This window comes from Pinus tabuliformis, chromosome X (genome assembly GCF_031772625.1).
Source record: "Pinus tabuliformis cultivar Carrire ecotype Pingquan chromosome X, CPIR1, whole genome shotgun sequence".
Taxonomy (NCBI): Eukaryota; Viridiplantae; Streptophyta; class Pinopsida; order Pinales; family Pinaceae; genus Pinus; species Pinus tabuliformis.
In genome coordinates this window covers 131,046,169-131,118,257 of record NC_142308.1, presented here as the reverse complement: position 1 = coordinate 131,118,257, position 72,089 = coordinate 131,046,169, and the positions used below count along the sequence as shown (strand labels likewise).

The 72,089-nt window shown below is 35.9% G+C and overlaps 2 protein-coding genes across 2 annotated transcripts; both read right to left on the bottom strand.

Annotated features, from left to right (window-relative positions):
* Window positions 1–26,337: 26,337 nt before the first annotated feature.
* On the bottom strand, window positions 26,338–27,831 carry LOC149138792 (cyclin-dependent kinase F-4-like). The gene has a single exon (XM_089450496.1). The coding sequence runs from the start codon at window positions 27,829–27,831 to the stop codon at window positions 26,338–26,340; it is 1,494 nt and encodes a 497-aa protein (XP_089306622.1).
* A 17,353-nt stretch (window positions 27,832–45,184) lies between these two features.
* On the bottom strand, window positions 45,185–46,621 carry LOC149138791 (cyclin-dependent kinase F-4-like). The gene has a single exon (XM_089450495.1). The coding sequence runs from the start codon at window positions 46,619–46,621 to the stop codon at window positions 45,185–45,187; it is 1,437 nt and encodes a 478-aa protein (XP_089306621.1).
* Window positions 46,622–72,089: the final 25,468 nt, after the last annotated feature.

Here is a 72,089-nt window from a genome sequence, read left to right as displayed (position 1 = left end):
CAGTGGGAGATATGCGGGATCGATACTTGTGGTCAAGAAGATGACGAACTATGAAAACATACAAAATCGAGAAATTCAATGGTGAGAGTTTTGAGTTGTGGAAACTCAATATGGAGCATGTCCTGGTGGATAAATATTAGTGGATCGCAAAAGATCAAGGTACCAAACCAACATTAATGTTAGCTGAAGACTGGGTGAAGTTAGATCGAAATTCAAAGAGAACAATAGAATTGTGTGTCTCAAATTCAGTATTGTTGAATGTATTAGGGGAAGATTTGGCGAAGGCTTTGTGGGACAAGTTAAGGACATTGTACCAATTTAAATCTCTTGTGAACAAATTTTTCTTACGGAAAACGTTATATGACCTGAGGATGAAAGATGGAGACTTGGTGACAGAGCATCTGAATGTGTTTAATACAGTTGTAAGCGAGTTATTATCTTTTGATATTAAAATTTCAAATGAAGATAAGTGCATCAACTTGTTGTGTTCTCTACCAGATTCGTGGGATAGTCTGGTTGTAGCAATAGGTAGTAATGCATCTGCCTTGCAATTTGATGAAATAGTCTCATCCTTGCTATCAGAGGAGATGAAACAGAATAATATTGAGGGCTAGAATGGTGATGCCTTGTTTGTACAAGGACGATCTGAGAATAAAAAGAAAAATAAGTCATCGAGCATGAGATCTAAATCTAGAGGGAGATCTAAATATTTAGGAAAACCTATAAAGGCATGCTAGAAATGCAGAAAGGAAGGGCACTTCAAATGAGACTGTAAATCTAAAGCTCTTGAGAAAGGAAATGGATCCGATGATGTTCTTTCTCCAGAGGCGAAAACCACCTCATATGAAGGTGGGGATGTGTACATGGCTTTTTCTTCAAGTACACGTGTAGATCATGAGGCATGATTGATTGATTCAGGTGCATCCTTTCACTTCACTCCCCATAGGGAGTGGTTATGCGAGTATGAGAAATATGATGGTGGTGATGTGTTCTTAGGGGATGACAAGAATGCTATAATCATCAGTCATGGAAACTTCAAGTTGAAGTTGCAAGGTGGACAAATTTGAACACTTTCGGGTGCTTTGCATATTTTTTCATTGGCCAAAAATCTGATTTCTATAAGCAAGCTGGATGATGCAAGTGTAAAAATAGTGTTCAAGAAAGATATCCGTAATATGGTTCACAGAGAACTCTATTGATGCGAGGAGTTCGGATTGGAACTCTGTACAAGTCTTAGGGTAGCATTGTTATTCATGGGTGCAACAATTCTGTGGTTCCTGAAAGTGGAGCAAAAAATCTAATGGTTTGCATAGAGAAGACCATGCTATTGCATCAAAGGCTTAGACATATTGAAGAGAAGGGCCTTCAAATACTTCATGGTAATGGTATGGTAAAAGTTATGTCTAATTTCTCTTTGGATTTTGATTTCTCTAAAAATTGTGTATATGGGAAGCAGAATAGAGTGAGTTTCCCCTTTGGTGCTAAGAGGGTGCATAGTGATGTGTTTGGACCTGTGTCAATTCCATCATTAGGTAAGTCTGTGTATTATGTATCATTTATAGTTGACTTCTCAAGGAATACATGGATATATTTCCTTAGGAAGAAATCTGAATTCTTTGACAGGTTTAAAAAATTTAAGGTTCTCATGGAAAACCAGATAGAGAAGAAGATAAAGGTGTTGAGCACAGATAACGGTGGAGAGCTTTGCAACAAGGAATTTGAAGAGTTTTGTAAGAAGTGTGGTATAGAATGACAGAAGACTACTCCATACACAGCTCAACAAAATGGAGTTGTAGAAAGAATGAATAGGACATTGATGGAAAAGGAAAGAAGCATGATTAGTGGTGTCGGGTTAGGACAGGAATTCTCTGCAGAGGCAGTGGAGACTGCATGTTACCTAGTCAACAAATCACCTTCATCGGCGTTGGAGGATATGAATCCACAAGAGGTATATAATGGTAAGAAACCTTCTCTTTCACATCTGAGGGTATTTGGATGTGATGCATATGTACATTTTCCAAAGGAGAAAATTAAAAAGTTGGATGGTAAATGTGAAAGATGCATCTTTATTGGCTATAAAGATGGTTTAAAAGGTTATAAGCTTTGGAGCCCAAAAACAAGGAAAGTTGTGTGCATCAGAGATGATGTGTTTAGAAAGGTGAAAGATGTTATTAAAGATGTTATGCTAAATATTAGTCTATGTTACTATAAATATTTTAATGTCAATATATCCTAGGCTTAGGTTAATATTACTTAAATATATGTTATATTAATAATATAATTTGTAACTATGTTATTAGTTATACATTATCTAATCTAGTTAAATCAAGTTTTTATATTAATAATAAAATTAATCCTAATTGTTATAAGTTAGCTTTATAATGTTATTTATCAAAATAAAGAAATAATTAAATCTAACTAAAATGTTAAAGTTAATTCTATAGTTAAATGTTACAAATAAAAGATATTATAAAATTTTACAAAAAAAATCTTAAATTAAAAAAATAATAAAAGTATATACAAAATATGAAATACCTTTTATATTGATCTTTTATTTATATTGATAAAATATCTTGATCAACATAAAGGGTGATTGACTTCAGGGATCAATCAAACCAACCCTATGTGTCTTCTAAAATCACAATTTGCAGATAAATAGTTATCAACAAATTGTTGACAAGTTTCAATGGATTTATTAGTGAATTTCATTTCAACACTGTCAATTTCTTGCACAAATAGCTGCACAAAAATGAATGAGTATAAACTATTGAAAATTACAATATTGCTAAGATCCATTGTCATACTAGTTGCCAATAGAGTAAAATAAAACTCACGATTACAGAATCGAGATTAAGAGCAATTTGGAGTTAATACATTAGTGAAAACTAAATACATAGTGACCTAAAATCTCTGCCTTAACATGCAATCATTTTATACAAAGTTATTACCCCTTACAATAGTGAAAAAATAAAATTGCAAAGTCACTTCTCTTCTGGATTCAAATCCTCCTCCATTGGACTGATGCACTCTCACCTCCTTTTAAAGCATTCGATACTTTATAGTCCTCCAAAATTTCTTAAAAAAATCAATTACATATGCCAAGTGATGGATCAACATTCTTTCAGGAACTGTTTTGAAAAATTAGGAAGCTTTTATCTTGATCGCTAGAAATTTCTATTTTCTCCTGCACCTGCCTTGATTTCATAACTAATTAGCTCAAAACAAAGATTTGTTTCTCGAAACTTCTGTGAGAATATAAATTTTGAGCTATAATCTTTGAGATGAAAGCGTGCTATTGGCCGTTTGCACAAATTCTCACCCAAGAGAAATGAAAAATGGATTTTCATAACTATCAAAGAGAGCCAGCAAGGATTATGAGCTATCCTATTGTTTCACTATTAAATGTTTGGAAAACTGGATGTAATGGAGTAGGTCATTAGTCTTCAAGTTCACACCTGCAAGCTAGATCCTCTGTCATGTTGACATGCAATTGGCAGCTCTCATTTTAATCCTTCTTTGATCTCATTTCCCTCAAAAAATGGTTGAATGTGAAATATCATATCATTGTTGCAATTCTGATAGAAATCTTCACAATTAAGTTTGGGTTAGATCCCTTGCACATCATTGCCATAAGCTTTGCACATTGATGGAGAGGTTGACTACGTATGGTAATGAGAGGCTTGTTTTTCTTCTTACGTGTTGTGCATACTCTGTTCTTCTTCAAAATTAGGGAGATGTTGAACTTATTGCATCAAATATTATCCCAACATTCCCACAAAGTACCTGAAAAATTCCAGAAAAATCATAATTAGTTAGATAATATTAATGACTTGGATACAAATCTCATGTTGGTATGACTCTGCATGGATCTGTTATTTCCAACAAATTTTCCAGGGGTAATATGGGATTCTAACACTCCACAAAATTTTCCCCCATTAATCTATTTGAGTCTTCCTATGATTTTTTTTTGCACTGATTTAGCGTTCAAAGTTTCGTATTAAATATTAGGAATTCAAGTCTTTCACCTAGTATGATAAATTAGGGTTTCCTTCATTGTTGGAGAATGCCATCGATTCTTTTTCTCACACCTGCACAATTAAAAAATTCAAAGGTGTTAGTATTGTTAACAAGAAAACCAACACGTGTTAATATAGCTTAAAAAATAGTTGTAATAATATATTCCTCGCTAACGATAAAATGAATTGTAGAAGACTATGTTCAATGGTGAATTGGTTGTGTGTGGAAGGTACGTGGAAAGGAAAACGATGTGAGAAATCTTCCATGCAATCATAATTATTATAAAAATTCATGTTGACTAACAAATTTCGCGCCTTTCTCACCTCTCGATGAGATTATCGTGATTTGGGAGAGAAAATACAAATCTCATAATAATAATTTTGATTTAAAGATTGATATGCTTTTCAATAGTTTTTTATATCAAGAAACAATAAGGACCAATGTAGTGTACCTAGGGGGGATAATATGGGGTACCAAGGGAGATACCCAAGGGAATAATGTAATAATTGGATGGGTCATAGTAATAAATAAAGTGATTAACCCGTATTATGTAAGGGACCACACGTAGTTAGTAATAATGTAATGGGCCCATGGTATTAGATAGATGGTATTGAAGGAACCATGGTAATGACCCATGGTATTGTATGTATGAGGCCTATATAGAGGCTAGAGACTCTACATTGAGGGATGTCAAAGAATTATTGTATGAATAGGCATATGGCTTGTGGAGTGTTCTCCTTCCTTAAGGAGTGAATGTATGGTGTTGCCCTACCTTAAGGGTTTGATATCAATAAAGAAGCATTTCTATATATTTCTATCTTATTGTTTCAGGGTTTATTTGCATTGTCTTATTTTTTTATATCAGATCTATAACAAGTGGTATCAGAGCACTTTCTTGGGCAAAGTGGCGATTTTTTTTTTGCAGGAATTTTCGAGGCGACGAATTTGTAGATCAGATCTGTATGATTTGGGGCAAAATCTATAAAATATAATTACATATCTGGGTTGTTGATGAAAAAATACTCCATTTGAAAAAAAAAAATCAGCCGAGTTGGAGTCCGAATGAAGGAGATCTCGCTGATTTAAAAATCAGTGTTGTTGCAGACATTTTTTGGGGCAGCGAGTTTGCGGTGCAGATCTATACATTTTGGTGCAAAATCTGTAGAATCTAATTGTCAATCTAGATTATTTGTGAAAAATACCGGATTTCAAAAAACAAATCAGTCGAATCGGAGTCCGAATGAGGGAGATATCGCTAATTTAAAATCAACTCTTTTTCAGAATTTTTGGTGACGACGTGAGAGTTGCAGCGTGGATCTGAAATTCCAGTGCTTAGATCGAGATTTATACCACATGGGAAGATGCAAAATGGTTGTTCCATTTCTGAAAACAGGTCATAATAGGGATTTTGAGCAATATTGATGGAATTGTGGCCATTTCAAAATTTATCCAAGTACATGAATTTTTTTCCAAACCTTCATGGCTTCTAGCAAGGAATTTTTTACAGGGGACGATAAGGGTCCTACTATTGAAGAATTTATAGAATATCACAAATCTCGACGCAAATTTTTTTGGGTAAGTTGCCTACTATTTAATCTAAAAGATGAAGCTGCTACTTGGTGGGACTCACTCGACGATTCAGTGGTGCAACTTCCTCATGAAATCCTAGAAGAATTATTTTTAGAAAAATGGTCTCATGCTAGAAAATAAGATAAGGAAAAGCATATGGGGTTACTGTCTACTGGTTTCTCCTTATTGCAGGCTCATGGATTGATTTATAAGGAGAAAATCATTGTGTCTATAAATCCGAGTTGCAAGAAAAATCTCATAAATGTCAACTTGGAAAAAAAATTACAAGTGCCAGCAAAACACATTGAAAACACACAGGATGTGCAAGTTTATAAAGATTTGAAGCTTTCAATGGATAAGTATGTGTTGCATGGTGATTTTCATACTTCAGATATGGATAACATGGATGTTGTTTTGGGATATCCTTGGATGGAATCTGTGGGTACTATCAATATTAATGTGCAAAAGAAATTCTTGAAGCACTGGTATAAAAAGAAGAAAATTACATTACAGGATATTTCTATCAATAAATAGGTAGAATCCACGGAGGCTGAAGCAGAAGCTGTTCCAGGGACTGACATATCAGATGATGAGCCAATGATGATCGACAATCAAACACAAACAGAGGCTGAATCAGAAAAGATTACAGGTGCCGATACATCAGATGAGGGCTCAATGGTTGAAGTAATATTGGAAGATAAGACACCACAGCAGGCACCACAACATGCACCAGATAACAATCAGGTTCTAGTAGGGGGTAAATTAAAGAAAAAGACACTATGGGTTAAAACTTCAACATTTCATCACCCACATTACCCCGCTAGAAAACAACCAGCAAGATGGTAATGAATTAGCCACAAGGACAACAACCCCCGCATGACAGATAAAGAGGAGCAAAGATCCACCTACTACACATCAATATAGAAGAGCTGCCACGGTCAACTTCCATCTCAAGTAAGTGAGGCACCAGCGAGATCGAGAGTTCACCTTTCTCTTGGATGGCTAGATGCACATGCATGGTAGCAGTGGACTACTCTTTTGAGTAGATCTTATTATTTGTGTTCTTCCCATGTTTCGGGGACGAAACATGTTAAGGGGGGTGGAATGCAGTGTACCTAGGGGGGATAATATGGGGTACAAAGGGAGATACCCAAGGGAATAATGTAATAATGGGATGGGCCATAGTAATAAATAAAGTGGTTAACCCGTATTATGTAAGGGACCACAAGTAGTTAGTAATAATGTAATGGGCCCATGGTATTAGATAGATGGTATTGAAGGAACCATGGTAATGACCCATCGTATTGTAGGTATGAGGTCTATATAGAGGCTAGAGACTCCACATTGAGGGATGTCAAATAATTATTGTATGAATAGGTATATGGCTTGTGAAGCATTCTCCTTCCTTAAGGAGTGAATGTATGGTGTTGCCCTACCTTAAGGGTTTGATATCAATAAAGAAGCATTTCTATATATTTCTATCTTATTGTTTCTCGGTTTATTTGCATTGTCTTATATTTTTATATCAGATCTATAACAACCAGAGCCATATTACAGATGAATGTATGTTGGTCATGCGTTGGCGTGATTGTGCTAGAACTTGATGTATGTGCTTCAATTGTTAGGGGTTCATGTAACTGTTGGGTGTGTGTTATATTCTTTCCATGAATATGCCATGCGCAGAGCGCTGGCAAGGGTGTAGTATCCCTCTTGCATGGGGTCCGAGGCAATGCACTGGGAAATGTTTTTTTGAACCTATATTAGGTGGACAAGCCTACCTATGATTTTTTGCATGGATTTCACACATGGTTTTGGGCATGATGGTTTTCTGGCCATGGTATTTTGTAGAGCCAGACAAGGGAACTATCATTATCTTCTAATCCAGGGTTAATGGATGCTTTGACATGTGTATATATGTATTGTGACATTGAAAGGAATATAATGAAAAATCAATCTGGTAGTCCCAGTTTTGGGATCTAGGGGAATATCTCTGTGTATATAGTATTTATGTTTTATTCTCTCGCCATTGTTTATTTTCTATTTTTTAGAATTCGTATGTAGGTAATTTATGTATGAGGTTAAAACATACATTTGTTATCAAAGTTGTTTTGGCTTCAAGGGGACGCCTTTGCTGTTGAGGGGTTTTTCTCGGGCTGTGGTAGACCCTGTTCAATGGGAGATATGTGGGATCGATACTTGTGGTGAAAGAAGATGATGAGTAGTGGAAAGGTAGAAATCAAGAAATTTAATGGTCAGAGTTTTTAGTTGTGGAAAATCAAGATGGATGATGTGCTCGTGGATAAATATCAGTGGATCATGAAAGATCCAGGTACCAAACCAACATGAATGTTAGCTAAACACTGGGAAAAGTTGGATCGAATGGCAAAGAGCATAATGCAATTGTGTGTCTCAGATTCAATATTGTATTGTTGAATGTATTGGGGGAATGCTTGGTGAAGGATTTGTGGGACAAGTTAGGGACATTGTACCAATCTAAGTCTCTCGTGAACAAACATTTCTTAAGGAAAAAGTTGTATAACCTGAGGATGTAAGATGAAGACTTGGTGACAGAGCATCTGAATGCCTTTAATACAGTTGTAAGCGAGTTATTATCTTTTGATATTAAAATTTCATATGAAGATAAGTGCATAAACTTGTTGTGTTCTCTACCAGATTCGTGGGATAGTCTGGTTGTAGCAATAGGTAGCATTGCAACTGCCTTGCAGTTTGATGAAATAGTCTCATCCTTGCTATCAGAGGAGATGAGACAGAATAATATTGAGGGCCAGAATGGTGATTCCTTTTTTGTACGAGGACGGTCCAAGAATGGAAACAAAAATAAGTCCTCAAGTGGGAGATCTAAATTTAGAGGGAGATCTAAATCTTCAGGAAAACTTATAAAGGTCTGCTGGAAATGCGAAAAGAAATGGCACTTCAAAAGGGACTATAAATCAAAATCTCTTGAGAAAGGAAAGGGATCTGATGATGTTCCTTCTCGAGAGGCGAAAACCATCTCAGATGAAGGTAGAGATGAGTAATTGACTTCTTCTTCAAGTACAAATGTAGATCATGAGGCATGGTTGATTGATTCAAGTGCATCCTTTCACTTCACTCCCCATAGGGAGTGGTTATGCGAGTATGAGAAATATGATGGTGGTGATGTCTTCTTAGTGGATGACAGGAATGCTAGAATCATTGGTCATGGAAAATTCAAGTTGAAGTTGCAAGGTGGAAGGATTAGAACACTTCTGGGGGTTCTGCATATTCCTGCATTGGCTAGAAATATGATTTCTATAAGCAAGTTGGATGATGTAGGTGTAAAAATAGTGTTCGAGAAAGATACCTATAAGATGGTTAAGGGAGAAATCTAATGATGTGAGGAGTTCAGATGGGAACTCTGTAGAAGTGTCAGGGTAGCGCTGTTATTCATGGGTGCAACAATTTTGTGGTTCCTGAAAGTGGAGCAGAAAATCTAGTGGTCTCTGGAAAAAAGACCATACTATGGCATCAAAGGCTTAGACATATTGTAGATAAGGGCCTTCAAAGACTTCATGGTAATGGTATGGTAGAAGTTATGTCTAATTTCTCTTTGGATTTTGATTTCTCTGAAAATTGTGTATATGGGAAGCATAATCGAGTGAGTTTCCCCTTCGGTGCTAAGAGGGTGAAATAAATATTAGATCTTGTGCACAGTGATGTATTTGGACCTGTGTCAATTCTATCATTGGGTAAGTTTGTGTATTATGAATAATTTATAGATGACTTCTCAAGGAATACATAGATATATTTCCCGAGGAAGAAATTTGAATTCTTTGAAAGGTTTAAAAAATTTAAGGCTCTCCTGGAAAGCCAGACAAAGAAGAAGAGAAAGGTTTGGGGCACAGATAATGGTGGAGAGTTTTGCAAGAAGGACTTTGAAGAGTTCTGTAAGAAGTGTGGTATAAAATGACATAAGACTACTCCATACACACCTCAACAAAATGGAGTTGCAAAAAGAATGAACAAGACATTGATGGAAAAGACAAGAAGCATGCTTAGTGGTGCCGGGTGAGGACAGGAATTCTCAGTAGAGGCAGTGGAGACTACATGTTACCTGGTCAATAGATTACCGTCATCAGAGTTGGAGGATAAGAATCCACAAGTGGTATAGATTGGTAAGAAACCTTCTCTTTCACATTTGAGGGTATTTGGATGTGATGCATATATGCATGTTCCAAAGGAGAAAAGAAAAAAGTTGGATAGTAAATCTGAAAGGTGTATCGTTATTTTGTATAAGGATGGTTGAAAAAGTTATAAGATTTGGAGCCCAGGAACAAAGAAGGTTGTGTACATTAGAGATGTGGTGTTTAGAGAGGTGAAGGATGTTATTAAACATGAATTACTACTAAAGGAACATGAGAAGATAGAGTTTAAAGCTAAAGGTGGAAGAACCAGACTCTACAGCAGAAGAGGAATCAAAATATGAAGAGCCACAAACTCCAACCATGAGAAGATGAGTTTGAGAAAGAAGGAAACCGAAAAAGTATAGTCCATATTATTTCTGTTCAAATTTTACTTTTTATATTACTAATGATGATCTGAGAACTATTGAAATGCGGCAACAAGAATATTCCAATTTTAATTTGTCCTTGAATTAAAATTGTGAATTAAAATCAAATTTAGTCTCACCAGCTACTTTGAAATAATTAATTAATTCATTATGGATTAATTACTTGGAGAAATTCAAGCTAGAAGTCTTTCTGAAGTCATGCAAGAGTTATCCCTTAAATTAAGGAGATAAAATTGAATTATATTTGAATTGTAATTAGTTAACTCAGTTTACTGAGTTAGGTCCAATGAAATTAGTTCCAAACTGTTTGAGGAATTAATTGTGAGTTATTAGTCAGTTGATGCATGCATGCACTCAACCAGTGTACTCCAGATAACTGAAGATTCCCTCATCAGTAACTCATGCATGTCTATTCTGAGAAATACCCAGTTGAACTAAATGTTAAGGACAATGTACTATCAATTGCATGTGTTTTCCTATATAGAAAACTCATGCATGTAGAAGGAAAATTTACTTGAGGATTGCGCAGTTCTAACAGAGTGTAAGAGCAGTGTTCCACTTGGTGAGGTGAGAATCATCCACTAAGAATAGTGCAAGGAAATAGGAGCTTGGAGGGCAGAGGAGAAGGTTTGTGAGAAGCCAGGATTGATGTGAGCATATGTGAGGATTGTACTGAGAGCTGGCTAGTTGTAAGAGATAAGGCTTTGTATAATTCCTATGTATTTCCACCTTGTATGATAATACAGATAATGGGGTTTTTAGGTGAGGCTTTCCCCAAAGCATTTTCATGTGTATTGTGCGATTGATTCTTCTTCTTCTTATTATATGTGCTCAGCTCGATCTTGCTTAATTTTTAAGCTTCCACAAATTGATAGTAGAAGTAGGTTATAATATTCAGCTTTGATTTATATTTCATTATCGGGTTAACCTACACACATATTTTCTACATGGTATTGGAGCCTAGTGTATCAGAGCTGTGAAAAGTATACTGAGAAGAGAATTCAAAGCTTGAAGTTCGGGGTTGCAGGTGCAAAATCGAATTCTTATCATACTTCAAGGTTGGCCAATGGAGTTCTATGGCTTGAGACTCAAGTATGCCTTGGAAGGTAGCTCAAATTACATAGCATGGAAAGATCACATGGAGGTTGTATTAGAAGACAATGGCTTGAAGGAATTCATTGATCAAGAAATCCAAAAGCCAAATTCAACTAATGCACAAGAGTTGGCTGAGTGGAAGAAGTGTGTGGCTAAGGCGAGACAGATCATCCTTGAGGGAGTTCGAGACAATATTGTCTCAAGTCTCCATGGGAAGAATACTCCATTTTCAATGTGGAAGACATTGAAGGACCTCTATCAGAACAATAGCGACCAGAGGAAATTGGCACTCAAGGATAAGCTTTGAAGAATCAGGATGGGGAGTTGTTTGTGTCTCAGGGAAAGTATGCCAACGAGATACTCAGGAGATTCCACATGGAGAAGTGCAAGCCCATGCAGACTACTCAAGCTGGTAACTGGAGGAAGGATGATGCTACTTCAGGAGAAGTAGTGGGGGGTACTATGTACAAATAGTTTGTGGGTTCACTGATGTACTTAGTGAACACATGACCAGATTTGTGCTATGCAGTGAACTAGCTGAGTCAAGTGATATTTCAGCCTACCAAGATGTTTTGGAAGTCGGCAAAGCATGTATTGAGATACCTTAGAGGCACATCTCATTATGGATTATGGTACATACGGACAAAGGGAGTGAAGCTACAGGGCTTCACTGATGCAGATTGGGCAGGGAGTCCATCAGATCGGAAGAGCACATGAGGAGGGATTTTCAACCTTGGGTCAACGACAATTTCTTGGTATAGCAGGAAACATAGGTTGGTTTCACTCAGCTTGGAAGAGGCTGAATACATGGCTGCAAGTCAGGCAGCATGTGAGGCCATCTAGATGCAAAAAATCCTAGTTGGTTTGTTTGATCAGAGGATGGATCCAATTGTGATATGTTGTGATAATCAGAGTTGTATCAAACTCTCTGAGAATCCAGTATTTCATGATAGGTCCAAGCACATCGACATCTGGTATCAACACTCAGAGACTGTGTAGTGAGGAGGATCATGTTGCTGCAGTATATTTCGACATAGGAGCAAGATGCTGACATTTTGACAAAGGCATTGTCAAAGTGTAAATTCGAGTTTCATAGAGACATGATCAAGGTGGCAGATAATCCCTTTCTTGTTGAGAGGGAGTGTTTAAATGTGGTAACAAGAATATTCCAATTTTAATTTGTCCTTGAATTAAAATTGTGAATTAAAATCGAATTTAGTCTCACCGGCTATTTGGAAATAATTAATTAATTCATTATGGATTAATTAGTTGGAGAAATTCAAGTTAGAAGTCTTTCCGAAGTCATGCAAGAGTTATCCCATAAATTAAGGAGATCAGATTGAGTTATATTTGAGTTGTAATTAATTAAATCAATTTACTGAGTTAAGTCCAGTTAAATTAGTTCCAAACTACTTGAGAAACTAATTGTGAGTTATTAGTCAGTTGATGCATGCATGCACTCAGCCAATGTACTCTAGATAACTGAAGATTCCCGCATCAGTAACTCATGCATGTCTATTTTGAGAAAGACCCAGTTGAACTAAATGTCAAGGACAATGTACTATGAGTTGCATGTGTTTTTGTATAAAGAAAACTCATGCATGTAGAAGGAAACTTTACATGAGGATTGCGCAGTTCTGACAGTGTGTGAGTAGTGCTCCACTTGGTGAGGTGAGAATCATCCACTAGGAGAAGCGCAAGGAAATAGGAGCTTGGAAGGTATAGGAGAAGGTTTGTGAGAAGCCAGGATTTCCTGTGAGCATCTGTGAGGATTGTACTAAGATCTGGCTAGTTGTGAGAGCTAAGGCTTTGTATAATTCCTATGTATTTCCACCTTGTATGATAATACAGATAGTGGTTTTTAGCTGAGACTTTCCCCAAAGTATTTTCATGTGTATTGTGCGATTTCTTCTTCTTCTTCTGATTATATGTGTTCATCTCGATATTACTCAATCTTTAAGCTTCCACATATTGATAGTAGAAGTAGGTTAGAGTATTCTGTTTTGATTTATATTGCATTATCGAGTTAGCCTACACACAAATTTTCTATAAGAATTGTGAGGGATGTAGTAGATTCAAAGGATGGAAAACTATAGAAAGAGGCCATGGTTGATGAAATGGAATCTTTGCACAAAAATGAGGCTTGGGATGTGGTAGAGTTGCCGAATTGAAGGAAATCCAATGGCATAAAATGGGTGTTTAAGAAGAATATGAATGTAGAAGGCAAGGTGCAGAAATACAAATCTCGATTGGTAGCAAAAGGTTACACCCAAGTGCTTGGAATTGATTTTGGTGATATTTGTTCTCATGTTGCCAAGGTAGCTTATATTAGATTACTTTTATTTCTTATTATTGCTTTTTATTTTTGAAGTAGAACAGATGGATGTGAAGACAACATTTCTTCATGGGATGTGGAAGAAGAGATATACATGAAGAAACCCAAAGGTTTTGCAGTGAAGGGAAAGAAAGAACTAGTATGCAGGTTAAAAAAGTCTATGTATGGGTTAAAACAATCACCAAGGATGTGATATTATAAATTTGATACATATATATGGGGACTTGGCTTCACCATAAGCAAAGGAGGTCATTGTGTGTATTTCAAATTTATTGGTGACCTTGTTATTTATTTGGTCTTGTATATGGATGATATGTTGCTCATTAGAAATGAAAAAGAAATTATCCAAGATTTGAAGACCTAATTTTCATCCAAATTCGACATGAAAGATATTGGTGCTACAAACTATATTTTGAGCATGGAAATTAAACGAGATAAGACAAAGAGGAAGTTCTCGTTAAACAAGAGGAAGTATGTCGAGACAATACTGCAGAGGTTTAATATGTAGGATAGTGTTATGAAACCAACTCAAGAAAAGATAGAAAAGATAGATCAACGCCTTAGAATTCAGCCTCTTCGAGGGGGCAACCTCCTTTACATTACATAAATGAACAATTCTTGGATGATACAAATGACAAAACCTCCTTTCTATATATAGGAGTCTAAGGAGTCACAATATAATCCAGCCGACCTAACAATAATAATATAAAGCCACAAAAATAACAATAGAGGGATTCTATGGGGCAATGTAATAACAATATGGGGGCAATAGGGGCACAACAATATTAATAAGGGGTATAACTACAATAGTAATAGGGTAATCACTAGTATTATAGGGACCCAACATGCCCCTCTCCTTCAAAAAAGTGTTGTCCTCAACGATTGAGTAGTTCTGCATACTTCTGAATAAAATTCTCATCCTCCCATGTGGAATCCTCAGCGAATAAGTTCTTCCACTTGATAAGATACTCTGAAATTGATCGATTTCGTAGCTGTCGAGTTCTTGTTTCTGTGACTACTTCCGGTTCCAATATAATTTTTCCTTCCTCGTGAAGTTCTGACAATATTGTTTGAACTGGGAGCATGTCGCCTATAACCTTCTTTAAACATGAAACATGGAAAACAGGGTGCAATCGAGAAGCTGCAGGAAGCTCCAATTTGTATGCCATAGTACCAATCTTTTGCAACACCTTGTACGGACCATAATACTTTGGTGATAATTTATTATCCTTCTTAGCTTGCTTGAGGGACATTTGCTTATATGGTTGTAACCGTAGGAATACCCAATCACCTACATCAAAACTTCTTTCACTGCGATGTTGATCTGCCTGTTGTTTCATTCTATTCTATGCCAACACGAGGTTATCCTTTAAGAGTTGGAGGACTTGTTGTTAATGTTCGATGTGATGTTACACTGCCTGAACCTTAGAATTTTGTCTTAAATATGATCTGATGGATGGTGGTTGATACCCATAAAGTGCCATAAATGGGGTCATTTTTGTTGCTGTATGGAAGGAAGTGTTATACCACCATTCAGCCAAAGGCAACCATTTGACCCATTGTGTCTGTTTATCAGATACAAAGCAACGAAGATATCCTTCCAAACATTTGTTTACTATCTCAGTTTGCCCATTAGATTGAGGATGATAAGATGAGCTATGAGCTAACTGAGTACCAAGACAAGAAAATAATTCTGTCCAAAAATTTCCAGTGAAAATGGGATCTCTGTCACTTACAATAATCTTTGGGTTTCCATGTAGCTTTTGAATTGTTTCGATAAATGCAGTAGAAACTGTACTGGCTTTGAATGGATGTGATAATGCACAAAAGTGTGCATACTTGGTAAGTCTATCAACTACCACCATGATGACACTCTTTCCCTCAGACTTTGGTAAACCTGTGATAAAATCCATTGAAACCTCCTCCCAACGTTGGCATGGAATGGATAAAGGTTGTAATAGACCTGGTATCTTAATTGTTTCAACTTTATTTTGTTGGCAAACCAAAAATTCCGCCACAAACTTTTGAATATCTTATTTAAGGCCATCCCAAAAAAATTCCTTCTTAACCCTGTGGTAAGTTTTTAAAAATCCTGAGTGCCCTCCTAAGGGAGAAGTGTGCAATTCCATAAGAATATTTTATTTTAGCTGGGAATTCTTACAGAGGTATAAGCGATCTTTGTACCATAACGAATCATTTTTCCAGCTAAATGTATCACACATACTGGAATCTTGTTGTAACTTTCGAATAAGTGCCCACACTTCTTCGTCATTCTTCCATTCCTCCCTTGCTTCGTTTATCCAATCTGGTTGGATAATAGAAATGGCGCACAACAATGCTTCCACATCCTCATCCTTTCTTGAGAGTGCATCTGCCATCACATTTTGCTTCCATTTCTTGTAGATGATTCCAAAGTCATAACCCAACATCTTTGTGACCCACTTTTGTTGCTCTTCAGAGGATAATCTTTGCTCTAAAAAGTATTTAAGGCTATCATTATCCGTTTTACCTTGAAGTGTCTTCCCATTAGGTAGGGTCGCCATTTCTTAAGTGCATGGAGTATTTCCAACATTTCCTTCTCATAAATAGCTTTGTGTAAAAACTTTCCCTTGATTGGACGACTTTCAAAAGCAATGGGTCTTTCATCTTGCATCAAAACAACACCAATTCCATTTCCTGAAGCATCACATTCCACAATAAAGGTTTTTGTGAAGTCCGGTGTAGCTAAGACTGGTGCTTGGCACATTGCCTCTTTAAGATGTTCAAATGCCTTTGTTGCTTCTGGGGTCCATGAAAATGCATCTTTCTTCAATAATGTTGTTAGAGGTGCTGCTATTCTCCCATAATTCTTAACAAACTTGCGATAATACCCTGTCAACCCGAGAAATCCTCGCAGATGCTTTATGGATGTGGGAATTTTCCATTCCTTAATGGCTTTAATTTTGCTAGGGTCTACCTTAACTCCTTCATGAGATACAATATGACCCAGATATTCCACCTCTTGTACTCCAAAGAAACATTTGGATCTTTTTGCATATAACGGTTTCTCCTCCAATAGTTGTAACACCCTATCAACATGTTCAACATGATCCTTCCAAGACTTGGTGTAGATTAGTATGTCATCAAAAAATACTAACACGAATTTTCTAAGGAATGGTTTGAAAATTAAATTCATCAAACCTTGAAATGTTGAAGGTGCATTGGTAAGGCCAAAAGGCATGACCAAATATTCACAATGACCCTCATGAGTTTTAAATGCTGTTTTCGGAATGTCTTCAACCCTCATTCTGATTTGATGATATCCCGAACGAAGATCCAACTTGGTGAAGTAAATTGATCCATGCAATTCATCCAGTAATTCATCAATGATAGGAATGGGAAACTTATCTTTAATAGTGAGCTTGTTGAGCTCCCTATAATCCGGACACATGCACCATGATCCATCCTTCTTGTGCACCAATACGACTGGAGCAGAGAAAGAACTTTGACTTGGTTGAATTATACCAGCCTCTAGCATTTCTTCAACCATACATTCAATTTTACTCTTTTGGGCATAGGGATATCTGTATGGCCTGATGTTTGGAGGAACACTTCCTGGAATCAGATGAATAGCATGATCATGATCACGAATAGGTGGGAGACATTTGGGAGTCTCAAATACCTTGGAATGATTATCCAAGACTTTTTGGAGATCTGGAGAAATAGATGATTCCACTGTGGACACATCTAGCGAACATAATTGTGCAATTACACCTCTTTGTTCCTTTTTTAGAAGCTTTGTCATACCGTTAGAGCTTATTATCTTTCCCAGTTTCCCTACAATACCCCTTAATTCAACTTCCTTTCCTTCCACAAAAAATTTCATGAAAAGTTCTTGAAAATTAAAAGCTATTGTACCCAAGGATTGTAGCCATTGGACTCCTAGTACAACATCAGCACCTCCCATTGGAATGGAAAGCATTGGGCTAGTCAATACATATTCTCCCATGGATAACTTGATATTATGGCACTTTCCTGAGCAATTTATTGTTCCTCCATTTTCAACCATCACTTGACACTCTCGTGCTGGATATAAGAAGCAATTCAATTCTCTTGCTACCTTACAATGAATAAAATTGTGGGTACTTCCTGAATCAATCAACACTATTACCTTTTTCTTCTTGATTTTTCCTTCTATCTTGATGGTTTGAGGAGTGGTAATTCCCGCCAATGCATTACAAGATATGGTCGGATTCATTTCTTCTTTATCTAGGCTTTGTTCCTACAGTATATCCTCTTCTTTTGACCTTTCTTGCTCCTTTTCTTCTTCCTCTTCACAATCTATGTAGAATAATTTCTTCTCAGCACACTTATGACCTTTAGTGTATTTGCTATCACAACTGTAACAAAGCCCTTTTGCTCTTTTTTCTTCCAATTGTTGTGGTGTCAACCTTATAGGTTGTGGAAGATTAGGGGCAACAACACTTCCGTCTTTATAGTTGTGAGTGGTATGCTTCCTGGTTTCCATAATTTTGCTTTCTATTTTTCTTGCTAACCTGAATGCCTTCTCTAATGAATTAGGTTCCCAAAGGCGAACATCATGTTGGATATTATCCTTTAAAGACCCTATGAACACATCAATCCTATGCTCCTCTGGAATATCTTTTACCCTTAAGTTCAATTTTTGGAACTCCTCAATGTGCTCCATTATTGAACCCTTTTGTTTGAGACTTATCAATTGGCTAAAAAAAGTGTTGCTTTTTGTATCCTCATAATGTGCTATCAATTCTTCCGTAAAAATTGCCCAAGTGATAAATTGTTTATGAGAGCAAAGCCATTGATACCATACAAACTGATTTGGCTCCAAATATAAAGTTGCCATACGTACCTTTTGTGTGTTTTGCACATTATTGAGATCGAAGAATTGCTCCATCTGTAATATCCATGTGGCGGGATCCCTGCCATCAAACTTCCTCATATCGATTTTTGGAATATGGTGAGTCTTCGATCCAACATTAGAGTCTATGGAATCATGATTAACATTTCTTTTGTTCTCATCATGAGTTTCCTTTAGTACCCTTTCACCCTTAGTGACCATTTCTTGTAGCAACTTATTCATATTTATCTTCAATTCTTCCATCTTATCATCCATGCCATCAATTTTAGCGTCCATGCCGTTCACCTTAGCTTCCATGCCATCCATCTTAGCTTCTACACCTTTCTTTAAACAATCCATCTTAGCTTCTACACCCTTCTTTAAACCATCCATCTTAGCTTCTACATCTTTCCTTAAACCATCCATCTTAGATTCTGTTGCTTTTTGTGCAAGTGACACTTGTTGCACTTGTTCTTGTAATTTTGATATATCATATAGCATTTCTTCTTCTTCTTCATGAGTCATGCTAGAGCTTTCAGGTTCCTTACTAGGTGTTTTCATTTTCTTTCCTCGGGGCATCATTTACCGGTAATAATTCTCTAATATGCCCTTTGAATTCCTTCAAAATAAATTTTCAAACAGAGCAATTAAAGAAAATCTACACACCGTTTTTTACTTTGTAGGAGCTCGATATTGCCTCTGATGTATCTCTGTACTTTCTGATTATCTAGTTCTGAATTTGTGACCTATAGTAGCCCTCTGTGTCCTCTTTCGAATGCCACAAGTCTGACCCAAATTGGATTCTCCAAGGAAGAGTTATGCGAAATCTCCCACAGTGACTTGATTATAGACTAGTTCAGTAGAGCGAAATTGTACAACATTCCACGAGTCACTGTTTCGACCTTTGGATCTGAAAAACACCCACAAGAAACTAAAGTCCGTCCTCTTTCTGTACCTTCTTACGAAACTTCAATCCAATCCCCAGATAGAAAGTTATGACGATTTTCCCCAGGTCACCTGTTTTGAATGTAATTCAGGAGTCTGCAAAAAGACCAACTGCCTCAGATCATATCTCCGCAAATATCGCGCGAAATGCTCTGAAATTCGGACCCAAGATTCAGTGCGATTTCTTATCAAATGGGTTTTTTTTGTGACTTCTGAAACTTCACAGAAAAAAGTTATAGCGAAAATGCCACGATGACCTGTTTGGAGCAGCGAAACCCTAGAATCCAAAGCTCTCATACCAAATGTTATGAAACCAGCTCAAGAAAAGATAGATCAACGCCTTAGAATTCAGCCTCTTCGAGAGGGCAACCTCCTTTACATTACATAAATGAACAATTCTTGGATGATACAAATGACAAAACCTCCTTTCTATATATAGGAGTCTAAGGAGTCACAATATAATCGAGTCGACCTAACAATAATAATATAAAGCCACAAAAATAACAATAGAGGGATTCTATGGGGAATAATAACAACAATATGGGGGAAATAGGGGCACAACAATATTAATAAGGGGTATAACTACAATAGTAATGGGGTAATCACTAGTATTATAGGGACCCAACAGATAGTAAATCGGTGAAGGTTCCTATTCCTGTAGGTGTAAAGTTATTTGTTGAACTGTGTCCTAAGGCACAGGAAGAGGAAGAGAAGATGTCCCGTATTCCATATGCAAGTGCAGTCGGTAGCCTGATATATGTAATGGTCTGTACTGAACCAAACATTACACATGCAATGGGAGTATTGAGTAGGTTTGTGTCAAAACCAAGAAAGAAGCATTAGACAACAGTGAAGCGGGTTTTTAGGTATTTGCGTGGCACTAGTGATTATGGTTTGTGCTATTAAGGAAGACCAGGATTGGATAGAGTTTTGGACATTAGTGGCTTTGTTGATGCAAACTAATCTGGAGATTTAGATCAGAGAAGATCTATAAGTCGATATGTGTTTAACCTATTTGGAGGTGCAGTTAGTTGGATGAGTAAGAGGCCAAAGTCTCTAGTGGCACTTTCAACTATAGAAGCAGAATACATGGCAACCACTCATGCAAGAAAGGAAATAGTATGGTTTCATAGATTGTGTTCAAGTATGGGGTTAGTACAATGAGCTATAAGGATAGACCGTGACAACCAAAGTGAAATTTTCCTCGCAAAGAACCCTGCTTATCATTCAAAGACAAAGCACATTGATGTTTAGTATTACTTTGTCACAGATATGATTGAGGGAAAAAAGGTGTTGCTTCTAAAGGTGGGGACTTTGAAGAATATTGCAGATGCATTGATAAATTATGTGAGCACTGAGAAGTTCTCTTGAAGTAGAGAAAAAATGGGTGTTGCAGGGATGGACCAATGACTAAGCTCTCTTGTGGCCCCCTATGGAAAGAAAACAATAAGTGGGAGAATGTTAGGGGTGTGTTATATTATTTCCATGACTACCCCACCCGCGGTGGGGTCACAAGGGGGATGGTAGCCCCCCCTGTACGTTACACCGAGCGTAGTAGGGGGATCACAAGGAGGGCAACATCCTTCTTTGTCGTGGTGTCTGTAGGGGCGCGATAACCCCCCTATACAAGGACCAAGGTACTGCTGCAAGAATTTTTTTTTAGACCCTATATTAGGTGGGTGAACCTACCTATGGTTTTGTGCATGGATTTCACACATGGTTTTGCGCATGATGGTTTTCTCTCCATTGCATTTTGTAGATCTGGTGAAACGAAATGTGGTTATGCTCTAATCCACGATTAATGGATTGTGGTTTATGGATACTTCGGCATGTATATATATGTATTATAATATTCAAAGGAATATAATGAAAAATCAATCTAGTAGTCCCAGTTTTGGATCGAGGGGAAAGTATTTGTGTATATTTGTTTTATGTTTTATGCTCTTGTCATTGTTTATTTTCTGTTTTTTAGAATTTGTATGTAGATAATTCATGTACGAGGTTAAAACCTACACTACAACGTACAACTTTATATTTAAATACAATTTTGGTATAGTTTTGTTGTATTTACAATACATAAATTAAATCTATATATTATTTGCAATAAAGATTTTGTCCCTATTCTATTAATAGGATTTTGCATCTACAATGTGTATTAATACGGATTGTGATTATAAAAGATGTCATGCGTAATGCCACAAAATGTATATATACAATATAATAATACATATAATTTGTAATTTTTACAAATGATTACAAAAAATATATTTATATTTATTCATATATAGTTACCATGAGTTACATAATTACAATAATATATTTTGAGTATAAATTCACATTTTATATTGTAATGTGTATTAATGTATAATATACAATTATTACTAATGATCAACTTATTTAATGTAGGTAGGCCAAAGGAAGAGTAAAAACCCAATGTGTGATTATATGGCAACCATGGTGCCACATCATCCTCTTGCTATAATTAAGAGTGTCGCAAAAGGTAACCATCATGCAAATAAGATAATAATCATAATAACCGAGACATGGCTAAGTGTGAACAATTCCCAAAGTAAACAAATACACACCAAATAAATCATGAATCACCCAAAACACAAATAAATAAAGAGAATTTCCACAATTGAGAAATGAAGGGTCCCTATAATTTTGTTAAAAAAATTTATAAGGGAGTTATGTCCACAACACCAAGATGTCAATACAAGAAACAATAAGATTTTTTTATTAAAAAACTGGAGTGTATCTTTGTTATTAATATAAATCATAAAAAAGAAATTGCACTAAAATAAAGAGAATCTATCATACAAAGATATTTAAAAATAATGTCATATAAATATAGCCGACAAATGTCAAAGAATTTATTATATGGAAAGATATTCAAATAAAATTTAAATTGCTGTGAAATTCAAATTCTGATGCATGTTTGATTCATTTGCAGTGAGTACCTTCTAATCACCAGTGATATTGTCAAATGAAAGAGAGGCGGGAATTTGATACGACTTCAGATAACCATTCTGTTTCCGAATTGAATATTTAGAAACAAACATAAACTCACTCGCCCGCTATCACTGTCGATTCAGTGGTTCTGCTATTCCCATCTTCTTGATTGTTTAATCTCTCACGTGCCCTTTACTGGAGATGGTTTTTCAAGATGACATTGCCCCATAGAAGTGTCATATTCACAAACAGCAGAGCAATTATAACTTACATAATTAACGCTTCTTTTTAAATCCGAGAAGCCACCTGCATTTTTGCTAGACTTTTGCATAGCACTATATTGACAAGATCCATTAGAATGATATGTGGTGGAAGTGGGATAGCGAGACAACAAGAGATTTTTGGGCAGCGGAGGTGGAGGAATTGACTTGTTAATGTTGTAACTCGGACAGAAGAAAGGGTGCTGCAATGATTCTATGGAATTGGGCCTCTTCTTGGGATTCCAGGATAACAAATGTTTGATTAGGTCATTGGCTTTGGCACTTACTCTTCCGAGGAGCCTGTAAAAATATTTGGTACAATCTAAGCTCTAAAAATGTTCAGTACAATATAAATATACCCTTGTTCAGTACAATATTTAGTACAATATAGCCATTGAAGAACGGGTAACCAGTGAAAAGTTGCACCAAATATAAACTGTGAAGATATAATATGTGGATCTCAGCAGTAGTTCTAGTGCTCCATATGCAAGCGTGATAACATAAAATTGAAGTAGTTTCCCGACTTCTTAGGGTATATTGATAGCCAACCCAAAATCAAAATTTTTAATAACATCTCCACTCATTAACAAATTCTGTCTTCAAATCTGGGTGACAATACCTTCTTTGAGCATGTGTTAGCACTTTGAAAATATGGAAGGAAATGTTGGGCACTTCCTACTTTGATCCTCCTTTGTTTCTGATAATGTCTGAATGGTTTCTTTCCATCACTCAAGTCCCAAATACATTGTGGCATTGTACATGTTAATTATATCTAGATGAACTAACTTTTGCAAATGTTGAGAAACGGTTTTGAAATAATATATATCAAGGAGTATAGACAATATACTCATTTTTACACAAATTATTGGACTAGTAACTCAAATAAGATCTTATGGATGAACAATTGAAATCTGGAAAGTGATTGAAAATATCCTAAGAAGTTTGCCATGAAGGTTTGAATCTATTGTTATGGCTGTAGAGGAAACAAAGGATCTCTCACAATTTTTACTGGATCACCTCCATGCCTCACTCATTTATCAAGAACATAGGTTGATCATGTCAACATAATCTTCATTGGAATATGTTTTCAAGACACAAGTCTGAGTTGGTGAAGGTGCATTAAGAGGAAAATCAAATCCTAGAGGTAGAGGAAGAAGTCCATATAGAGGTGGAAGAAGTAGATCTTCAAAACCCAAGTCAAAATTTTAACAAAATCAAGCACAAGGTCAAAGGTATGATATGTCTCAAGTTCAATGTCATTATTGCAAGAAGTATGGGCATTATTCAAAGACAATATATTCTTAGCTTGCAATGCAGCACAAGAGAAGAAAAATCATGTATGTTTTTTAGACTTGTGTTGTAATAATCACATGACATGGAACATGGAAATGTTTTCTAACTTGATGAAAGTGTAGAATCTAAGGTCACATTAGGGACTCACAACAAAGTGTTAGTCATGGGTAAAGGAAACTTCAACATTCAAACCAAAAAGGGGGCAAAAAAGTATATTTTATATGTGTATTTTTTCAAGCTTTAAAACACAATCTAATAAGTGTTGGGCAACTTATGAAAAATGGGTATAGCATCTTTTTCAAAAAGGGAGAATGCACAATTCCATATAAGTACGGAGGCAAACAAATCTACTCATTGCAAAAGTACAAATGATAATTATCACAAAGTGTATACACTAAAGAAATCTCTTTATGGGTTGAAGCAAACACCACACATATGGTATAACAAAATATACTCATATTGGTTGAACAATAACTCTAGAAAAATTGATAGTGAGCCTACCCTCTACATCAAAGTAAGTAATCATAATATTCTAATTGTATATGTAGACGATGTAATTTTCATAGGGAGTGTTGATCTTATCATCAAAAATTCCAAAGAAGTCATGAAAATAAATTTGAAATGACACATTTGGGGCTGATGTGATTTTCTAGGCATAGACTTGAAGAAAATGGAAGATGAAATTTTTATTCCTCAAGCAAAGTATGCATCAAATATCTTAAAGAGGTTCGAAATGAAAAACAACAAGCCTATGCCAACACCAACAACCATGGGTTTAAAGTTGCGTAAAGAAGATTGTAGAAACAATGTAAATCCAACACTATACATAAGCATGGTTGGTAGTTTGAGACACCAGATAAAATAATTCTAAGGTGTGTTAATGGAACCAAGGAATACTACATTTTGCATACTAGAACAATTGAATTTAAGTTGGTGGTGTGTTAATGGAAGGAATGCCACATTTTGAATACTAGAAAAATTGAATTTAAGCTGGTTGGATATACTTAGAGTATCCAAGTGAGAGTGATTGGGATTGGGCATGAGTGTAGATGATAGAAAAAACAAATCACTTTATGTTTTTCTTTTGAAGTTGAGAGTAATTTGGTGGGCTTCTAAGAAACAACCAATTGTTTATCTTTCCCCAATTGAAGCAAAATATGTTGCAACAACAAAGATAGCTTATCAAGCGATTTGGATGAGAAGAATGTTAAAATATTTAAAGAATGAACAGGAAAACTACAAGGACTTATTGTGAGATAAACATTGCAAGTGGTTTAACAAAAAAACTCATTTTTCACAAAATAAATAAGCATATTAACACAAGGTATCATTTCATCTAGGAAGTGATAAAAAATGGAGAAATTATTTTGAAACATAGCAAGTCACAAAAACAATATGTTAAAATTTTCACCAAACCATTCAGCAAAGTTTTGTTCATCTAAAAAAATTTGTGCATCAAGAATATATAGTTTTAATTAAAAGTGAATGCTGAAGATAATCCTAACTACCCCATTCAATGTCCATATCTGCATCATTACTGGACTATAAATAAATGTAGTTCCAATTTTCTTTTGAGTGCATTAACATCTAATTAATTAGATTTTGGATCAATTCTCTGTTTTCCTTCTCCGGCATTATATCCTAATCATGGAAAATATCATATCATACTGCTTAGTTGGTATGGTCGTTAAATGTAAACTTGGTATGGTCTTTAAATGTAAGCTTGAACTAAGCAATGCGAGTTTGTATTGGATGCAATCAATATGAAAACTATGCAGCTATATACATGTTCTGAAATTTTTTCATCATGTCTATTATTGTGTGAAACAAAGTTGTGGTATATCTTAATAAGTCTTGTTTTCAAGGTGGATTAACGGATTCACAACTTGTCTTTTATAATATATATATATTTTTTAAATCAAAATCCAATGATATTTTGTTAAATGTTTTATTGTGAAATTTAATTTCTAGTTTACAGTTAGTAATGCTTTCTGACTTTTGTTTTTACCATTTCTCTCTAAACACTAATTAAGCAATTAGCAAGGAGTCACCACTCTTTATAAAGTGTAGATTTTAACAGGCTACCAAAGTAAAATGCAAACAAATTCTTAAAAAGAAAAAAATATACAATGGTGCCAACATACAAATAATATAAATAGAGATTTTCTCTAGAACCCAAACACTTAAAACCAGAATGATTTTGAAGCTACTAATGGAAATAATTAACGCATTATAACACCATATATCTCTTCTATGAATGAACTAACAACCAAGTTGGTACAAGGTCCAAACACCTAGACTGAACGACATCATTCCAAATCCCAAAACTTTTCCTATTTCAAGGACCAGAATTGCAGATTTGAAGGACCAGCTTTGCGAACAATCGACGACCAGCTGGAACACAAAGATGAAAATCAAAATAATATGCAAAATATCACTGCGAATATCCTACTATATAGAAAGATATTCAAAGAAAATTTAAAATGCGATGAAGTTTTCCCTCTGATCCATTTGCACTGAATACTCTCGAATCACCAAATCCCTTTCGATTACTTATCGTATCATCTGGCACTCGTGGGTGTACGATTGGATTTAATAGCTTCGGCCCCATTCCTGGTAAAGGGTAGAATAATGGGAGATTTTCAAATGGAAGAGATACAGGAATTTGACATGACCTCTGATAGCCATTACGTTTCCGAACTGAATATTCAGAAACAAACATAAACTCGCCCATTGTCACCGTTGATGTAGTGGGTCTGTTGTTCCCATCTGCTTGCTTGTCATAATCAAATGTCATTGGTTGCTTTTCTCCTGCTCCAACCATTCGTTTAATCTGCAACGTGCCCTTTCCTGGAGATGGTTTGTCAAGATGACATTGCCGCACAGAAGTATCTTGTTCACAAACAGAAAAGCAATTATAACTTACAGAATCAATGCTTCTTTTTAAATCCGAGAAGCCACCTGCAATATTATTGCCAGACTTTTGCATTGCACTGTATTGACAGGGTCCACTAGAATGATATGTGATGGAAGCGGGATACCGAGACAACAAGAGATTTTTGGGCAGCGGAGGTGGAGGAATTGATCTATTAATGTTGTAACTGGGACAGAAGAAAGGGTGCAGCAATGCTTCTATGGCTTTGGGTCTCTTCTTGGGATCCCAACACAACAAATACTTGATTAGGTCAATGGCCTCCCCACTTACCCTTCCCAAGATATTGGAAAAACGTTTAGTAGAATCTAGGCCCATAAACTTTTTTGAGAATCTGTAATTGAAGGAGGAAGCAAGTTCTAATCCTTGAGGCCAAGTGTGGCTATTAGGAGATCCAATCACAGAGCAGATCTTATAAAGCTGAGTGACCGCGTTACAGCCATTGAAGAAGGGGTAGCTAGTGAAAAGTTGCACCATGATTGCACCCACCGCCCAAATATGAATTGCGAAGTCATAATCTGTGGATCCAAGCAGGAGTTCCGGCGCTCGATATGGACGCGTGACAACATAAGAATTAAGTGGCCTCCCGGCTTCCTCTGGTATGTTTATAGCCAACCCAAAATCTGCAATTTTAATAACATCTCCACTCATTAACAAATTCTCTGGCTTCAGATCCCGGTGACAGTACCCTTCTTTGTGCATGCGTGTAAGCGCTTTGAAAAGCTGGAAGGAAATATTGCGCACTTCATCCTGTGAGAATGGTCTGCCTCTGTTTTTGATAATGTGTGATAGGTCGCTTTCCATCCACTCAAGTGCCAAACACAATGTATTGTTCTCTCGGATGTATTTGTACATGGTAATTATGTTTGGATGCACCAACCCCTGCAAGCATTTGACCTCTGTCATATCCACATGGTTCTGTTTTATTATCTTGATGGCCACATCTTTTTTCGTCTCTGGATCAAATGCCTTCCAGACTGTTCCGTAAGCTCCCTTCCCAATCTCTTTAGTAAAGGCGAAACGTTGCATGGTTTTAAATATAATGGCCAAGTAGTTCTGTTTGTGGATTAGAGAGGATCCTTAGAGATAAGGAAGAAATTTTAGGATTTTGTTGAGGATTTTATGGATCTAAATCAGGAATTGGTTGTAGAATCTTTTTGTATAAATGTAAGCCTAAAAGGCATAGTCAGGGGTTAGATGGTTAAATAATTAGGTGGTTAGTTAAGCTAGTTAGAGTGTGACTATAAGCCTACAGCCAGATTGTAAAAGAGAGGCCACTCACATTGAAGATCAGGCCAGAGAGACATAGAGTGTTATTATGTAATCATTTGTTTGTATATACATATACAAAGATTCAATTCCAAAATTGTATAAGTGTGTAATTCGAGTATTGAATGATAAGTTATGTGTGAATCAGAGTTCCGCATAGTATATGTACATAGGTAGAATCAGAATGGATCAGTTGAATCCATTCGAAGGATCAGAGTCGAGATTCAGGTGTGATTGTGTTAAGAATATGCAAAGTTAATCTCGGAAGGGAGTTGCGGAACAGAACAGGGAAGAGCCAGAAACCGTGAAGTAATCCAAAACCATAAAGAACATTGAAGAAGTGGCGTAAAAACCAAGTAAAGAGACAGATGAAGGAGTAAAGTATTGATGCACATGAGTCATTGATCAATGGATGAGATTAGGTTGCATAGAATGAAACAATTGGAATCGCATTGCAACATATTTCAGGAGTGAATGAACAGGCCTTAAGTGATTTGCAATTGCGATATGAGATAGCATTACTGACCATTGGATCAAGTGTTCTCATCAATGGTAGAGGATCATTGTTAAACCCCACATCGAAATTTTCCAATTGTGAATGAATTAACCTTGGGCCACAAGAAAGTGTGATGTGTGAAGTCCGATGTCCGATGTGATCGACGATTAGATAGCATCACAATATCCCATGTACCATAGTATATGTACCATGGCCCTTATCAATTGCAATTTGCGATTACGATGTGCCATGAGAGCGGACTCGAGAAGGTGATGGATGTGGTTTATGTTATTTGAAGTCCGGTTGTAGTTCATCACATATCGAACATGAAAGGAGTCTTAGGAGAAGTCTTTGAAATCATGCGATTGCGATAAAGGGAGCATTGGTAAATGTGCAAAGTTGAAGAAATACGAAAAGGTAAGTTAGGTATGCTTTATTAAAGATTTCTCTTATAAAAGGTTTATAATAGAAATAGCACAATAGAAGGTTTGATGTGGTAAGTCTGTAAATAACCAAAGTTATGAAAGTGGGGTTGGTTATATATGTGTGGGTATTAAGGATTAATCAAAGTATAATGAAGATGGATGTATAGAGTCCCGATAGAAAGGATTGAGTGAAGGGACAAACTATGGTTAATTAAAAATCATTACCACACGGATTTAATAAAGGGAGCCTTAAACCATTAAGTAATGAATATTTGACTCGGGAGAGAGTCTGAGATTCCTTTTTCATTTCATATGCACAGTGTGGGTAATCGCAAGTTTTCCTGCGTCATTAATATTTATATTTATATACATAGTGACGTAGCATAAGCTATACACCATCAATTGTAACTCTCTTTAAAAACAACCATTCAAAATAATTTGTTTGGAATATTTTTGATGGATAAACAACTTTAAGGAAAAGTCACAACTTTTTATGAATCATAGGATTTACATTTTCATTTTTAATAACGATCATTTTTAGGATTAATTCTTACATTGGTAGATTTGTTAGATTTAGTTTGGTTGAGTTTGTTGGAGGTTGTTGAGATATTATCTCAACTTCTATGTCCAAGATTAGAAGTAATTGTATCTCACTCCAACTGTATGAATATAACATATTTGTGTTTGCAATAGTTTATGGTTTGTAAACTTTTTTTTTGGTATTAGAGCCTAGCCCTAGGCATAAATCCCTTGCGGGAGAGGCTAGGAATAGGAAAATGTGAAATTTATTTACTGTATCATAGGTTTTGTAAGTGTGTTTTGTGATAGCGTCTTTTTATTATGAGTTTTATTTTCCTATGTTGTGAGGGCATGGCTACTGAGTGTTTTTATAGTGTGTAGCACAATATAGATGTATGACTTTCAAGCAAATTCAAATATCACACAAATTTCCATGAAGTTAACCCTAGGAGGAGAAATGATTTAGTGCTCTTGTAAACAATAAATGTACTGAACAATTTTATAACTGAAGGGAACTTTTATGGGAGTATATACACAGTAAATGCATGCCTTGATAAATGGGCCACCAATTCTATCAAAGGTGATTTCCTTGCAAAATTACAACTTCCATTTTCAAAACCATCAGATCATGGTTAATGCAAAGGCAAAGAGTAATCGTGTTCATTTCAATTTCTAAACATGGACTCCTTAATGATTTCAAAGGGTGAAGCTAGAATCTCTTGAGATATTTGAAGGTTGCCAGAATCTCTTCAAGTCATTGATTCTATTTTGTGTCTCATTTCTTCAAGTTACTCAGGAGGTGAAATTTTGAAGTTGTAGTGATAAGCTACATATTGACTCTCACAGGATCCATCAATGAGATCGTGACAGTACTAGAATTAGCTATTCATTCATCAGATGAGGGACTCTTGGCAAAAATTCCTCCAAAACTACAAATCCTATCATCCCTCTACACATATATCATATTCTAGCCATCAAATCTCTTTCACTATAGGTAATTGCATAATAGGAAGGAATCGTGGATCTTCCAACTACAATTAGATGCCATTAATGGAATTTAGTCAAAGCCATTTGATTTGGGATATGTGATTAGGTTATTAATAGTTTAGTGGGTGCAATAGTGGGTAGTGAGGCTCATTTTATGAAAAACTAAACCTACTATCATAACACTTGCACTGTAAATGCTTCAAAGAAAATGAGATTTTGAATCTTCAAAGGACCTCAAGTTCATCACCAGTTTCTAGATGCATTGATAGTTTCTCCACTACAAGGATAGTTGGGCCCATTTTAGTGTTGCTATAAATGATTGTGTAATTAATTTTTTTTTTTTTTTGGTTTGTGAAATATGAAGAACCAGTAAATGAATAGAGTAACATAACTTAAACTAGTGGTTCTTGGATTAAATTGTATCTTAAATGGATCAAGTGGAAGATTGAAGTTGGTGGTTGAGAAAGATGGTTGAGAAAGAGCATAGTATATGAGATCTTAGTGTAGAGTGAAGTACTAATGAAGACCATACTAGACAAACATCAAAGTAAGATTTAGGGGGGATTTTATGATTAATGCTTACATTGGAATATTTTGTAGATTTAGTTTAGTTGAATTTGTGGAGGCTATTAAAGTGTTCACTAAACATCTCTTTCCAAGATTGGATATTAATGCAATATATTTGAGTTTATAGATAACAATAGTTTATTAATTTGGATTGGATATTATATTATTTTCATCCATATTGATGCTTTTAGAGTGGAAAATGTAAAGGAATCATCTCACAAGACAATTTTTACCAGTGGGACCCAATTTGGAAAATTAGGGTCTCAAACACTTCAATAGAATTTTGAGGCATTAAAGAATGCATTTTCAGGGTAAAACTCTTTTCCTTTGGTGAAAAACCTTTTTCGAATTTTCCACACATATAGACCTTTCCATTAACACAATAATTTCCTCAATCAGAATTAGTATGCAAAAGTCATTCCACTTAGAAGTTGACCTTCCTATTCTCACCACCATAATTCGAGAGGATGCCACATAATCCCCAATAATTCATGGAAAAGGGGTTATAAATGTGATTACAATGAATACTCTAGAAGAGTCTATATTGTAACTCTAATTAAGAATTGAGGTATTCAAACCTAACCACTAGTAGGCTATCTGGTTCTGTTATAACTAGGTCACTCAGGGGAAAAGAGGTCATTCTTTTTTATAACATGTTGTTCCATAGATAAGAAAAAAATAGTTGAGAGGAAAAGTAGATAAAGCATACAAAGAGTATTTTTGCACTATTTTATCCCAAGAGCCATAGTCCATACTTATTTGTACTCATGGTCATTTTCTATTCAATGAAAGAGAGCATAGTAGCCTCACCTTCCAACTAGGGTTTCGTACATTATATATTGTGTTAAATTATAATTTGTGAATTTTCATTTCATTGTTTTCTATTTTCTTGCATGATTTTAATTTACATGCATATACAATTAAATGTAATTTACATATCCAAAAATCTAAAGAGAAATAAAAATGTAATAATGTAGATTTTATATTTTTAAATATAATTTTATTGAATTTGTTGTGACGAACTATCTAGTGGAATATCCACGGTAGTTTATGGATCATGTTGGTATCACAATAGGTTTCTTTAGGAATAGGGATCTGGATTGACTGGGCCAAAATTTGGAAGACCCTAATTATGATCGACAAATTTGTGAATAACCCTCTCGATCCTACAAAGGAGAGGCTTTTGTGATTGGAAGCACAAGTTACAAATATAAGTCATATTTGGAATCTCCTCATGTGAGCCCTAAATAATAAGCTAGAGATACTCAAATATATGGTGGTTCTAACGTAAAGTATATATCAAAGGGGAGATAAAAAGATCAAGAAGAAACAAAGAACCAACCAAAGAAAGGACCTAAAATAGATTAACATTGTTTGAGTGCCATGAATCGTTCATAGTTCCTATTCAAAATGGAAGCAAAGGTCGATATCAGTTTGTGCCAAGGACATATTGATGATCTAAAGCTAAATCATTGGTTACAACAACTAGAGTTTTTTTCATTGTTCATAATATAGAGGATAAACAAAAGATTTCATTTTTATAGATAAAATTAGAGGTCCATGCCCTAACATGGTGGGAAAGCCACATGGAGACCTTTAAGCTAGAGAGATATCCTATAATGACTAAGTCGGAGGACTTAAAAACCCTCATAAAGTCATAATTTCAACTTATTAGTCATGTAGAGGACCAATGGATTCGATGGCACTAACTTCAGGAAGAAGTAACGGTAGAGTGTACATGAGTACACCACAAAATTTAGAAATATGCCCATAATGTTGGGTATATCCCCAAAGAACCCAAATGTACTCCTTAAGTATCTAGGGGGTCTACTCAATCATCTACGGAAGCAAGTAATGTTTCTCAATCCTATATCGGTGGACAAGCCTTGTGTACAAGCATGGTACCTAGAAAACATAGGCCTTAATAAAGGGTAATATGGGGGATCGAAGTATAAAGCGAAATATGACATTTCTAAGGAGGGAAAGAATAATTTGAAAGGGGGGAATATAAAAAGACAATATCCATAGCACACTAGTGCAAATATCCTAGAAACTGCTGCAACATTGATGGTTATACAAAGGAGAAGTGTTGGAAGTTACATCCAAAAATATACTTGAAGAACAAAGAGAAAGGAAATAATAAAAAGAATCTTGTGGCCACCAATTCAAGAAACCAGGTTGAAAGTGGATTGAATGTGGATGAGAATATTTTTTTTATGTCAGTGCAAAATGAGGTGAATCTGCATAGCCTTAAGGAACAAGAGGAGAAATAAATTACCAAACTCTTCCATATAAACATATATTTTAAGAATATGAAGAATTATGCTCTTTATAACTCAAGATTGCAGGAAAATATCATTCTAGTAGAGATGTTCAAGAAATTGGGATTGAAAGTTTGTGATCATCCAACCCCATATCCATTGAGATGGGTAAATAAAGATGCATAATGAAAGATAACAAAAGATTACAAAATCAGATTTGTTTAGCTTATATTTTTCTTGTTTTTCAGTTTCAGCTTGAGTCGGATCGTTTTATTTTTCATTAGGTTTGCCTATTTTTCATCCTCATCTATTTTATGAGATTTTTATAAAAAATTAATAATACATATATTAACGGCTAATTTACGTGCATCAAGTACATGAAAATTAAGAGTAATATGTACATTTCAACGCCTCTGTTTTGAAGTACCTAAGAACAAAATGGAAATAATTAACACATTGTAACACCAAATATCTCTTCTATAAATGAACTAACCGCCACATTGGTACAAAGTCCAAACACCTCGACCCAAGGACAACATTCCAAATCCCAAAACTTTTCCTATTTCAAGGACGAGCTTTGCCAACATCGACGACCAGCTAGAACACTATGTTATATTTTTCAGAAAGCTTATAATAAAAAAAATTGGGAAATAAAGTTGTTAAATCTGAACAAGATCATGTAGAGATATTGAAGGTGAGATGATATGTTTTGTTTTGATTTGATTTGAAGATTGGAGAATGTGTGGTTTTTTTATCGATACATAGGTAGCAGCATAAGAAGGTAAGAAGATTGCAACAACCTAGAGCAAGGAGTGCTCAATTGGTTCCAGAGGAAAGAACTAGAGAGATGCTAAAAGACTGAGCTCAAAGGAAAGAAGCTTAGTAAGGCATATGTATCAAGAAGGTGATTTTTTACTGTAGAGGTATTGTTGCAGCTCATAGAAAGATCACAAAGGTATTCCACAGAGGATGTGGGTAGATTGCTAAGTAATGAATGAAGCTGGTAAGAGTTTCTAAGTGAAAGAAGAGGTGGTCAGAACCAAGTACTTCATGGTGATTGAAATACAAGAGGACAGTTGTGTTCATAGAAGGTGAAAATGAGTTGAAGCCTAGAACGAGCAGAGATAAGTGCTCAAAAGAGGTTCGAGAGATAGAGTACCAAGTGCTTGCCAAAATACCAAGTATAGAGGAAAGCTTGGCGAGGTAAGTGGCAGCAGGGAGGACTTGGCAGCCTTATGAAGCTATCATAAAACTTGATAAAAAATTACCAGAGTTCAAAGGAGAACTTGGATCAACATATTGATGTACTGACAGAGGATGAAGAATACCTTTCAGGGGATAAGTATTATAAAGCAGAGTATGATGAAGAATGCCTCTTGAATGAGGAAAATATTGAATTGTTGCAGCAGAAATAAATTATTGATGAATTGATATTTGGAACTGTTATAAAACAAGGACAATTCCTTGTGGATGAAGGAGATGAAGATCAACCTGAAAAGCTGGTATGTGAAACGTTAGCTGAGGCTGTTGAGCCATACATTTTTCAAACTAATAATTGTTGTGTGAATACAAAGATTATAAGTGTTGAAAAAGAAATTATTTATGTGGAGATGAATGAGACATAATTGTCTATGGAAGGAAGTCCGATTGAATTGTTGGGAAAAAGTGACTGTGTAAAGGATGAAGATGGAAATGGAGAGAATTGTCATATGACACATGTTAAATGTAAGGAGGAAATTGAATTGTTGGAGAGGTTGCTAGGAGGAAATGGAAATAGGAAAGAAGTGGTTAAAACAGTACTTAACAGTAGCAGAGAATCTTTAAAAGACATGGAGACAGAAGAGTGTTTTGATTCACAAACCAATAGTTTGCTTGCAGGAACAATGCATAGAATGAATGAGTTTGATGTTGTAATTGAAGAAATTGAACTGAAGTTATTTGGAGAAGAAATGGAAGATCAGAAGAAACAAGAGGGTAAGGATGTAAGGGTGGCAGTAAGGAACCAACAACTACAAAGTGGAAGTAACCAACCAAAGATTAAAGGCAAATTTAAAGAAGAGACTATGTTAGGCACTCGATAAATAAGAGGGTCTAAACTCTCATCAAAGGATCAGTGAATGGGAGACAAAATTGGAGATACTAGAGAAATGGATGAAAGCACCAGTAGGGAATAAAGAACCTGATGAATATTGCAAAGGATATGCAAGAGAGGAAGAGGAAAGAAATGAGTTGGACATACAAATTGAATTGATGATGGATTTGATGAGAAAAGAGTTTCAAAGGGAGAAGAGAACATAAAGAAAGCAAAGAAGCAACAAGAAAAGAAAATAATAGAATGTGAAGGCATAACTAGTGGGGAAATGCAGCATAAAGTGTGGAGACTTGGAGAACAACAACAAAAAATAGTAGCAACCAAGAACAAACTACAGAACAAAGTATGAGATCTAGGAGGAAACAAATCAGAAGCACATGATCAGGAGACCATGATTATTTTCAACCTTGAGAGTCTGATGCAGGAGCATTCAGCTCAATAATATCATTGTATTTTAGTAGACATAGGGGGTCTTATGTTTTCATGGAATTTGGTTTCCTAAGTGTTGAATTAATGTAATTATTAATATTTTGAGTGACTTTAATGAGTGAAGCTAGAATAGGATTTAATTAAATATTGTGAGAAAAATTTGTAAATATTCTCAAATGTAAGAGAATATGAGAGATTTAGGATAGTTGAGAGATTGGGAGATTGAGAATTAATTGTAAATCTTGGATTAGGAGTTACTTCATGATTTTGTGGATTAGAGAGGGTCCTTAGATATAAGGAAGAAATTTTAGGATTTTGTTGAGGAGTTTATGGATCTAAACCAGGACTTGGTTGTAGAATCATTTTGTATAAATGTAAGCCTAAAAGGCATAGTCAAGGATTAGATGGTTAGATGGTTAGATAATTAGTTGGTTAGTTAATCTAATTGGAGTGTGACTATAAGCCTATGGGCAGATTGTAAAATAGAGGCCATTGACATTGAAGATCAGGGCAGAGAGACAAAGAGTGTTAAGAGTGGGGTTGGTTATATATGTGTGGGTATTAAGGATTAATCAAAGTATAATGATGGTGGATGTATAGGGTCCCGATAGAAAGGATTGAGCGACAGGGACAAACTATGGTTAATTAAAAATTGTTTCCGCAAAGATTTAATAAGGGGGCCTTAAACCATTAAGTAATGAATATTTGACTCACGAGAGGGTCTGAGATTCCTCGGGAAAAACAGATTTTTCATTTCATATGCATAGTGTGGGTAATCGCATGTTTTCCTGCGTCATTAATATTTATATTTATATACATAGTGACGTAGCATAATCTATACACCATCAATTGTAACTCTCTTTAAAACCAACCATTCAAAATACTTTGTTTGGAATATTTTTTATGGATAAACAACTTTAGGGAAAAGTCACAAATTTTTATGAATCTTAGGATTTACATTTTCATTTTTAATAACGATCATTTTTAGGATTAATGCTTACATTGGTAGATTTCTTAGATTTAGTTTGGTTGAGTTTTTTTTTTTTGTTCCCACTGGAAAAATCGTAATCTTTCATTATATTTGAAACATTACATGTAGTAGATGCCTTTCAGCATATGCTTCATTGGCCCTTGGCCATCTTTGTGAACTATAGTAAGAAAATGGAGCTCTGTTTTGTCAAAAATGGTGCATATATCTTCTTGCTTCACACCATGCAGGGTGATGTCCTTTCTATAAGGTCTGAAATAAACAAAAAAAACATATTGAAAATATATACATATGTATAGTCTGCGCATGATAAAAAAACACAAAATTAGGGACTCTCTACCGTGTGATATGTCTAATTAGTATATGGCCTATGATAGTATTGCTACTCATTTGTACCCTTTTGTTCCTGTATCATCCAATGTCCTCGGGGAATTAGCGTGGCCTCCTTGGAGAGCTCGTCAGTGCTGCAGTTATGTTCCTTGTAAATGTGTTGACAAGAAATAGAATTAAATTGAGCTTTGAACATGTTCGCTTCATCCAAAATATTACTGAGAGTGTGTGCATGACAAAGAGTAATATTATTGAACCAATTTACAATGTTTTTTGAGTCTCCATAAATGTTTAGATCCATGCAATCATGACCAAGTGAGAAGTGCAGCAAGTGGCGAAGTGTGATAAATTTTGCATAATTATTTGTCCCGTTTCCAAGCCCCATATTAACCTTAAAGTAGTGTTGTTCAGTAAGGTACAAAATAAATCCACCTCGACAACCTTGGTTCTGTGCAGCACCGTCAAAGAAATCCCAGGGAATATTTTTGTCTATGGGGGCAGGGGCATGTGATCTCCTAGGCCAAGGTTTGATGGGCTCGGATAGTTCGTGGAATGCAGATATGATTTGGGCCGAGATATGTGACCATCTAGCTGCAATGTCTTAAAAATAATCTGATTTCGAGCCAACCAGATGTGCCAACATATGAGGAGAGGGAGGCATAACTGCTTTGTTCCTTGATGCAACTTACTCCAATTTTCCGAGGCACGACGAATGTTTTCACTCTCCCATTTACCAGACAGTTGGATCGAGGAGGAGACAATCTGCTAGAGATTGTTTAGTATTTCGCAATGAAGAAATAAATGCTCTGTCGATTCTGATGATTGTTTACATAAGACACACCAGCGAGGGCCTTAGAAGGCACGATGTGATATGGATTCCCTCATGGGGACCTTATTACTGAGAACACACCAAAAGAAAAGTTTTGTTCTCGGGGGAGAACCAAGCTTCCATATGCTCTTCCACCATTCAAGAGCTTGCTCAGGTTGTCTATGCAATATGAGACCAAGGTAGCCAGCCTTTGGGGTATATACTCCGTTCTCCGCTAGACACCAGACAAGTTCATTAGGTCCCTCCTTAATCTTGATGTGAGATTCACTCAGAGCATTTGTATAATCTTGCCACACTTGGTGCAATTGAGGAGGAATGTTGGGCTATTGGGCAAATTTCCAACCCTGTGCAAAAATGGTAGTGTTCATCTAATCAGCTATATGTGCAAAGACCCTTATATCTTGCAAATTGAGGAGCTGGATCAGTTCTCTCAGTAGCTGGAATATTCCTCCCCCCAGTTTAGGGATCGAGGTCTATGCGAGCTTTTGTTCCATCATTAATTCTCCAAACCAAATTGTTTTGGATGATGGGAAGGGAGTGTAGTAGAGCCTTCCAAACTGATGATATTCCTGTCCTTGGCTAGCTAGGCATGCGAACCCAATCCATGATCGGGAGAGGCCAAATATACTTATAATAAGAGACAATGGTCCAAAGATTCTACCGAGACAATAAAGTCCAGCCCATTTTCATAGCGAGAGCTTATGAAAATAGGGCTAGGTCTTTTAGTCCCCAACCTCCCCATTTTTTGGGTAGAGCAATCTTGGACCAATTGACCCAAGAAAATATCTTCTTATCGTGATGACCATTCCAAAGGTATCTGCTACATATATGTTGTAAATGGGCAAGGATATTCCTAGGGTTCCATGCCAATCCATCCAGAAAATAGGTGTGGCCTCTAGTATAGATTTAATGAGCACAAGTCTGCTTGCTCTGGATAAGAGTCTATGGCACCAATTTGTGAGCTTTTTTTCCAACTAGATAACTAGCCAGACCCAATCTACTATTTTTTGGCTGAGGGGTTTGATCCAGAATTGCAGATATTTAAAACCACGGTCAAGTGGGAGGATACAATATGGAAAGTAGTGATGAGAAAATCGTGACTCATGGATGGAAGTGAGGGCTAATGTAATGGTGGATTTCCCATGATTTGCCTGCATACCAGTAGCCTTTAAGAAAAGGGAAAGAACATTTGAGAAAGAGGCTAAGTCTCTAATTCTTCCATCAAGGAATATAAGAATGTCATCCACCAAAAGGATATGTGTCAGATGACAGAAATCATTTATTTGAGACCAAAGAGTCTGCCATCTCTTTTAGCTTGTGCTAGAAGTCTGCTGAGTCCTTCCATGACTATGAGAAAGTGTAAGGGGGAGAGGGGCAGCCGTGTCTGAGGCCTTGCTCGGCATGAAAAAAGTGAGAGGCAGATCGATTGATGAGGACACTGAAAGTTGGAGTGGTGATGGATGACATTATCCAGGTGATGAAAGCATGGGGGAAGCCAAGGTGAATGAGGAGCATCTTAATGTAGAGGCAACTAACTCGATCAAATGCTTTCGCCAGGTCGATATTTAGGATGAGTCCCTTTAAATTTTTGGACCGAATCGAGTGAATGGCCTCTTTGGCCGTACCTATGGCTTCGTGAATTTGTCAATGCTCAAGGAAGGCAAACTATTTAGGTGATATATTGCGAGAGAGGATGGGTCTGATACGGTTTGCAATAATTTTAGCAATGATCTTGTATAGACAGTTGTAGAGGGAGATGGGCCTAAAATCATTGAAGGATGAAGGGGAGTCAGATTTAGGGATGAGGGCAATGAATGTAGTATTGGCAGCATTGTATATGTTGCCAGAGGTTCTGCATTCTTCCACAAATTTTAACAGATCATCCCCCAAGAGTTCATAAAAAGCGAGATAAAATTCGATCAACCATCCATCTAGTCTAGGACTTTTGTCTTTTTTGAACCATTTCAAAGTCCCTTCAAGCTCACCAGGAATAACAAGAGATTTTAGCTCTTCTACCTCATCTTCGTTTAGAAAACGAGGGAAATTTCCAGAAACATTGATGATGTTTGCCAGATTAGACCCAGGAGGTGATTTGAAAATTTGCTGAAAGTGAGAGGTACCAAGGTGAGAGAGTTTATTAAATGTGTCTGCCACTCCCCCATCAGGTACGGGTAGGTTCCAAATTGTGTTAGAAACTTTTGTTCCTTTGGCATAATTCTGATTTTTTTTTGTATTATCATCTCCAGATTGTAACCAGATGGCCCTGCTCTTGAGTTGCCAGTTTCCTCTCTCTCCCACAAGATCCTTGCCTTCTGTTTCTCTAGCTCTATCAAGTGAGATTTTTCACTAGCAAATGAAAAACCCAAATTGCAGTCATCTGATAGAGCACTCAATTCAGACTCAATCTGAGATAAGTTGAAGTCCTCCCTCTGATTTTTCTCTTTGGCCCAGGTGATGGAGAGGTGCTTGAGCTGGGTTAGGTTGTGACATAACCCCTTTGCAAATAATCTATGTCTTGCAATAGGGTTTTCCTTCCAAAAATCCAAGACCAGATTGATGTATCCGGGGTCCTATAGCCAAACATGATTAAATTTGAAAGGAGGTTTAGGTTTTGGTTGGGGGCCAAGGATCTCTAAATATATGGGAGAGTGATCCGAGATACCCCCAAAACCTACCCATTGTCCGTACTGGTGCAACTGATGTAGGAGGGGAATCTTAATCAAAAAATGATCTAACCTCCTGGCAAGAGCTTCTTCCCCCACCATTCTGTTTCTCCAAGTTGGGAGTGGCTTATTCATGGGGACATCAGCAAAGTTATGTTGTTCCAAAAGGTTCGTCATGAATCCTGATAATGTGTCCACTTATGCTTGGGATCCCCAAGATTCCCCAAATCTGATGGAGAAGTTGAGATCACCACCGAGAATTATGTGGTCAGGGGATGTGATCGAGAGATTGAGCAGATGCTACCAAAAGTTCTCCCTTTGTTGACATGGACCATATATGTTAATGACCTGAAGATTTAGGCCAAGCTCCATCGAGAAGATGGTGCGAGGATTATGCCCTATGGCTAAACCCCCTGATCAGCCCATAACATCAAGGGAGTAGAATTTCCAACCAGGTTTTAGGGAGGCTAGTGATCTGGAAATGAGTTCAGCCTCTCCCAGGGTTTCTTGCAGCATGATTATATCAATTGGTTCGACTTCAAATAACCGACGCAAGGCTAGTTTTTTGGAGGCACTAGCTGTATCTCTATAATTAAATGAGAGGCACTTCATGGGGAACCCTGCCCGGGGTGTTCAACACTCTAAGAACCCCTTCCAAAGTTGATTGCCTACCTGTGGTAACCTCTACCCCAACCCTTTGAATAGCTTTCAAAAGATAAGATTTCCTCCCCTGGGATGATTGAATGACAAAACCAGGGAGGGAAAGACCCAATTCTGAGAGGAGAGGCATATGTTCATCAAAATGTGAATGGGAGCGCAAACTGTATTTTTGTGGTGGGTTCATCCCATCTATGGATGGAGGGGACGTGTTGGATGGAGAGGGAGGTATAGATGGAGCAGTGGTGACAATGGTGGGAGGTGTCGATGCAAGAGAACAATGAATTGCAGATGTGTTGATGGTAGATGATGTATCAAGAAAAGAACTGCAAGAATTTGAGAAAGGGTGAGAGGACAGAGGAATACCAAATTTTTTTGTGGCCTTGGCAGTTGCTCGAGCTCTCATTAACGAAGGCAATGGAATTCTGCGAGTTCCTATTGCTGCCATCGGAGTGCTATTGCAAAGATAAGCCTGGGGTGCCGATACAGGAGTGCGATCCGGAGGAGTTACAACTGGCCCTATTGAGGTATTCGGAGCACTCAGAAGATTCGCCAGTTTATTGATTAGTGGGCAATCCTTGAAGATTTGCCCCACTTTGTGGCATCTTCTATAGCAGAACGGGACTCCTTCGAAGTCCAGGATCTGCACCTGAGTGTAATTCCTCCACTGAAGGGTGACTTTTTCTTTCAAACTCTCACGCGTATCTAGGTGGACTAGAATGCGAGCTAGGGTTCGATTCTTGGTCTGAACAAAAGTCTTGTCGTGGTCCAGGTATGTGCCGAGAGCATTTCCAATTCTAAAAAATACCTCCTCGCACCAATAATGTAGTGGGAGTCTAGGCAAGCAAACCTAGAGGGGTCCTGCTCCAATCTGCTCTTGATCCGGGTCGAATAGGGGGCTCCATCTTTTGAGGAGGACCGGTGCTATCTCAATATGCCAATACCTAGCAAGAACTAGGTCTGTGTAGTTTTCTTTGGCGAAATGAAGAGCGAACCAGCCCCTAGGTAGTACTTGCACCTCTAGCAAATCTTTGAGCATGCTCCCCCAAATTTCTCGCACCTAAAGGGTTAATCTATCTGCTGAGTATGCCCTACCTCAGACATGTCATACCAACACAATACTTTCCATATTAACAGCTTCCCCCATAACAATTCCTTCGCCAAAGCTGATTGTGATGTCCTTTGCAGTGGCCTTCACGCACTTAGTTTTCTGTTTCCTAGTTCATGGCACTGATGGGTGGTCTAATAGTGGATTTGGTGAGGCAACCCCTTCCTAAAGAAGTTGGGCCACTGATTTGACCTTTACCGTTGGCGTTTCAAAACACCCCAACGGAGAGTTTGCCAAAATGGGATGGTTTTGGCCACAAGATGCAGGTGTTTCCTCTGGCTGTGCCCGAAATGGTGTCGAGCTCAACAGTTGGAGGTGGTTGACCAGAGGGTTCGGCTCGAAAGTGCATGATGGCAACGATATTGTAGTGAGGATGTGTAGAGTACCCGGGGATAACAAAGGGCAATTGAGTGTAGGAGAGTCAATTGATAAGGACCCGAAGACAAGCGATTAAGCACTATGCCAAGGGAAAGTAACCACTGGGGCAGAACAAGACGGTGTTGAAATAGAGGGATGAGTAGAACCTATAACTCAGAGTTTAGGGTTAGGGTTTCCAAATATGACTTGGTCAGGAAAAGGGTCCTCAGAGTAATTGAGCTCCTCAATATCCATAACGTCGCCCATGCTCGAAACAAGGAACGACCGGTAGATGGAGACAGCTGCGAAGGACGGAATAGTCGGTCATCCAAGCACCTGCGGTAGAAATAGTCGATGCTACAGTAAAAACTAGGGTTTTACCCTAACCCTCTGCTAAGCCTCCTAAATGCGTGCTCTGCCATCCTTTCCAACCTTCATCACATATGCACCATTCCCCTTAGTTTAGTTGAGTTTATTAGAGGTTGTTGAGATATTCTCTGGACATCTGTATCTCATTCCAACTATATGAATATAACATATTTGTGTTTGCAATAGTTTATGGTGTGTAATTTTTTTTGGTAGTAGAGCCTAGCTCTAAGCATAACTCCCTTGCGAGAGAGGCCAGGAATAGGAAAATTTCTAATTTATTTACTGTATCACAGGTTTTGTAAGTGTGTTTTGTGACTGCGTAGTTTTATTATGAGTTATATTTTTCTATGTTGTGAGGCCATGGCCAGTGAGTGTGTATCTCATTTCTTCAAGTCGTTGATTCTATTGTGTGTCTCATTTCTTCAAGGTACTCAGCAGGTCAAATTTTGATGTTGTAGTGATAAGCTACATATCGACTCTCAGGTGACTTATCAATGAGATCGTGATAGTACTAGAATTATCTATTCATTCGTTAGACGAGGGAATCTTGACCAAAATTCCACCAAAACTACAAATCCTATCATCCCTTTGCACATATATCATATTCTAGCCATCAAATCTCTTTCACTATAAGTAATTGCAAAATAGGAAGGAAATGTGGATCATCCAACTACAATTAGATGCCATGAGATGGAATTTGGTCATAGCCCTTTGATTTGTGATATGTGATTACTGATTAGTGTATTAATAGTTTAGTGGGTGCAATAGTGGGTAGTGAGGCTCATTTTATAAAAAAATAAACCCACTATCATAACACTTGTAATGTAAATGCTTCAAAGAAAATGAGATTTTGAATCTTCAAAGGACCTCAAGTTCATCACTAGTTTCTAGATGCATTGATAGTTTCTTCACTACAAGAATAGTTGGGTCCATTTTAGTGTTTCTATCAATGATTGTGTAGTTAAATTATATTTATTTTTGGTATGTGAAAAATGTCAAGTTGTTTGGTTGAATGTTGTATATATTTAGCACATATACCAAATATACAACTCACATATATAGTTGTCAAAATTGTAGTTCACTACATTTTGATAGATGGAATTTTGATAGTTCACTACATTTTGATGGATGAGAATATTTTTTTTTATGTCAGTGCAAAATGAGGTGAATCTGCCTAGCCTTAAGAAACAAGAGGAGAAATAAATGACCAAACTCTTCCATATAAACATATATTTTAAGAATATGAAGAATTATGCTCTTTATAACTCAAGATTACAGGAAATGTTCAAGAAAATGGGATTGGAAGTTTGTGATCTATCCAACTCCATATCCATTAAGATGGGTAAATAAGGATGCATAATAAAAGATAACAAAAGATTACAAAATCAGATTTGTTTAGCTTATATTTTTCTTGTTTTTCAGTTTCAGCTTGAGTCAGATCTCTTTGTTTTTCATTAGGTTTGCCTATTTTTCTTCCTTATCTATTTTATGAAATTTTTATAAAAATCTAATAATACATATATTAACGGCTAATTTACGTGCAATTACGAGTAATATGTACATTTCAACACCTCTGTTTTGAAGTACGCAAGAACAAAATGGAAATAATTAACACATTGTAACACCAAATATCTCTTCTATGAATGAACTAACCTCCAAATTGGTACAAGGTCCAAACACCTCGACCCAAGGACAACATTCCAAATCCCAAAACTTTTCCTATTTCAGGGACGAGTTTTGCCAACAATCGACGACCAGCTAGAACACTATGTTATATTTTTTCAGAAAGCTTATAACAAAAAAATATTTGGGAAATAAAGTTGTTAAATCTGAAAAACTACTTACATCTAATGGACAAGAGCTTGCAACACAAATATGTAAATAAAATAATATGCAAAATATCACTGACAATATCCTAACAATTTGTGAAAACCTTATACATAAACCCTAGCCGCAGAGCTGAAGAAGTCGTCTTCCAAACGTTGATCCTGCTATTTTATTTTTATTTTTATATCAAGGACGTCAATGAGTACTCTCTAATCACCAAATCCCTTACGATTATTTATCGTATCATCTGGCACTCGTGGGTGTAGGATTGGATTTAATACCTTCGGCCCATTTCCTGGAAAAGGGCAGAATAATGGGAGATTTTCAAATGGAAGAGATACAGGAATTTGACATGACCTCAGATAACCATTACGTTTCCGAACTGAATATTCAGAAACAAACATAAAATCGCCCATTGCCACTGTTGATGTAGTGGGTCTGTTGTTCCCATCTTCTTGCTTGTCATAATCAAATGTCATTGGTTGCTTTTCTCCTGCTCCAACCATTCGTTTAATCTGCGACGTGCCTTTTCCTGGAGATGGTTTGTCAAGACGACATTGCCGCACAGAAGGATCTTGTTCACGAACAGAAAAGCAATTATAACTTACAGAATCAGTGCTTCTTTTCAAATCCGAGAAGCCACCTGCAATATTATTGCCAGACTTTTGCATTGCACTGTATTGACGGGGTCCATTAGAAAGATATGTACTGATGGAAGCGGGATACCGAGACAACAAGAGATTTTTGCGCAGCGGAGGTGGAGGAATTGATCTATTAATGTTGTAACTGGGACAGAAGAAAGGGTGCAGCAATACTTCTATAGCTTTGGGTCTCTTCTTGGGATCCCAACACAACAAATGCTTGATTAGGTCAATGGCCTCCCCACTTACCCTTCCCAAGATATTGGAAAAACGTTTAGTAGAATCTACGCCCATAAACTTTTTTGGGAATCTGTAATTGAAGGAGGAAGCAAGTTCTAATCCTTGAGGCCAAGTGTGGCTATTAGGAGATCCAATCACAGAGCAGAGCTTATAAAGCTGAGTGACCGCGTTACAGCCATTGAAGAAGGGGTAGCTAGTGAAAAGTTGCACCATGATTGCACCCACCGCCCAAATATCAATTGCGAAGTCATAATCTGTGGATCCAAGCAGGAGTTCCGGCGCTCGATATGGACGCGTCACAACATAAGAATCAAGTGGCCTCCCGGCTTCCTCTGGTATGTTTATAGCCAACCCAAAGTCTGCAATTTTAATAACATCTCCACTCATTAACAAATTCTCTGGCTTCAGATCCCGGTGACAGTACCCTTCTTTGTGCATTCGTGTAAGCGCTTTGAAAAGCTGGAAGGAAATATTGCGCACTTCATCCTCTGAGAATGGTCTGCCTCTGTTTTTGATAATGTGTGATAGGTCGCTTTCCATCCACTCAAGTACCAAACACAATGTATTGTTCTCTCGGATGTATTTGTACATGGTAATTATGTTTGGATGCACCAACTCCTGCAAGCATTTAACCTCTGTCATATCCACATGGATCTGTTTTATTATCTTGATGGCCACATCTTTTTTCGTCTCTGGATCAAATGCCTTCCAGACTGTTCCGTAAGCACCCTTCCCAATCTCTTTCGTAAAGGCGAAACGTTGCATGGTTTTAAACTATGATGGCCAAGTAGTTCTGTTTGCTTTCCTGAATCTCAGAACTATATGTTAGAGTCTAATACCCGAGCAAATTCGCTTTTCCTCGTTCCTTCCAAAAGTGTATATTTATATCCAGGAGGATGGAATAATTGTAATGCATTTCTTCTCACCCCTTATTATTATTATTATATATAGAGGTGAACTCGAAGGTTTTCATATTTAATATTGGTCGGCCACTTTTATTTAGTGTAAGCTATCGAATTTGTCGGCCACTTTTATTTAGTGTACCCTATTAAATTTGTGCATAAAATAATGTTAATAACATATATAACATCTGATATAGTGGGTTATGTGTGTTTTTAATTATATGGTTTGAGTGAGTTTAATGGTATGTTTTTTCTTAAGAAGTTACGTGTTTAAAATTAGAGGGTAGAGTATGTATGTATTTGTAGGTTTCATACATTAATTTGATGTCTAACTTAAGTGTGACTTTAAAAATAGATATAAATAAATAGATATAAAAATATTTTACAAATATATATATATATATATATATATATATATATATATATAATTATAATTGAGTTATGGTATATAAAATAATATTTGTTCTACAAATAATTTTCCTATGTATTATTGATATTTATTTTGATTAACTCTATTATATATATCATTTTGTAAAAATAAATACTAAATTATAATGCAAATAAATATTGATAATAACATTGATAATTATATATATTTTATTAAATTTTAAACTAAATGTAAATATTAAATATGACATTAAATTATTCATATTATTAGAATTCTAATAGTGAATTAAGTATGATATATATGTTCTTGTGATATTTAAACTTAAGAAATGATTAGTCACATCTCGAGATTAGACATGTTGATGAACAAACACTAAAACTTCATATAAGAAAGATGTTCCTTTGATATGCATTTTTGAAAAATATTGCGTCCGTTGTTTGTGAGAGAAAGTTTACAATAATATATTATTTGATGCTAATGGGTTGTTAGTTTTTGAATGATTAATGGATTTTTAATTTTACGTAAATGGTGATCATAACATCTTCTCATGGGAGTGACCAAACAATGACAAGTCGGGCCTTGGGGCTTTCCACCTTCACCACACGGCGCACATGCGAAGCGTTTGTTACCTTGTACTCCTATGAGGTGATCATTCTAGATGAGGTTGTGGGTATGATAAGCAGGTTGGCGAAGTTCTTAGTTCAATTAGGAATTTGGGTTGTATGTTGGTAAGCGGGAAGCTGAAGGAGTGGGTGATAGCAACCATAGTATCTTGTCGGGGTTTTGGCTCTGGAGGTGTGGCACTTTGGAAGTCATGTCCACTTTAGTGTGGGAGGGGTGTGGCTTTCAAAGGAGAACGTGGGATCCTCACTCTCTTCTACGAGGAAAATTGGGGGTGTTGGCATTATCAAAGGCTGGAGATTCACTTTCAGTCATGCCCCTTAGCTCTGCTGACTCAAGGTAATCTATCTCAGCAGTTTTGAATTAGGAATTATGATCACTATCTTAAAGAAAACTCTGAGGAGTATCTAGGGGTCATATGTGGGTTTTGGGGTCCCTGGAGTGGTTGTGACTTTGTCTCATGGACTTGGTTTTTACTAGTCTATCTTGATAAGTCTCGGGATGATGATCTAGGTTTACCTTCTGGGTCTCTTCATCTCACGCTCAGAAGCTTTCCCCACCTTGGTTTGTCTTTTCAGTCTATCTTTTAATTTCACTTGGTTAAAGGGTTGTGAGTCTTTGATTTTCGGCTCGGTAGAAGTTTTCTCCTCTCGCTCTCCGACTCTGTCTCCAGGGTCCCTTTTTGGGTTGCTGGGGAGGTTGTTGGTGATGTGTGTGGGTATGGGGATAATTGGATTGAACTTCTCCTCGCGAATTGTTGTGTCACCCCTTGTGGTAGCATATCTGGGTTTTTCATCTTCTCGTCGCAGGGGTTGTTGCAACATCTGCTCTTTTCATTGTAGGTTTACTTCAAGGTGTCTTCAATCCGGTTTGATGAGTACCCCACTTACCAGATTAATGCCTCGTCAGCATGGGAGGCTCTGTCATGGGGGTCATAATTTTGGGAATGTTGTCACCCCATTCCTCACAATAGCTCATCCTGAGAGACTTCAACTAGCATGACATGAGGGGGCGAGGTGGAGCTTCCCCATCTCATTCTCTAGGAAGAATTGATGCTCCTGCAACTATGGAATCCTTAGCTATGCATCTTTGAGACATCCAACTCAATCTTGACATCCTCCACGACCATAAGTATGAAGATTGCAACGAGATTGTTTCTTACATGAATGACATTGAGTACAACCAAAATGAGATATTGGAATAGATGGATTCTTTTCGTTGGAACCATTGCAAAACAAATGACCACCTTCACAACTTGGAAGCTCGAGTAGAGCATATAGATTTTCACATGCATGAGCGTGATGGCTACTTTGTAGCCCCATGTACTCCCTCCTCACCCACTCCATGAAATACTACTCCTCGCCTCTGTTTCTTTTTGTTTTCTCAAAAGTACTAAATGGATACGTTGCTAGGCGAAAGATTTCATCTTAGACATCCTTCAACACCCTCTTCCAACAAGTCTAGTGAGAATGAGGAAGAAGGGGTCATTTAGACATTTTTTGTAATCTTCCTCTTCATGAAAATCCGACGAATTTTTTTTTTATCAACAAATTTTTTTTCGTGATCATAACATATTTGGATTAAAATCTTCAACAATTTTCTCACTTTTTATAATTATTATGATGCAAATGCCAAGAATGTATCTTTTTATATTAGTGGGTTTAAACTTATAAGTAGTTTTTTCATTTGTTTATATAAATTAAGATGCAATCTAAGTGGGTCATTATTATCTTATTTGTATATAATATTATGGTGTACATCAAATGGTTTTTTGGTTTTCTTTTCTTAGTATATATTTGGGTTATTAGCATATTTCATGTGATTGTTTTCTTAGTATTATTAATTAGAGTGAAAATTTGGAAGAATGTACTTTTGGGTATTAATAAGTATAACAAATTTGAAAATAAATTTCAATATTTAATGTGTCATACTACTAATAATATTTTAAAATATTATGTTAATGTGAAATTTCTCTTATACACCTAATAATTATTCATAAGTAAATTGATCTAATTAAAAACAAGCACATGATAAAGTAAAGTTTAAGTTTGAATGAGAATAATAACGACTTATTCACAACTACTCTATATAGAATTAATTAATAAGTATATAATTAATTATATTTAACTTTTAAAATTGCAATTATTTCTTTCATAATTATATTTATAATTTTTATGATATTCAAATTTTATAATTAACTATAAATTTAATATTTGTATGATTTTCTAAAACTATTTAATACATTTTTAATAATTACATCGTAAGGTGTTTCCCTTTTAAATGAACTCCTTTTTGTGCCATTGTGTACTGTCTTAGAACATTGATTTGATGTGTTAGATTATTAAAAATATTTTCTCCATCCGATCATCATAAATGGTTATAATAACCCATAAATAGTTATAATGACCCATAAGACATTCATATCTATCCCCAATCCTTCATTTCCTTGGGCAAGCATTATTAATGAATGCTCTCATCATGGGGCAAGTGATAGCGATCATTTATTTCCCGCGGTTGTGTCTCACCCTCCTTCTTACTGTCCACTAACTCTAGGGTCATGGTCTTCTGCAACTTCAACTGAGACTTAAAGTTGTGCTTAGTACACTTTCCTTGAAGCAATTGTAAGATGGAAATGTCATCCGCTCAGTGGTCGCTGAAATTGGTATAAGCGTTTCTCTGTTTGATTGATTCATATTATTACAAGAATATTCATAGTTTCCAAACTTTTTGTTTCAATTCATACAAATAGTCTTCATACTTCTTGTAATTCCTCTTTTTTCCATTATTGTATGATTTTCTCCCCTTGCGTTTTAATTCGCAATTCTATGGTACTTTGATTTGTTCCACTCATTTCTATTAGGAAGTGTATATTAGTCTCGTTGTGAGCATATATTCATTAGTTAGTTTGGTTCTCGGTTTCACTTCTCTTCTAAGCATTTTGAGCAACAGATGATCACACTAGTGATGTATGCAAGTAACTGGTTCATGACTACTTTCTCCGCAGACTTGTCATTGCCATTAATTGTACGCATTCAGACGTTTTTCTCTACGAGGGGATGAGTGTAGTTTTTGGAGTGGGCCTAGTGTGGCTAAAATTATTTCAGGATGATCTATTAGAATTTCCCTTTGAGAATCTCTTATGGTTTTTGAGAGGGTTTCCAAAGGATGATTTGAATTCCAACACATCGATTTCAATGGCATGTTCATTTCCTCTAAAAAAGAGGTTAGAAGAACTGTAGTTGGATTATGTCGTACGCAATGATCAACCATCAAATTCAAGAGAGAGTAATGATGGTGGATGAAATATCATGATTAATCCAACCGATGAAGAGTTTGGGAATGATTAACCACCTATTTCATCACACAACTATTCCAATTACGATGGATGGACCTTTATTGATTCACTTGATTAAAAAAACGTTTGGAGAAACAAATATTGTGAAACTGAATTCAAATTAGTTGAATGGTGTAACAATACCTTTGTTTGGACTGTAACTAAACCACAACAGCTCTCAAAGATGAATTTCTAGTAAAATCACAGGGATTTGAACCTGGATCAAATACTTATCATTGGTTATAGTAATTTAACTGCTCTAAAAATTGATTATATATCAAACAATTATTTTCATCTATTCATTTAATGAAAGGATATATTTTTTATACCATAAAAATATAGGATGACAAATATCGACAAAAAGTAAGCTTTATCCACGAGCAAAAAAACCTTTAACATAGGCATTTCTTAATCTTATCATAAAATGAATGTGAAAATACCTTACGGTCCTTTATGAAAACAAAATGGCAATGGTAGGCATCTTCCTCAAATGGTGGATTAAAAGGGATTTCTTTAGCAGGTACCCTAGTGGCAAGTGATCTACATATTGCATGGTAAAATGAACTGCGTTTCACGATAGTGACACGTGTAACACAAATATGTAACTGTGCCAATTTGGACAGGTAACAGGCTCAAGCTAGCCTATAGGACAACAAAACTTATACATCAACTGTACAGTGTAAATAGAACCCTCAATGAATCAACCAACCGTGGAGAGGGAATATTAGGAGAAAATCTACGAATAGAGGACAAAGGCCTCTCCCTAAGGAACATAAAACATGGATGGTCTTTTTAGTTACAAAGGAAGGTCCAGAAAAGGGTAGTAGCTATTACCTTCTCCTTAGTTAAAATATAGCTAAACTAAAGTAAAAAACAATAATGATAATGCTCTCTTTTATTGTGCAAAATATTGGTGTTAGTGAAAAAAATGAAAATCTATATATTAAAGAGTTTTCTTTTGTGTCATGCAAAATATTGATAACTTATAAAATGGTAAGATTACATATAAAATGCTTCTTAGTCATAATTTTAAGAAGATATAATAAGTTTTACAACAAAATTAACGAATAAATTAATGTTAAAAAAATAAAATATTTATTGAAGAAAGAATAAATGAAATAAATTAAAAAAAATCATTATTTAATATAATATTTTAAATATACGCTTATAATTTAATTTTTTGTCATTATAATATTAACTAAAATAATATTTAAGCAATCTTATATATAATATAAATTCATATCATTTCAATGTTAATTACAAGTATTATTATTTCTTTTATTAACTTAAAAGACTATTATATATTTTTATCAATTTTAAATTTTAAGAAAGATATTATACATGATTTTTCTTTTAATATTTATATAACTATTTATATTAAGTGTTACCCAAGATTTAATAAAATATAAATAATAATCTATATCCAAATGTCAATATTTCATCATGAAATGTTTGTGGCAATATATGCAATTGTGCTGAATGTAAGTTATATAAGTTAAGCGAGAGCATTATGATAAATCTTAAAAATTAATGATGGAGTAGGTGTGATCCAATCAATTGCATGAGTATTGCATTTTGTATTTTTCAGCACCACATACTATTATATGATTTTTAAATGAAAAAGGAAATTGATTAATTAATTGGTTTATTAAAAAAATTAATTTATTCAATTAATCAAAGAGAAAATTAATATTTTTATCTACAATGACTCCCTAATTTGTAGATTAGTTTTATGTCCCATTTATCTCCTTCATGTAATGTAAAAGAAGTTGCTTGGGCATCCTCCTTTTGGTTAAGTGTGAGCTCGATGTAAGTTGGTTCAATTGTAACGGTCAATTCAGAGATTTAGAAAATTTCCTATGACATACTAGATTCCCTCTTTTGTTAGTGCACAATTTTGTAAAGGAGAAAAGGTACAAAATGCAGTCCACTTTCTTGGTTTCCACAGGCATGGCAATCCACATGAATTTTCTATATACTCGGAGAAAATGAGAATGGAAAAATAACATGTTATGGGGAGAGTGGCAGAGACTTTATACATCAAAGAGTATTTTCAAATCATTTTGATGATTTTTTTTTTGTTTAGACCTATTTATTATAAGTGGATTGTCTTTTTGGCTATAGATCATACACGTAAGTTGCAGATAGACTTGGTTTTTTGGAATTTGTAACAGTTGCGGGCACATATGAAAATTTCAAACAAAATCACTACTGAAAAATTGTTATTATAGTGCAGAAATTGCTATAAAGTTTCTATTTAAGCTCCAATTCTTTGGATTTAGATTAAATCAATAATATGATGTTTGTAGCTTGCATTTTTTTGTTCCCACTTTCTTGGAAGAAGCAAATAACATAGAAATTACACATCTTGTTTTGTTATCATACGAAAAAACATTATCAAGGTTGGTGGTTTAGCTAAAGGGACACAAAACGAATAGCTATTAGATATGGTTATGTGGCATATGTTAAAATGCATTGCATGTTATATTTCCTACCATCTTTGTTGTCCCGTGGAGATAATTTTGGTGTAGTTATATCTCATTTCGAGTGCTAACAGACGCTCTGAAAGATCCACATCAGGGAATTTTCCATCTGGAGATTATTTGGTGCAGTTATATCTTTTAGTTCGAGAGTGCTAGTGAATGCATCAGAAATCTCTAATAATTCACAAAATGATTTATTTACACCATTGGTGGAGCCCATGTATAAAAAATAGTTATCTTGGGTGACATATGACCCAAAATAAGCCTTGAAAGCATAAGACAAAATGTGTTGTATAAGATTTTCACTGCACATATGTGAATAAATTCAATTTTAAGAGAAAGCCGAGTTGTATGTTTGCAATCAATTCTTCTATCTCCTTGTTTAGGTTGATTTGAATTTTAACAACATAATCATTGCACATCAGTCAATTCCCAAAGCACAAATAATCCTTCTTCAACTCGTTTCATGACAACTTCATATGGAGAATTATCCCTCAAGTGTTGAAGTTATTTGTGGGTAGTTGTATTTGGTAGAAAAATGCCATTGCTTTCAAACTTAAACACATTGTGATGTGTGATTTCATTATTTAAAAATCATCCTCCACCTATGGGAAGATTACTATTCACCTTCGCTATTGGGTTAGGTGGTTAGAGTGTTCCATATGTTAAACACCCATAAACTATGAGAACATGGGTGCTTAAGAAGATGTGAGTGTCATTTGAGTTCTGAGCAACTTCATATGGAAAATTATCCATCAAGTGCTAAAGTTATTTGTGGGTAGTTGTATTTGGTAGAAAAAACCATTGCTTTTGAACTTAAAGTCATTGTGATGTGTGAGTTCATTATTGAAAATTCATCCTCCCCCTATAGGCAGGTTACTATTCACCTTCACTATTGGGTTAGGTGATTAGAGAGTTCCCTGTGTTAAGAAACAATAAACTATGAGAACATGGGTGCTTAAGTAGTTGTGAGTGGCATTTGAGTTTTGAACTTCACCTACCCAAAACTCAAAATCAAACAACACAAATGAGAGCTATTTCATTTATGTCTAGATTGGTGTAAATAGGTTTATTAATCTAGCTTGAGTTGATATTGTAAATGGTTTTTCATTTGTGTAGTTATTGACTTCTTTTGCCTTTTGATTGTTCCACCTATGAATGACTTATTATTCCATTGATTTGTGGAAAATAAAAAGAATTTTGAGGGAATTTAAACCCTCAGATCTCTTTTATCTTAGTCTATCACTCATCCTTATGTAGTAATAATATATAAATTTCAACATGCGGTTTCCAGTATTAAATTTTCCTTGAAAGTTATCATCTAATTCAGAATTGTTGCTTCTATCTTGAATTCATTTGCAATCGGTGGATATTGTACTTTTGTATCTTCTTACTTTTGACAACCTTTGATATTGTTCAATAGATTCACCTATGTATTTATATTTTTCTTTGTCTTGGTAATAAATGTTTATTGAATGATATTGGACATTGCATATATATCATTTTGAAACATTATAATATTGTGCAAAGATTGCAACGATTTTACAAGACATTTCAAGCTACTAGTTCCTTTTCTATGTAGGAATTTACAGGGTAAGTTCCTCAGACAGAACACCAAAGGACACCGCCCACAAATAGATCACAGATCAATACACCAGTATTTTGACGTGGTTAAAACCCTCAAAGAGGGAAACAATCCATGGCCTGAGCCAACGTGGCCACTTTAGGCAATTTATTAATAAAAGAATGAAAATTTACATAAGCTTCTCTCATGGACGGTTACCCTACAAATGACCCTCCATGCTCTTTAAATAGAGATCATGGACCAATCGGGTGCTAAGCCATGGATCAAGTGTCGGTAATACCAAGGAGAGAATGAACCGTCGGATCACTACATATCGTGACCATCGGATTGTAAGTTACAAAATGTACATAGTAAAGAAACACACTTTACCTAACTCTATACTAGACCAAGTTATACTTAACTATTTCCTATGTGTCAGAATATCCTAACATCCCCCCTTAAGAACAACTTGGGATAGGATTGAAGGATTTACAAATATGACACAATAGGAGAAGGAAGGAGGCACTAGAGCCTATCCCCCCTTAGAGCCTATCCCCCCCATGTATCATTTGCCAATATTGAATGATATTCTTCATTCATAGTTGCTTCCCAATTTGGATGGCCTGAAGCTTTTGCAAAGGTGTCAGGATCATAATTCACTGAAGCTTGAGCCGGTAAAGAAGAGGCTCTGTCAAACTAAGAAGGTGTGCATCGTTGATCTGTAGGATCACCGACAAGATCACCTGCTGCATCTCGAGTAGCATGAACCCAATTTGGAAGTTGAGGAGCTGAAGGAGGATCATGAGATGGTGGGGGAGGATTGTCATCCTCACTTTCATCATCTGAAGAAGAAATGTTTTCAAAAGTGGAAGAGATAGGGAGAGGTGGCACATCCACTGGACTAGGCTTGCAGGCCGATATATTTTCATCAAATTTTACATCTCTTCTAATGATAACATTTTTGGACTTAAATGGAATAATTCTATAGCCTTTGACATCTTCAGAATATCCAACAAAAGTACATTTTTCACTCTTAGGTTCTAAATCTTTATGCTTTTCATCTAGAATATGGGCCCACGCTTCACTTCCAAAAACACGAAAGTGACTTACATCTGGTTTGATTGAGTTCCATGCTTCTTCTGGAGTGATATTCTTTAAAGCCTTAGTAGGAGTGCGATTTATTATGTAATTTGCACACTTAATTGCTTCTCATTGAGAGGGATCCAATACAAATATCATCTTCCATAAATAAGATGACCCACATGGAGTTTGGCCCTAGTTGCCAATTTTAACAACTTCTTTCCCACAAACTCAAATTGACTGACTTAAGTAAGTGACTTGGCCATGCCACTCCTACTAACTGCGATTCAAGTCATCCTTTTGATGTGGAAATTCGAATTTCTCCATTTGACTAAGCCACAAGTCAAATGAAGCCTTTTCTTACTACAATTTAACAACTGTAATCAATAAAAGTAGGAAGAAAAGAAGAGTGGAAAATGAGCGTTCTTCTACAAACACTGCCTTAGAATTCACTTGCTTAGAATTGATCTGGAAGAGTGCATCGATTTCTCCTCATGAATATTTTGAAAAGTTGTCTCAATATGTAGGGGCTTATGCTTCTGCTAGAATAGATAAAGCAACCCATGTCAATAAAATCTCTCAAAGAAAAATATGACTGAATTCAGTAGCTAGAACAATAGTTTGCACAATTTCAGGCATAACTTCAAGCACAAATTACCTTTGTCAAGAGTCAACATTCTACAAAAAAAAAGAAACTAAAAAAGGATGACCAATTAAGAGAATTATAGCAAAGAATTAAGCGAGAAAGAGAAAAAGGTTTGGATGTAGCCCATTTCAAACATGAAGCTTATGAACTTAATTCTCAACTCTAAAAACAACATCAAATTCTTTGTGATAAGTTTAATGCAAGTGCAATGAAAATTGGTTAATTCATTGGTCGATGAATTGGTTGACATGGAAACTCAATATGATGAAGCCAAAAGTGACCTTAATGATCTCTTAGAGTGTCAAGTTGACTCAAAGAGAATACATCTAGACCTTCCAAAAATTGATGAGCTGCATAAATCAATCACTCTTGAAAGTTGGAAAGATAGGATATGTTTGGTAAGGAAAATGGTTGTTGATGCTCCAGAGATTTCAAGTTCCATCATATAGTCTATCATTCGGTTACTATCAAAGGAAAATTTAATATCAAGTTGTGAAGAGGATGTTCAGCTAGATGTAGATGCTTTATAAAAGAGATGGAGGATAACATGGTAGAATGTGGTAAAAAGATAAAGAAATTATCAAAGGTAAATTTTGAGATAAATTGGGAAGCCTTGATTAAAACACAACTATTTGCAGGTTCTCGAGACCCTTATAGAAGTATCAACTCAAATACTACCACCTCTACAAGCTCGTGTCTTTAGTTTTCAAATAAGCATTAAACCTCATTATCCTCATGAGTTGGCACCTCTTCTAGGAGTCCATTGGCAATGGAAACAAGCTACTGGCTCAACATCAATAACAAGTCACTCAAATTGATCATTTATTTTCAAAATGTAAATATTAGCCATTTTATGCAATTTTATTTTAGTTTGGTTGAAGAAATATTAGAGACTTAGTTTCTTCCTTTGTTTTGTAAAAAAATAGTTATATGGCTCTTGAACTCAAGCAAAGGGTTCTGAAATCAATAGAAGAAAAAACCTTATTGCACTATTGTACATTATTTCTTCTTAATTTAAGATATGAACCATTTTGGATTCCATGTCCCAAAGAGGAAAGCTAAAATTGGTATTACTATTAATTTCTGTGCCAAATAGTGCCAAGGCATGCTAGGTGCTAATACATGCTAGGATGTGCAGGGTGCCAGAGTATGCCAATATGCGTCAAGAAGTTTCAAGGAAACAAAAGGAATAACCAAGCTAAAATGCAAAGAAATGAACACATAAAAGGGTTAATAAGTTGGGACTTTATATTTTTCAAAAGGGGCATGCTAGATACACTAATAATATGTTCCAATACATGTCAAGTGCCAATGTGTGCCAGATGCTAATGTTTTTCAATGCAATATTATGCCAAGGTGTTCCAGGGCATGCTAGGGACTACAGGGCATGCCAACACATGATAGGGGAGTTCTATGATATGCAAGGGCATTCCAACATGTGCTTGGGAATCCTACTCATGGCAAGATGTTCTAGGTACAAAGATGTTCCAAGACATGCAAGGTGCAAACAAATGTTAGTGTATTGTTCCAAAGCATGTTAAGGTGTGTGGCCATGAGTGTTGAGGAGTGCTAGGTCTCTCTCATTAATACAATTGACAGAGTTTGATTATGTATTAAATAATATAGTTACTACACACACTAGTGGAACTTTATTTAAAGGAAATTTTAGATAATAAACCTAATAGAGATGAATCATGTGTTGACTCATAGGAAAACTATATTCTTATGACTTGAGGGAAATGATACACACTAATTACTTCTTAACAAATTGACTGACTATTATAACCACTATGACCTTGGACACAATGAAAAATACTCCACAATAATGGTCTTAAATCATTATATTTTGACAAAAAAATAGTAACAGGTACATAGCGTCATCAAAAACTCATTGGAATGATCAATGATGACGAACATTTTTTGACCATCACCAAAAGTAACCAAAAAGAGCATTGGTAAGGGTCAATAAAAGATCGTCACAAGAAGTTTTACCAAAGAGAGAATTAGTGATGGGCCTTTAATGACCCTCACCAAAAGTGTCACCAAAGAGAGAATTAGTGACGGGCCTTTAACGACCCTCACCAAAAGTGTCATTGAAAATGGATTTGGTGACAAACCTTAAAGGACCATCACTATATACACTTACAACAATGATTTTTTAAAGACCGTCACCATATGCGACATTGGTGACAGACCTTAAGGGTCCATCATAGGCATGAAGCGGCATAAAAAACTCATTGGAATGATCAATGATGACAAACATTTATTGACCATCACCAAAAGTAACCAAAAATATCATTGGTGATGGTCAATAAAATATTGTCATTAGAAGTGTCACCAAAGAGAGAATTAGTGATGGGCCTTTAACGACCCTCACCAAAAGTGTCAGTGAAAATGTCTTTGGTGACAAACCTTAAAGGACCATCACTAAATACACTTGCAACAACGCTTTTTTAAAGACCATCACCATATGTGACATTGGTGACGGACCTTTAAGGTCCATCACAGGCATGACCCTAACCAATGACCTTTTTTCTTGTAGTGAATACTTCATCATATTTCCTTTCTCATTTTGAAAAAAGAAAAGTAAACACCCTTAGTTGGGGGGAAGGGACATCCATTTATTATCACATCCATATCACTCCATTTCATCCTAACATACTTGTACTAATCAATTATGATTGAATTATGGTTCAAAAGTTATGTGATTTGCAAATAAATGCCTAAATGATGAGCATATTATATGGCTGATTTAAAGATCCATTCTTAAATATGTTCAATGAATCTTGCTGCAACAAAAAGAAAAAAGGTATTGAAACACAAGAACTGATGCCAATTAAGATTTGGTTGTCACAAAAGAACCAACCAAACATGTCACAATTCAATGTCTGACAAGGAATACTTTGCAAAAATAAATGAAATTGACAAATGCAAAGTTTAAGGACAATTGATATAAGCCAAGCTCATTCAAAAGAAAATCATGATTAAAAAATGTAGTAGATTGCATGAGGACATGCAATAATGTCAGTTGGGGGGAATGTAGAGTCTCCAAAATGTATTCATAATATCATCCACTTTCATCTTTATCACCACCATTTCACTCACATGTCGCAACTCCATGACCATATAATCTTTCATTAGCCTCCATTTTTATAATTATATGGGTTCCATTTGTGTTTTCCAATAGTTAATGATTTCTAGTATTATAAGTGAATTAAATAGTTAAAACTTAGAAAAAATACATATACTTGCTAATACTTAAAAGTGGCTTTAGTTTCATGACATGTGTAGGTCATTTGGAAGCTTCCAAGGCACCCTTATGTGGCCTCCAATGCTCAAATTCGCATTCCCTTCAATATATGGATGAAGATTTGAATAAAGGTAAAAGAGGATATGTGTCTCATCATTATCTATTTGAGTTGTAACTGTATGATATTTTCTAGGGATCTAGGGAGAGAATAACGGACCTCCATTAATGAGGTAGCTTCTTATGTTTGGTATAAATAGGAGAGCCTCCTCCTTTCAAAGGAATGTGTAAAGTTGGGGAAATTCTCATGTTTTGAATATAGAATTTGGATTTGGCACCATGCTCATGAGTTATGTTCACTTTGATTTAGTTATGCTTGCATTTGGAGCCTCTCAACTTTCCATCCCTCATGCTTTTGGATTGGCCACTTATAATGTGTGAGGTTTATTTTTTTCGTAGATTAAGATTTATTGCTTTCATAGATTAAGATTTATTTCTTTCATATCTTTTCCTGTGTGAGAGGTTAAGGATGATTGTTTCTATTTTCTTTCTACCTAGAGGTTAAGAGCATTTGTTTTTATTTTCTTTCATATTTAGAAGTTAAGAGCAACTATTTTTATTTTCTTTCATATATTTTCCTGTGTGAGAGGTTAAGCTTGATTGTTTTTATTTACTTTCTACCTAGAGGTTAAGAGTGATTATTTTTATTTTCTTTCCTATCTAGAAGTTAAGAGCAATTTTTCACATCACGAATTATGCACTTTAGTCTTTGATCCAACTCCCATGGGGGTTTCGCCTGGTAGCATTTTGATTTTTTTGAATCTAATGATCGACTGTGCCTCTGATTTTGGCCTGCTAAATTCTTTGTTTAGCGCACTTTCAATATCCACTATCCCCGCATTCAGATTATCATTGGAATGCTTAATGTACCTGGTTAGTGCGTAATCCTGTAGAGCATTGACCAACGTCGCCTTCTTTATATTGTCGTCCATGACACCCTGTGATTCCCATACAACTTTTACCACGAACCAAAATTGGTTTGGATCTTCATTACCTACTCCCTTGAACAATGGTAGCTTTATCGCGGTGGCCATACTGCTTCACGGTGGTTGCAGAGGTGGTATGGGTGAAGTCTAGGGTGAAGATGGTGAAATTGGTGGTGGTGTGTGTGGGTGGTATGTGAGGAGTTCTCTGCTTTATTAGATTGATCGCACTTCTTGGTGAAACCTTCGCGAGCTCCTCTTCGCCTCCTCGTGGAGGTGAAATCAAGGGGCTAGTTTCTAGTTTCGTGCCACCTTCTTTTATGTAGGTTCTCCCACTCCGCATAGCCCAATCATCAATTTATTTGCATAACCCACTTTTCACATAGTAGCATTTTAATCCAAGTATTCAAAGATTTAACGTACTTACCTCGCAGCCCCTTGAGGAAGCGTCATTCTGCCACGCTGTAACTGACTGAAGTGTCTACCGTGAATTCGGTGATGAACCCTCCTATGATTCGATCCAACTAGTGATCGACAACATGCGCAATCTTATTTTCTGATGCTTCTAGGCTGCACACCAATTCTAGAGTCCACACAATAGGTTTGTTGAGTTTACACCTTCCTTGGCTATCTGCTAGCTTCGCGATCCACTCGTATAACTTAGTAGGGAAGGATGCAAAGAGAATTTCATGGATCTCTATATTAAAGTAGCAATATAACCACTCTTCCTTTGACAGTCACGAATTCCTGTTTTCCTACTTTGTGAACTCATGAATATTTCTGTCCAACCACTCTTCAATTCCTTTCTTGGTTGGATTCTAGTGATACGACATCAGACATCTCTATGTAGATCCTGGTCCCAACAATGGAACCATTTGTTGGCTTGTTGGAGCGTGACCCAGGTTCAGAGTTAATTAGCTAAACAAATCCTGGTACTACTGGCCCTTTCGGCAACAGTGCGCAGAGCACGGACTGAGGTCTCACCTGAAGTAGTATGGGAGGGTGCTAGAACTCGGTTTCTGCACCTTGGAGATGTTTGATGAGTTTGACTAGTCTGTGGTTTGTCCATGCACGCAGGTTGCTACGCGCACTTTCTCGTTCCTCGCAGACTGATATACTGTCCTCATGTAGCCCTACCTAGGGGCTATGCACCGCGGTCTATGTTATTACCCAAAATCTTGGCTATATTCCAATATTAGTTAATTATCTTTCCCTACTTGTGTGCTTTAAGTTATACTTAACAACATAGAACCCTCTTACAGGTGTGCGCAGTAAATATAAAATAAATTTGCAAATTATATCAATCATGTATTAACCCAAGAACAAATACACAAAATCATAGCAAAACTTCTTTTTATTGATTCTTTCCACAGTTACAGACTCGACTCGCCCTACGCACTCAGCTATAGGGGTCCACACTCAGATGCCAACTACTAGGCCTCTGCGCACATAGCTGCAGACCCTTCTCCTACTCTACGACCCACAGACACACTCTACACTTTGACTCAACCACTTAAACTTCTCATGCTCCTCTATCTCTCTCTCTCTCTTTTTACACTTAGAGCCTCACTCTCTTTACAATCCCATGGTCTGTGTACCATGGGTAGGTCTATCCAGCCAGCATTACATTACAAAACTAGGGCGGACAACCTTGTGACTCTATCATACTTTTTTGGCCCATCTCCACAATTTGTGGAGCTTTTACTACAAGATTTGGTCAAAACTTGGGATTTAAACCCCAAAACATGCCTTGGGGGGATTCCATGCCCAACAAGAACAAAGATATGAATTGTAAACAAAGCACACTTAACTACAATAGTTTTGTTCAATGGATGAAGTTTTCAATTCTTGTGTTGGTTACTCATGTGCTTAAATTATCATCCCACAATTTCCAACAATATGATTTAAATAGAACATAAGAATCAAAATCAAAATGATAGATATCAAGGATGTGAAAAAAATATGACCAAAAGACAAAATTACTAACTAAAAATTGATCTCCTATCAATGATCTCCTTGGTACCACTCCAAGAAACTAGGCTCAAAATATATTTCCCCGAATAAAAATTGATACTAAAATAGAAGAATAATGAAATAGAATCCAAACATGATATTTCTTTACAACTCAAACTTTGATCTTATACCACATTTTCTTATACCTAATACCATGTTTTCCCATTTCTTCAACTTTTCCAAAACCCAATGTTAACCTGCCAAGACCTTCACGTTCTAGGTTAACTATTAGATAAATATATATGGGCATGCCTATGATATAGTAGTTTTCCAAGTAAAATTTCCAAATCATTATAATTTTTCTATAAGAGTTTTCTGTGAAAAATATTAGGAGAGAAAATACATCTATCTCATTTTGGTATGGCTTGATATCGATGCATTAAAGTGAGTTCCATAGGAAGTTGATATGACACATATAAAATCAATCATATATATATATATATATATATATATATATATATATATATATATATATATATATATATATATATATATATATATATATATATATATATATATATATATATATAGATATATATAATTCAAGCCTAGATGTTAGAAAGTTGAGGTTGAATGTTTGTATGTAAGCACAAACTTATTTGTGAATGTAGAATTATAATTGATTTTTATTTTATATACCTATAGGAAGAATCTCAGGTTATAGTGTTAGAAAATTTGTAGGTCTACCTATACCTTTGTTCGTGTAATTGGAACATTAATACCCTTTGCTTTACAAACATACCAAAAATATTGTTGTAGGACAAATATAGCAAATTGTGAATCATGGTCATCATTGGAAAATGCACTCCCAATGGTGAATTTTGTATAATGATATAATGAATATATAGTCTATTGAATATTACATTCCTTAAGAAGACATAAATATGCTTAAGGAAGAAAATGCATACTCAAATTGAAAATTATGTGGTTGTTGCAAAAAAACGTGGCATTTTGTAAAATGCATGCCTTAGAGTGAACAATGCAAGCCTTTCTATTATGAGTTGCAGTGGTAACTTCTTGAAATCATATTGTTAGTTAAAATACATATATTTATATGAACTATGTAGTTTATACACATTATCCTTCTGAAATTTCATGGAAATAGGACATTGAGGAAAATATATGGCTTGCTAAGGAAAAATGCACACCCTTTGGTGAAATACATGTTAAATGCATGTAATGTATTTTTCACATGTTAAGTAATAATATGCATACCTTTCTAAGGATAAATTCACACTTGTGATATAAAAAATGCATGCACTTGACTTTATGTAAAAACCTATAATGAAGTAAGCCCCATTTGATTCTTCCTTAGTCATATGAATGGCTTGTTTGGAAAGAAGATTGAAAATGAATGGTAATACACTATTAGATCATGAGGTTGGTATGAAATGTATTATAATGAAATTCCTTGTAAATGAAAAAAAATGCATAAAGAAATAATTGCATATGTAAAAATGGATGGAAAAAAGGCATTATGAAAAATGGACACCCAAGGAAGAAAAATTCATGCCTTGTTTTAGTAATTGGGTGTTTACCTTAGCAAATTACATGAAAATAGGATATGAAGAAAATATAGGCTTGAAGTTGAAAATTCATACAAATTCCATGGGGTTACATGTTTGCATAAAGAGGAATACACACACCTTCATGAAAAATGCACACTTGCACTACAAAAATGCACTCCATTGACATGTTTTACAACCATATGATGAAATAAACCATAATTAGTTATTCCTTTTCCCATCTGGAATAAATGTTAAATTGATCTTCCTTAGCCCATATGTACTTTTATATTTTTAATTTTGAAATGCTTTTTAAGTTACTTGAATTTTAGTTATACACACATGCATTACCATTCTATTGACGGTGCTGGACCTGCCAACATTCAGGGGATCTGCCCAATATGAAGTCCCAACCAGACCTCACACTGTTTGGTGTAGGAGTCCCATCTAGTACGATGGTCCAGTTGTGATTAGCTTAAAGATATGCCTTAGCTCTTCCTTGTCAGCATGTGAGAGTGGTCTTCTTTGTATTCAAACAATGAGGTTCACGTGCTTGGTGAGTGCTTGGTGTTACCTGTGTCAAAGTTATTTCATTGTAGAGGGAGAGGGTGCAAGTGAGTCTCAGGTTGAAAGGGAATAGTCCCAACTCTACTAGAGACGCACAACACAATAGGACATACACAACTTCCAATGGAGTAGTCCTCGTAGATGCAAAAATCACAAACATAAAGTGAACAGATAACATGTACTACACCCAACAGAATAGTCCACACGAGTGCGATGAGTGTTATAAAATTTTTACATGAATGAATCTATCAAGCATCCGGCGGGATAGCCCACACGACCAAGAAAACAGTAACAACTTATACAACACATTTCCATAAGCATATGTATTAGAACAACTCAAATAGTTCAACTCTCTTAACACAGGTTAAAGCAACATGCATTACAAGTGTCTGAAGAATAGTCTTACAAACAATTACAATACATGTGTGAAAATATGATGGCCTATTAACAAGCTTCTGAACTAAGAGAAAAATCTAAGACACATTCGTACACCATTACATTACTAACCCCGATAGAGGGGCGTTGCAACCACTACTCGCTCCCTAAAGAAAAGGTTACAGACTCTCAATGCTATGTGGGAGGAGGCAAGGTGAAAAAGTATTTTTCATGTACAAATGAGGGTATTTATAGCCAAGGGTGAAATTGACCCAATTGACTATTCAACTTCCCTCATGACTATTTGACTTACATGAATCTTCAACTTTAGATGACTCTTCAACTTTACATGTGGGTCTCCTGGACCTCTAAGTTACATTACATTGATTACAATAGTATGGCCAATAGTAGTGATGTGGCTGAGATGACTCATGACACGAATTGACACGATAGTGCTGGTATGTTCATGCTATTGGTGGTGTCCATGTCGAGCTACAATGCTGCTGAGTGATGATGTGCTCTTGGTGTATCATAGATTAATCTTTGCATGGAAAGGTGTGCGAATTCTTTGATGGTCTTGGTGTTCACTTGATGTTTTCACATGCATGCTCCTCCTTTGATTGTACTTTGACATGCTTCATGTGTTCATTCGTTCGCAAACAAATCTCCTTGCATGCATTCCTCATTTGTCTATTTAGGAAAGAATACCTCACATGAATTCCTTGTTCATTCATTCATGAACAAATATCCTTGCATGTGTTCCTTTTTCATCCACTCGTGAAAGAATCTCCTAGCATGCTCTCCTTGTTCATCCCATTCGTCGTCATGTCATGTATCATCCATGTACCTATATCTGCAATTACTCATGATGATATGACATCAAATACATAAATATCCTAGTCTACCATGATGCATTAACATTCTATTTCAAATATAGGTGACCAAGAGAGAGGACAAGGCTCTAAAACTACACAAGGTAGATTTCGAGCCGAGATGCGAGCTCCAGGCACTGCCAGTGAAAATTGCGCAGAGGTCATACGGAGACTGAGATGGACAATCTGGATTAGCAGTGACTGCCTATGGGATCTGGCTCAACTAAAAGGAAGATCCACACAGTTCTTTTAGGGAGGCAGTGAAGGTAGCAGAGGGGGGACTTACAAAAGAAACTATGCAATTTCTTTGGGAAGCTGGCATTGGGCTGCAGGACGACTGCTTGGAAAAATTGCACAATTTTTCTAGGGAGTTGGCAGTAGGAGTTTGCTAGCAAAAACTGCACAATTGCTGGGAGGCTGGCCTACTGAACATCCTTGTGTATTTTTTGAGTTGAGCGAGATGTTAGGTAGCATGGTGATTTCTCATGAAAACTTCACATTGTTTCGGGTGAGGAACGAGCCGACTAACTGGGTGACTAGTTGGAAAAACTGCGCAATGTTTTGAGGGAGGTAGTGATGGACATAGGGTGTCTATCTGGAATGTCTACACAGTTTCTTCAGTCATAAAAGTGGGAAATCTTTGTAGAGTTTGTGCAATTTTTTGAGGGAGTGAGTCCGGGGGTCACTGTTCGGTCAAACTCTCTAGTTGACCACCTAGAGGCTTGGTTGATGTGCTTGCAGGAAACACATATTGAAATGGATTGCTAAGCAACTTTTTCATTGTTCTGGGTGACAGTTAGTCTCGCTAATTCCAATATTGCATCGTGCAGACTTCCTGGGAGACAGCCTCAAGCTCTACCCAATTCTAGGCAGTAGTACATGATCACTCAGGGCCAAAACTGCACAATGCATCTCAACGAAGGTCCAACTATTGGAGATTGATCAAGTCATCAAAATTTTAGGAAAATGACTAAGTGCATGTGTGAGTGAACTTGTGTGCATACATGACCTTGTGAATACACACTCAACATGACTTGATGACAAGACACCTCAAACCATCAAGATAGCATATACTCAGTGTGACTGACCGATGGTGCGAGTGACAAGCGTGACACTTGTGATAGATCATTGAATGACCGTGATAACGCTTGCGTGAAAATGCATCTAACATTGTGTGTGAGTGCGATATATGTGTACACAAGTCAAACACAACCTTCAACATCACCAGAACGAGGTCATAAGCATGACATAGAAATCAACATGTGAAAGATGACAATTGGTCGAACAAGTGAAAAAGAAGCAAGACATGTAGAAGAAACACATAAGATGACTTTTCACATTTACACACATGCATGTTACTGAGGACGGGGTCATATGATAATGAAAAGCAGTCCTACAAACTCAAATAAGAGGTGTACTTCAAAATATGTTCCTTAATTACCATACTTACCCTCAAAATGATCATGCATCCGACAGAGTTTGCATGTAGTATTGATATTTTCCATTACTTGGTTCCTTGGTACTTCTCCTCAATTCCTTGGAAATGATTTCAACATGTCACCTTTTCCTGTAGTCACTCAGAGGTAGATCTGTGCAATTTCAACGGATAGTGACTGCTGCTGGAATGAGGCCTTGGTAGGCCTGCCTGCGTAGTTTTTACATGCAAGACTGACAAGAAAACTTGGACAACGCTGCACATTTTTTAGGCTAAAATCACTACTGGGGGATAGGGGTCCTCGGAGGACACCTCTACACAATTTCTAAGAGTTGGCTTCCTGATTTCTCTATGCATTTTTGGAGAGCAATGCTCGCTGGGGTCTCTGCAAGCTGTGGTGTTTCAGCAGGCAAGGGAGGAAACTTGATGGTTGCAGAAGAAAAGCACACATTTCAGGGAAGCTAGATGAGGCTAGGTTTCTTGAGAAAATGGCTAAGCGTGAGATTAGTGAAACATATGTAAAAATGATAGGATATGATTGTTATCACATACGGACACTTAGCGACACAATGTAGACCATCCAAAATGCATAAGACATACGTTGGTTGATGCAATAACCTTCGTCACAAGAGCGCGTGAGGTGAGTGTGAAATATGTCTATGTGATGATGACCACTCATACACACACAATTCCCTTAAAGCATGAAAACATTCCCTTTGCATGACAAACAACAACCCCTATGCCTAAAAATGACACATGTTGCATAAAGAGAGAACACAGACAACTCTTACAATCAAGGAGGGGAGGTTGAATTCATCAGTTTACCAACAAGCGACCAATGATAATCGATCAAAGGATTCGAGGTAGGCTCTAAAATTTGCATGTGAGCAAAAATTTTGGAGGGTGGTTGTAGCCACTACAACACTTGGTGACACACTGGTAGAAATCTAGTTCTATGAATGGACCTTGTTCTGTGAGAAGTGAGTCTAACCCTTCCAAAAGTATTGTTCGATTCATTGATCGTGATGGCTTCTACAGTAGCTTATGTGAACGATGTAGTCCCTACCAATCTCTTAATCAGTCAGAACACATTCCAAGCCAAGTTAGCTTAGTTATTTCGATTGGGCATGAGGGGTATATTGGTGCACAAGTGATATAACTGTCAGAGTTTAAGTTTCATCTCTAGTGTTGCTTTGTTGCTAGCAAGCCTGGACAATACCCCGATGGAGACACAAAGGAACACAAGAATTGCTTCACTGCCAGTGAACTTGGTCAGTACCCTCGCAGATTTACTTGCATCACCTCTTTGTGTAGGAAGCCTTTCTCTTCTTTCGCCTTATTCATTGTTTTTTCAAGAACTGTGTATAGGCACTTATTTATTTTAGAGGCATGGTTTTCCCCCTCACCTTACTCTACTTGAATGAGTTGACAAGGGTTAACCCAAAAAGAACCGATTAGAGTAGGTGGTACTAGTTAGAGTGCAAGGTTGGGTTTTCACCAAGACTCGCTTTAAACATAACATATTTTCCATCAAGGCATCATCAATTGAAGACAACAAGTTCATCATAAAGAGAGAGGACAATAGATAACTAGATGTTGATAACTTTACAAATCCTCTTAGATTCGCCCGGCTTGTCTCGAGAGCCAAACAAGGTTTCACGAGAGGCTAACCTATGGGAACAAGCAAGCAAAGAAAGTAAAAAGAAAAAATCAGAAGTAAAGAGAGAGAAAAACAAGTAAGAAAAGCAAGCAAGCAAGCAAACCAAAGAAAGCAACATAGTTACTGATCAAATGAGAAAATGACCTAGTACCTGTTTTTCTGAGGTAGCAAAAAATCACTCAATTTTGAAAAATGATGATTTAGAATACACATTTTTTTTTGGAGCATATTTTTGCCACTTTAAATTTTTTTATGTATCACGAATGAACAATTTTTTTTAAATGTTAGTGATTTTCATGTTGATTTTGAAAACTGTTGATGCAATATCAACACATTTTTTTAGAGGGCTTATTTTTGACACTTCAAATTTTTTGATGTATCAAGTTTGAACGTTTTTTTTTTTTGTTAGTGATTTTCATCATGATTTTGAAAAGTGCTAATGAGCATCAACCCTTTTTGTTTAAAGGGCTTAGTTTTTACACTTAAAACATTTTAATGAATTAAGTGTGGATATTTTTTTTTTTAAATATTGGTGATTTTCATGTTAGTAAAAAAAAAAAACATGACAAAAAAAACATATACAAAAAAAAAAACAAAAAAAAAAAAACAAAAAACCTATAAAAATGTAATAAAGAAACAAAAATTAACTTGTAAAAATAAAAAAATTGAATAAAAAATTAACTAAGAAAAAAACAAACAAACAAACAAACAAACAAAACAAAACAAAAAAAAAAACGAACAAACATCAAAAAATAAATAAAAAAAGAAAATTTTCAAAAAAAAAATATAATTTAAAGAAAAACAAATTAAACAAAAAAAAATTAAAAACATTTTTTTTAAGTTAAAAATCAAATAAAAATAAAAACCTCATTAGAAAAAAGATAATTTAAAATAATTACAAAAAAAAATTAAAATAAAAATAAAATTAGATGAAAATAATTTATTTATTTATTTTTTTTTATTTTTTTTTAATTAAAAGCAAAATTCAAAAAAATTATTAAAAAAAAAGAAAGCAATTAAAAAAAATAATTCAAAACACATTAAAAACAACAACAACAACAACAACAATTAAAAATATTAAAAAAAAATTCAAAACAATTTAAAAAAAAATCAAAACAATTTAAAAAAAAATCAAAACAAAATTTTGACATCTTAAACAACCACGACCCTGACTCTGATCATAGGCCTTTACTTATAACTCGCAATTTTGTCATGCATAGAGATCCCATAGAAGATAATCCTTATAGCCAAAAGATCTTAATCTTTGATAGAAATAAAAACGATCTCTTTCTAAATGAATTAAAAACTAATTTGCTTCCTCTATCTAGTATAGACAACATAGAATACCTCTATCATAATTTTACTACAACCCTCTCATATTATATTAACAAGTTCTCAATTGAAGTTGAAAGTAATAAAATAAATAACAAAACCAACCTATGGTATGGCAAAGATTGTAAAAGTGCGAGGAGAGAAATTAAGGAAGTTGTTAATGAATCTCTTAAAATTGACAAGATAAAAATATACAAATCCCTAACTAAAAGGAAAAAAAGGCAGTATATTTGTAAAAGACAAGAGAATCTCTTACACCTCTCTAAGGTAGCTCCTAAGAAATTATGGAGGCAGATTCTAACTAGGAAAACTAAAGATAATAATAAAATTGCTTTACACGACTGGAATTCCTATCTTAAAAAGCTTTATGAATCTCCAAATGTCATGGATAACTTTGAAACTTTGCTCACAACGAAAGAAGTTTTCTCATTAGAAGACATTGATTTTGGGGTTAAATGCCTCGAAAATGGGAAAGTTAAGGACATTGAAGGTTACCAGGCATAAATCTAAAAAATTGGAGGTCCTATCCTCTTCCCCCACATCCACAAGCTTTTCAATCAAGCGGTCAAGCAAGGGTTCCCTAAACCATGGACTCGAAGCCTCATTATCCCTATTTTTAAAAGTGGGAATACAAATAACCCCTCTGATTATTGGACAATTATGATCAGCCCTCTCTTAGCCAAGTTACATGGTATTATTTTGGAAAAGAAGTTGAGCATATGGCTTGAAAGTGAAGGTAAGCGAGCTAAAGGCCAAGTGGGTTTTAGAAGGGAGCACTCAACAACAGACCACCTTGTTACACTTAGGATCATTGTGGAGGAATCTCGTAATGATAAATCCAGTCTCTTTTGTTGCTTTGTGAACTTTAGAAAGGCTTTCATTACGGTTCCTAGAAACAACCTATGGAATAGATTAGAAGAGCTAAAGGTTCCTTTCGAGTTGAGAGTTGCCACTATAAGGTTATACGAGAATGTAATTGTCAAGTTAAAGAGCAATGAGGGGTGGTCAAAATATATTAAGTGTAATATCAGAGTTAAACAAGGTTGCCCCTCTCCCCTACCCTATTTGGCATTCACATTGACAAGATAGAAGGTTGTTTAGAGGAAGTAGACTGTGCTTGCATGATCTTAGCTAGGATAGTCATCATCCTTCTTCTCTATGCAGATGATATTGTTCTTCTCACAAGGTGCCCATATGATCTTGATAAGCAACTTAGACTTCTTAAG

Coding starts and splice junctions, on each gene's coding strand:
- LOC149138792 (XM_089450496.1), bottom strand. CDS start 27,831: ATGCAACGTTTCGCCTTTACTAAAGAGATTGGGAAGGGAGCTTACGGA.
- LOC149138791 (XM_089450495.1), bottom strand. CDS start 46,621: ATGCAACGTTTCGCCTTTACGAAAGAGATTGGGAAGGGTGCTTACGGA.